Source organism: Saccopteryx bilineata, chromosome 4 (genome assembly GCF_036850765.1).
Source record: "Saccopteryx bilineata isolate mSacBil1 chromosome 4, mSacBil1_pri_phased_curated, whole genome shotgun sequence".
Lineage (NCBI taxonomy): Eukaryota > Metazoa > Chordata > Mammalia > Chiroptera > Emballonuridae > Saccopteryx > Saccopteryx bilineata.
Window position 1 is genome coordinate 264,053,636 of NC_089493.1, and position 58,359 is coordinate 264,111,994.

At 44.0% G+C, this 58,359-nt stretch overlaps 1 protein-coding gene across 2 annotated transcripts; it reads right to left on the bottom strand.

The window, feature by feature from the left end:
- Positions 1 to 34,444: 34,444 nt before the first annotated feature.
- Positions 34,445 to 48,804, bottom strand: IFT22 (intraflagellar transport 22). 2 transcript variants are annotated; one of them, XM_066278038.1, is made up of 6 exons: positions 48,681 to 48,804; positions 44,446 to 44,522; positions 44,228 to 44,317; positions 43,749 to 43,951; positions 42,992 to 43,177; positions 34,445 to 35,111 (listed from the first exon to the last, which is right to left on the bottom strand). In XM_066278038.1, exons 1-5 carry the CDS (start codon positions 48,717 to 48,719, stop codon positions 43,029 to 43,031), a joined length of 558 nt encoding a protein of 185 aa, XP_066134135.1. In that variant the 5' UTR covers positions 48,720 to 48,804; the 3' UTR covers positions 34,445 to 35,111; positions 42,992 to 43,028. The 2 variants fall into 2 exon arrangements, with proteins under 2 accessions (XP_066134135.1, XP_066134134.1); XM_066278037.1 differs by lacking the exon at positions 34,445 to 35,111 and having other exon boundaries at positions 42,279 to 43,177.
- Between the last annotated feature and the right edge of the window lie 9,555 nt (positions 48,805 to 58,359).

Here is a 58,359-nt window from a genome sequence, read left to right on the forward strand (position 1 = left end):
GTGTTTCCAACCTTGGCACTACTGACATTTTGGGTGGATAATTCTCTATTTGGGGGGCTGTCCTGTGCATCGTAGGATGTTGATCATCACCCCTGACACTGTATCCACGAGATGCCAGTAGCACCCTCAACCACAGTCATGAAAATAGAAAATGGCTCCAGACATTGACAAATGCCTCTTGAAGGCAACATCACCCTTGGTTGAGAACCACTCGCCTGGTTCTAGGTCTTGAAAATTTTCTGTGTTCTTCTAAAAGTTTTACATTTGCCTGACCAGGTGGTGGCGCAGTGGATAGAGCGTCGGACTGGGATGTGGAAGGACCCAGGTTTGAGACCCCGAGGTCGCCAGCTTGAGCGCGGGCTCATCTGGCTTGAGCAAAGAGCTCACCAGCTTGGACCCAAGGTCGCTGGCTCCAGCAAGGGGTTACTCGGTCTGCTGAAGGCCCACGGTCAAGGCACATGTGAGAAAGCAATCAATAAACAACTAAGAAGTCGCAATGCGCAATGAGAAACTGATGATTGATGCTTCTCATCTCTCTCCATTCCTGTCTGTCTGTCCCTGTCTATCTCTGCCTCTGTAAAAAAAAAAAAAAAAAAAAAGTTTTACATTTTACACAAAGTCTGTGAATTAATTTTTGTATCAGGTGTGAGATTTAAGGTTTATTATTTTTAATTTTTATTATTATTATTTTCCTATGGATTAACTAACTGTTTTAGTACCATTTGGTAAGTCTTTTCTCTTTCAAATTGCTTTGGCAACTTTGAAAAAAATCAGTTGAGTATATTTATTTATATGGGTCTATTTCTCAGTCCCCTGTTCTGTCCTATTGAGCTATACATGCTGCTTGTCAGTCTTTTGGCTAAGATCAGGAGTTACCCATGTGTCTCCCTCTGCTGATACCACATTCTTGATCACTGTAGCTCTACAGTAAGTCTTGAAACCAGGTAGAGTTGTACCTCTCGCTTTAACCTTTCTCAAAATTGTTTTGCCTATTCTAGTTCATTTGCCTTTCCAAATTGGTATGTTTTAGAATAAGCTTGTCAATATCAACAAAAATCCTGCTAAGATTTTGATAGAAATTGTATCAAATCTATAGATTAATTTGGGAAAAATTCATGTCTTTACCATTAAATCTTGCACTACAGGAGTATGATATGTCTCTCCATTCATTTAGATATTTTTTTATTCGTATTTTGTAGTTTTCAGTATATGAATCCTATTAGATTTATACTTTATACCTACATATTTAATTTTTGAGTGATTGTAAATGTTACATTTTAAATTTCATCTTCCAAATGTTTATTGCTAGTATGTTGAAATATAATTAAATTCTCTATATTGGTCTTGTATCATGAGAAATTGTTGAAATCATTTATTAGTTTTATTTTTTTAATAGTTAATTTCTTGAATTGTTTTTTTTTTTAGACAATCATGTCATCTGAAAATAAGGATGGCTTTATTTTTCCTTCCCATTTGTGTGCTTTTTGTTTCCTTTTCTTTCCTTATTGCACTGGTTAGGACTTCCACACTATTGAATAGAGTTCTGAGAGCAGAATAAGATAAGATATTCTGTGGGATAAGATCTGCCTTGTGCTCAGTAATAGATTAAATGGCTACTCAGCCACCATCTTTCTTAAGAACAATGCGGGCCTGAAGGAGAAAGAAGGACTTGCCTACTCAGTAATTTGGTTCAGGCCTCTCTTTTAGCTAGATACTGATAAGGGACGATTGGCTTAGGGTACAGACAATTTTGAGGGACTGTGGTGCCACTCTCAACCACAAACAGAAAAAGTTATCTGGCAGCTGCCTTTGCCCAAGGCCCTTTGATGAATCCATACAACCCCTGTGCTATCCCTCTCACAGGGCTGACACCCTTTGCTGGTCTCAGCCCGCCTGCACCCAAGCGTTTTTTTTGTTTGTTTGTTTGTTTTTTTAATTATTTATTTATTCATTTTACAGAGGAGAGGGAGAGACAGAGAGAGAGAGAGAGAGAGAGAAAGAGAGGAGAGACAGAGAGAGAGAAAGGTGGGAGGAGCTAGAAGCATCAACTCCCATATGTGCCTTGACCAGGCAAGCCCAGGGTTTTGAACCGGCGACCTCAGCATTTCCAGGTTGATGCTTTATCCACTGCACCACCACAGGTCAGGCACACCCAAGCGTTTTTAAAATAAACTTTCCTTTTGGAGCACACTAGCCTGGTGATTTTGGTTTGGCTCATGGTTTCTGCTTTTCACTCAGTTGTGGGGCGAAGCATGCAGCCTTCACTGTTAAGTGTTAGCTGTGGATTTTTTGTAAATGCTTTTTATTGGGTCAGAGAAGTTCCTTGCAATTCTAAGTTTGTTGAGAGTTTCTATCATGAAAGGATGTTGAATTTTATCAAATTCTTTCTGTGTCAATTGATAAGATCTTGTGGGGGTTTTTTGTTTAGCCTGTTAATAAGGTAGGTGACAATGACTTTTGAATATGGCATTGTTGGGCAGATAAGAAATATTATGCTCACTTTGTTAAAGATGGCGCTGCCCATGTGGATGGCTGTTGCCTGGGTGATAATATTAATGCCCTTCTTGCTTGGGAAGGGGCATGGCTGTGCTAATGTGTATTGGGGGAGGGCTTTCATGCTAAAAGGTTTTAAAAGGAGGAACTAGGAGGCCATCTGAAGAGAGGTCACATTTTTCCGGGGGAGAGTGATTACACCGTTCTAGGAAGAGCCCATGGAGGCAGGGCAGGGAAGCTACGTGGAGGAGTGTAAAGCCAGTAGCCATGGCCACCATCACAGCCACCTGGCCTGTGCAGGCTCGCATTTGATTCGGACTGACTGTAATGAAACAGCAGAGCCAAGAACTGGCGGGCCATTACCTTTAATCTTAGCTCGCACCCAGTGGGCGTGAAAATACACACAGTGGGAAAACACTTCTCTTTCCATTCAGGGCTCCTAAAGCCACTGACTCGTCTGAGTATTCCTAGAATCAAAAGCTCCACCAGCCTTATTCACCTTTATTCCTGTAAAGCCAGTAGCCACAGCCACCATCACAGCCACCTGGCCTGTGCAGGCTCGCATTTGATTCGGACAGACGGACAGACGGTAATGAAACAACGGAACCAAAAACTGGTGGGCCATCATCTTTATCCTAGCTTGTACCCAGCGGGCAAGAAACACCACAGTGGGAAAACACTTCCCTTTCCATTCAGGGCTCCCAAAGCCACTGACTTATCTGAGTTTCCTAGAATCAAAGTTTTCTACCTCACCAGCCTTATTCACCTCTGTTTCCTATTTCCTTCTCTCTGCACAAATTCTGCACAAACTGGCTTCTACTTCAGCATGCTGCCATCTTGGCTGCTTCTCCTCTCCTCTACATGGCCTTTCTCTGCTCTCCTTTCTCTGCTCTCTTTAATGCTAATCTCAGGAACTGAGAGAGAGCAAGCCCCAGGTCTGCCCCCATTTTATAGTGTAGAAATCAAAACCTTTAATCCAATATACAAACAAGGAAGTCTCTGATACAAAGTCACTTAGGGTGGGAAAGGTTTAGTCTTAAAACTAAACTTTAGGGTATAACAACCCTGCCTGCTTACAGCCTGTCCACCACACCCAATGCAAACTATAAGCGAGCAAACCTATATATCATATTTACAAACTTATTTGACCAACAGTTGCCAATTTACTTTTCTTTGCACAAACTGGCTTCTCCTTCAGCACTCCGCTATTTGGCTGCCTCTCCTCTGCAATGCTAATGGCAGGAACCGAGAGAGAGAGAGAGAGAGAGAGAGAGAGAGAGAGAGAGAGCGCGCGCGCCACCGGTCTGCCTTATTTTATGGTGTAGAAATTAAAGCCTTTAAGCCAATATACAAATAAGGAAATCTCTGATACAAGGCCACTTATCTGAGGCATAAATGGGATTCCTCATAAGAGTGCACCACCCCACATCATGCAACAGTCAAGGGTGTGGGAAAAAGCTTAGTTTTGAGAAGATCTTAGTATTAGAAGCATATTGAAAAGATCTTATTATTAAAAGGGTGGGAAAGGCTTAGTCTTAAAACTAAGATTTAGGCCAGGGGTCCCCAAACTACGGCCCGCGGGCTGCATGCAGCCCCCTGAGGCCATTTATCCGGCCCCCGCTGCACTTCCATAAGGGGCACCTCTTTCATTGGTGGTCAGTGAGAGGAGCATATTGACCATCTCATTAGCCAAAAGCAGGCCCATAGTTCCCTTTGAAATACTGGTCTGTTTGTTGATTTAAATTTACTTGTTCTTTATTTTAAAATTGTATTTGTTCCTGTTTTGTGTTTTTACTTTAAAATAAGATATGTGCAGTGTGCATAGGGATTTGTTCATAGTTTTTTTTATAGTCCAGCCCTCCAACAGTCTGAGGGACAGTAAACAGGCCCCCTGTGTAAAAAGTTTGGGGACCTCTGACTTAGGCTATAAGGACCTTGCCAGTTTACAGCCTGTCTCCCACACCCAATGCAAACTATAAGCGAGCAAACATATACATCATATTTACAAACTTATTTGACCAACAAGGAGGCAGCCAAAATGGCGTATTAGGGGAAGAAGAAGCCAGTTTGTGAAGAAGAAGGAGATGGAGAATAGAAGTGAATAAGGCTGGTGAGGTAGAAACCTTTGATTCTAGGAAAACTTGGATGAGTCAGTGGCTTTGGGAGCACTGAATGGAAAGGGAAGTATTTCACGCTGTGTGTATTTTTTTGCCCACCAGGTGCGAACTAGAATAAAGGAAATGGAACACCAGTTTTGGGCTCTGTTGCCTCTTTTTTTTTTTTAACTCAAGTGTTTTAGATTTTTTTTTCTTTATTCATTTTTGGAGAGAAGAGAGAGACAGAGAGAGAAAGAGAGAGAGAGAGAGAGAGAAGGGGGGGAGCAGGAAGCATCAATTCCCATATATGCCTTGACCCGGCAAGCCAGTGGTTTTGAACCAGCAACCTCAGCATTCCAGGTTGATGCTTTATCCACTGCGCCACCACAGGTTAGGCTCTGTTGCCTCTTTACCATCTATCTGAATCAAACCTGAACCTGTGTTGGCCAGGCAGCTTTGATGGCAGCTGCAGATACTGGCTATACAGGCACCACCCTTGAATTTTTGGAATTAGCCCTACTTGGTTGGAGTAAGATTGTTTTTATACAGTGCTGGGTTCAATTTGCTAGTAATTTGCTGAGGATTTTGCATCTGTGTGTATGAGGAATATTGGTCTCTAGCCTCTGCCTAGTTTTGGTGTCATGGTAATGCTGGCCTTGTAATATATGGTAGGAAGTGCTCCCTCTTCTATTTTCTGAAGATTGTGTATAATCGGTGTTAATATTTCTTTAAATATGGATAGAATTCTCCAGTGAAACTATCTGGGTCTAGAGATTTCTTTTTTTAAGAGTGAGAGGTAAGAGTGAACACAGCAGGCTTGTTTCACTCATTTCTCACTTATCTCTGTAACCATGGCAATGACCGTTGGTCACATTCTGAAAACTAAACTCCTGGAATATTCACATAGCAACGGTAAGATGTTATTTTCTAGGCCCAAAGCAGTAGGTCAAGATAAACCAGGTTGTCAGCATGTTGAAAGTAAACATAAAGATTCATGATGTGCACCTGGTGCTTGGTTTGGGGCCAGGCTTGGTCACCAGTTGGCATGTGGCCAGCTCCCTTTAAAAACTTTGGAGTTCAAGATTCAAGGAGGATTTCCTGGAAAAGAACATTTCACATATGTCCCAGCAGTTTGCATGTGGAGAAGATGTGTGTGAGCTATACCTGAAGAGAGATAAGAAATTGTCCATTTAACCCCTCCTATCTTTGCCCATGAATATCTTTTTCCTGCTCTTCCTGCGTTATATCCTTGCTGTGATAAATATTGAGTATAACTTTACGTGGAACCCTGTGAGTCCTTCCAGTGAATCACCGGACTAGTTGTGAGATCACTAAGACAAGAAGTTTTTTTTTTTTTAACTGTGAATTTATTTAAAAATTATTATAAGATTTTATAAATACCTATTTCATATTGAGTTTTGGTAGTATGTGGTTTTCAAGGAATTGGTTCATTTCATCCAAGTTGTTGAATTGATGTGGGTAGAGATGTTGATAGTATTCCTTTATTATCCTTTTAAGGTCTTCAGAGTCTAATGATAGCCAATATTTTACTTTTTTTTTTCATAGTACCTTTAAAAAATTATTGATTTGATTCTAACTATAACCTCATGTGCCAGGCAGAGCAAGTGGTATTTTTCATTCAGTTGACAAAGAAATTTACTTGCTCAGAAGTGACTTTCAAGATTACAAAAATAGTGAATTGTAGAGCTGGTATGAGAGAGCCCAGGGCTCCTGACTCCAAGTTTCTCTGTTGGTCCTAAGCTACCAGTTATTGCTCCTACATAGTTTCATTTCCTTCCAACCTCTCGGCTCTTTCTTAACTGGCTTCTTCACTCTCTAATTCCTCTGTCTTGCTTTTTTCTTTAGCAAGTCCCATACTAGACATCTTTCCTTTGGTCTACTCCAGGCCTTCTTACACCTGGCCTTTCTCTTTTGCCTAAGTTTCAACCCCTATCAAATCATACTTGTTCTTTTTGGGAATCCCAACATATTAAGGTCTAATCCAGTGGTTCTCAAAAGGGGGCAATTTGGTCTCCCAAGGTAACTTTGACAATGTCTGGCGACATTTTTGACTGTCACACTGGGGATTACTACTGGCATTTAGTGAAATGAGGCCAAGGATACTGCTAAATATCCTACCATGTACAAGACAGCCCCCTACACAAAGAATTATCCAGCCCACAATGTCAGTAATTCTAAAGTTGAAAAGGCCTGTTCTAACCCTCTGTCTGGGGAGACCTTGTCTCAGGCTTACTGGCTCTTAGTAGGTGGAGCCGCAGTGCCAGGTATCAAAACTGTACTGCTTTGAATTTGTGGTAGACAACTTGACAATCTGTGATTTTGTGGGCTACGTGGAGGAGAGTGGCTTCCTGCTAGCCAGCCATAAGGTAGGTCTCTTGTGCCCTTGGACTTACACTTAGAGTTCCGTGAAGATCAAATTATATTTGTCAATGTCTCATTGTGGGACATCAAGCCCCATGGTCTGGAGGGGTACAGCCTCACTCACACCTACAGCATGCACTGGTCTGTGACATCATAGAGAGCTGAGCAATAGGTGTCATGGTGATGATGGTAGTGTTTTCTTTCCCCAAATACTGTAAATTCCATGTGCTTATGTTTTTACTGATGAATTTTGTGGCTGTGATTCTCATGCATGTGCTTTGGAATGACCTGGTTCAGTACAACTTGGGTGAAGTGATGACCTCTGGAAGTTCTGGTGACGCTGACCAGGGGGACAGTGGCTGGAAAATTATGTATACAGATTCCTGCTTCCTTCCATGCCGTGGTCTGTTCTGTGCTGTACTTGGTGTGGGTGCCCAGGGATACTGGGTATTGATTTCTTGGCCCTTGGCACTGGTGAGGTGATAAGAATTAATGAGAGGTTTCTCACAATGGGTAGAAGTAAGAAGGTAGTTTGTTCAAAAGGGTTTGTAGATCTTTTCTTGTATCCAAGATGAGGGGAAGACTCAAGAAGTGAGGCAGCTCGAGTGAAAACAAGTATATTCTATTGTGGGATTTTTGGACAACAGAATTAGTGGAGATTGTTTTACTAGAGACTCTGGGTCTGGGAAAAATGGGGCAAATTCCTCTGAAATTGCTAGAAGAGAGACAGGTGAAACCTAAGACAGGCTTTCCACTACTACCTTGTAGGCATTATGATCATGGTGCTGCACTGTGCGCTGTCATGGGGCCATCAACTTGGTGCCACCTTGCTCCATGCCCTAACCTGCTGTTTCTCCAGCTACGTGTCCAGACACTTCTACTGACAGATCAGAGCCAAGCACTGGGTGTGGAACATTATTCTCACCACCACAAAGTGACGCTTCCTGCCTGCACCCTCACATGCCTGTTTCCTGTCCTAGATCCACAAGTTCATAGCTGTCTAATGTTTTATTCTTGATATTGGTAATTTGTGTCTTCCTCTTTTTCTTCATCAGTCTCGTAAGAGGTTTATCAGTTTTGTCGATCTTTCAAAGAACCAGCTTTTTGTTTAATTACCATTCTGTTGTTTTTGTTTTTCATTTCATTGATTTTGGCTCTTATATTATTTCCTTCCTTTTGTTTGTGTTGGCCTTATGTTGCATTTCTTTTTCTAGTTTCTTGTGGTAGTAGCTGAAATTGTTGATTTGAAATCTTTCTGGAAGCATTTAGTGTTATGAATTTCTCTCTCAGATGGTGTTAGCTGTGTCCCACAAATTTTGATATCTATTGGCAATGACTGTTTCTTCTGAGAGACACCGCAGCTGTTTTCAAGACTATTTCATCTTCAGTTTCAGAAGTTTGATTGTGTGTCTTGGTGTGAATTTCTTTGCAGTTATTGAATCTGTACGTTTCACCTTTTGCAAACTTAAGGGAAATTGCTAATATTATTTCTTTCAAAAAAATTTCAGACCCGTACTCCCTCTTCTTCTGGGACCCCAGTGACATGAATGTTAGATCTCTTATTATTTTCCCACAGGTCCCTAAAGTTTGGTATTTTTCCCCCAATTTTTTCTCTGCTGTTTAGCTGGGTACTTTCTATTGATCAAATTTCATTTACAGCCTGACCAGGCGGTGGCGCAGTGGGTAGAGCGTCAGACTGGGATACAGAGGACCCAGGTTCGAGATGCCGAGGTTGCCAGCTTGAGCATGGGCTCATCTGGGTTGAGCAAAAGCTCGCCAGCTTGAGCCCAAGGTCACTGGCTCAAGCAAGGGGTTACTCGGTCTGCTGAAGGCCCATGGTCAAGGCACATATGAGAAAGCAATCAATGAATAACTAAGGTGTTGCAACACGCAATGAAAAACTAATGATTGATGCTTCTCATCTCTCTTCGTTCCTGTCTGTCCCTGTCTATTCCTCTCTCTGACTCACTCTCTGTCTCTGTAAAAAATAAATAAATAAAATTTTAAAAAATGTTCATTTACTAATCTTTTGTCACCTCTATCCTGTTATTGAGGCCATTCAATGAGTTTTTAAATCTGGTTATTAATTTTTCAGTTCTAAATTTCCATTTGATTTCTCTTTATATTTTTTACTTCTTTCCAAGATTATTTTCACCCATTTGTTTCAAGAGTGTTAATAATTGCTCACTGAGACATTTTCATGATGGCTGCTGTTTAAAATCCTTGCCGGAAAATTCCAACATCTGTGCCATTTCACTACTTGTGTTTATTAATTGTTTTTTCTCATTCCAGTTGAGATTTTTCTGATTCTTCATATTGTGATCTACTATTGTATCCTGGACATTTGGGGGTATTAGAAAGCTCTGAATCTTATTCAAAGCTTCTATTTTATCAGGTCACTGCTGACACCACACTGCTGGAGCAAAGTGGATGCTGCCTCATTATCATGGGGCGGGGATGAAAGTCTGTGGTCCCCACTTGATCTCTGCCAACACCGTGGGGGAAGGGGAGGAGTGCCCCATTACTACCAGGTAAGAGGGGGAGTCTGGGCTCAGATTCTATCTCCACTGATTTGGGGTGGGGAGGGGAGGCGCAGAGTGTTTTTTCCCATGATGTTTGTCTGGAGTAAGGCAGGAATTATCAAAAAAGTTTTCCTAATAGGCTGCTCCTTGCCTGGTGCTTGGTTACAGAGAGCAGGTTTTGATTGGGGCATTTTTGGAAGAGGGGAACTCTGCACATATTGGCCTTTCGGAGCATCAGGCTCCCTCTGTACTAGACCAGAATGTATAGAAAACAAAAAGAAAATCCAGGGATCTTATTGCTGTGTCATTTCCTTGAGTCCCAAAGTCCCCTTCTTCTCTCCACTTTCCATAGTCTTCTTATATTTGTGTTGTGCATTATGTCCAGGGTTTTAGTTGTACTTAGTGGGAGGAACAGAGGAAATTGTCTTTGTCACCTTGTCCATTATCATCGCTGATGTCTTCTAATACTTATATTTTTTAATAGATTTTATTTCTTGATTTTCAGAGAGAGGAGAGAGACAGACGGACAGACAAGGGCGGAAGGAGCGGGAAGCATCAACTTGTAGTACGTAGTTGCTTATCATATGTGCCTTGATTGGGCAAGCCCAGGGTTTCAAACCAGCAACCTCAGCATTCCAGGTTGACACTTTATCTGCTGTGCCTCACAGGTCAGGCTTAATGTTATTTTTTTACATTAAAATTTTATTTTAAGGCCCTGGCCGGTTGGCTCAGTGGTAGAGCGTCGGCCTGGCGTGCAGGAGTCCTGGGTTTGATTCCTGGCCAGGGCACACAGGAGAAGCGCCCATCTTCTTCTCCACCCCTCCCCCTCTCCTTCCTCTCTGTCTCTTTCTCTCTTCCCCTCCCGCAGCCAAGGCTCCATTGGAGCAAAGTTGGCCTGGGCACTGAGGATGGCTCTATGGCCTCTGCCTCAGGCGCTAGAATGGCTCTGGTTGCAACAGAGCGACGCCCCAGATGGGCAGAGCATCGCCCCCTGGTGGGCATGCTGGGTGGATCCCAGTTGGGCACATGTGGGAGTCTGTCTGACTGCCTCCCGTTTCCAACTTTGGAAAAATACAAAAAAAAAAAAATTATTTTAAAATTGTTTTAGGTTACTGAAAAATTGCAAAGATAGTACAGAGAATTCCCACATACTCTATACCCAATTTTCCTTTAATAACATTTCATGGTACATTTATCATAATTAATGAACCAATATTAATATATTACTAAATAAAGTTCATACTTTAGATTACTTCCTGCTTAATATCCTTTTCTCTTCTAAGATCCTACAGAATGCATTCCATGTTGTTGTCAAATCTTCTCAGGCTCTTCTTGGATGTAACCATTTCTTAGATTTTTTTCCTTGTTTTTGATACCCTGTCAGTCTTTTTTTTTTTTTTTCTAAGTGAGAGGAGGGGAGATAGAAAGACAGATTCCTGCATGCACCCCCATCAGAATCTACCTGGAAACCCCATCTGGGTTGATGCTCTGCACATCTGGGGCCATGCTCACAACTGAGCTATTTTTAGCACCTGAGATAAAGGCTCCACAGAACCATCCTCAGTGCCTGGGGCCAATTCACTCAAACCAATTGAGCCATGGCTGTGAGAGGGGAAGAGAGAGTGAGAGAGAAAGGGGAATGGAAGGGGTAGAGAAGCAGATGGTCACCTCTCTTGTGTGCTCTGTTCAGGAATAGAACCCAAGGCATCCTCATGCTGGGCCAATGCTCTACCACTGAACCAACCGGCCAGGGCCATACCCTGACAGTTTTAAGAAGTCAAGTATTTTGTATAAATACTCTCAATAGGTATTTGTCTAATATTTTTCTCATGATTAAACCAGAGTTATGGGCTTTGGGGACAAAGAGCACAGAGGTAAAGTGCCATTGTCATCATATCATATCAAGGGTACAGACTATCAACGTGTCTAATCACGGTCGATGTTGATGTTGATAATCTGGCTGAGGCGGTGTTTCTCAGCCTTCTCCATCATAATGCTCCTCTTCTGCCCCCCACCCCCATTCTACACTATAGTCTTTGGAAGTTTCTATGTGCAGCCAATATAATATCTTTTTTTAAAAACACATCAGATCTTGTTTTCGTTTTACAAATTTTGACATATTGGAGTCATTAATTTTTACGGGGTCCATATTTTCCCAAACATTTCATTTTAAAGCTTGTTAAAGTATTCTTGCAGAAAAGAAAAGAAAAGATGAATAAAAAGGCATGATTTGAGAGACTAGTTCTCTTAATACTTCCATGCACTCAAAACAAATGTCCTAAGGAGGACTTAAATATTATAATAGCCATTTTTAGAAGGAAAAAAACCCTAGAATTATAGGTAGCTATAATATCGATAGAATTATTCTGAATGCTTCTGTTTATTTCAAGAAAATTTCTCAGAAAAAAAAATAGAATCATTTCTGGGTTTTTTTGGAAAGCTTATTTTAAAAAGAGACTTGGATCTTAGACATAATTTCCTCATGACTCTCCTAAATTGCCAAAAGGAAGCACAATTGTTAATATTACATTTGTCCTTTTGTCATAGGGCTATTTTCAGACTAACTAGACTGTCAGAATGGTTTGTACTTTGTGGAGACTTCAGGGTACATTGAGACCTGAAAAATAATCATCTTGAGTACACATATTTGTGTAACAGGACCTGAGGCATAATGTTACCTTTTTATATTACTAAAGATATCAGTTTTTGCTTTTACGACATCTTTTTAACTTGCTTGATGCTGAGTTTCTGAATATGAGTAATTATGAAGCGAAAATATGACGTCTTTACAAAATGATTCCAGAAATACTTGCAGAGAAAAAGAATGACTGCCTAAAATAAAGACACAGTGATAATGCTCTCTATATTCAGGAGCCTCTGTGCAATCCCTGATGTCATAATAAACATAATAGTGTGTGATAATGTTACATTATTCTCCTTTCCACCTTTTTCATTTTATTGAAGGTGTTGGTCATATACACAACTAGTCACAGTAACCCAACACCTCTCGAAGACATGGCTCAGTCCCCGAGCCACTCACCGGCTCTGACTTACCCACTCATCTTCACCATGAGCATTTTGAAAACGGAAGAAGAATAATGAGATGAATAACCTTATCAGATATTAAAACAACTTACAAAAAAGTTAAAAATAATTATGAATTGGAGAAGGTATAAAATAAAATAGAAATTAAAAAAAAAGACTGAAATTCAAATGGAAATTTGACACATGATAAAGGTAGCATTTCAAAATCATTGGGAAAAGATAGTTATTCACTAGACAGTGGTGAGAGGTGATGGGAGCGGAAGGCTGGATCTTTATTTCATTTCTTACATCATATTAAGTTCCACTTGGATCCAAGATTTTAACATACAAAATGAAACTATGAAATTGCTATTAATAGGGTTCACATTTTAACAATTCTGGAGTGGAAAAGGTATAAAGATTATACAAGGCCTGACCTGTGGTGGTGCAGTGGATAAAGTGTCGACCTGGAAATGCTGAGGTCGCCGGTTCGAAACCCTGGGCTTGCCTGGTCAAGGCACATATGGGAGTTGATGCTTCCTGCTCCTCCCCCCTTCTCTCTCTATCTCTCTCTCTCCCTCTCTCTCTCCTTTCTAAAATGAATAAATAAAATTTAAAAAAAGATTATACAAAATTCAGAAGCCATCAAATAAAAATGAACTAAGATCTGTTTGTTTTAAAACACACACACGAGGTTGCCGGTTCGAAACCCTGGGCTCGCCTGGTCAAGGCACATATGGGAGTTGATGCTTCCTGCTCCTCCCCCCTTCTCTCTCTCTGTCTCTCTCTCCTCTGTCTCTCTCCTCTCTAAAAATGAATAAATAAAATAAAAAAATTAAAAAAATTATTAAAAAATAAATAAAACACACACACACACACACACACTGACATAAATACATACATAAACCACAGAGAAGTTGATATTTATCAACCAAAAACCCCAAAATAAACTAAACATACATCCACACAAACTCAAAAGGCAAATGACAAATTTGGAAGGCTATCTGTAACACATGTGACATACAATGAATACAGAAATGCTACAAAGGAAGAAGGGGAAAGACAAAACACGAGGCAAGAAACATAGGAAGAAATGTCTAACTTCACAATAAAATATAAAACAGTCTTCATCCACTAAACCAAAAAACAAGTTCCAGAGGTGAGAAATTCCAGGTCATCAGGGACGGGCCACCTCCCCGAGGCTCCCTGTGCCATCTTGTGCGCGTGGCCCTCCTCCACATGCTCCCAGGATGGCAGCTGCACCTTCAGGCGTCATGCCCAGGACCCACAGGAAGAAGGGGGAACGGGCAGGGAAAGGCAAAAGGTCCTGATCCAGAGTTCATGCCCTTTAACAAGTTTTCTTGGAAAACCCAATTCTACTTATATCTCATTTGCTGGAACTGTCCCATGGCTGCATGGCAGGATGAGGAAGTTATTTACTCTTAAATTTTTATCATATAAAGTACATAAATCATAAGTATACCATGCATGGATTTTCACAAAGTGAACACACCCACCTGGCCAGCATTCATATTAAAAAACCAAGTGGGAACTGCCTCCTTGCAACACCCCATGGGCTCTCTTGGTCACTAGAGAAGGTGTTTGTAATGGGTCCATTCTCATAATGACCGAGATTGGGTTAAGTAACTATCAGTCTATTGCACCCATTATTTTATATATTCACCCAAATGCAAGTTTATTCTTAAATCTTCTCCCGAAATCTTTCATTCTCGATTTAAGAAATTTTCTTGTCCTTTAAGAGAGATTGGTTGATATTTACATTTTCTGAATTCTATTTATATTTCCATATTTGGAACAGAGACCACAAGCAGGAACTGACCCCAAGCAAAACCTTTTGGCAGCAGTGGACTTGTAGGTGGACCCAATGAGAAGGCCCCTGTGGAATGCTGACCAGGTCCCCGCGTTTGTAGAGGTCTGTGAATATGAAGACAACTAGAAAACCATTAGAGAGCTTGCCCACGAATGTGATGAATATGTAGAAACTTTGCAGTTCTACATACAATTTTTAGAAATGAGAAAAACCCAAAATAAGTGTGACCAAAATCTTAGAAAAGAATTCAAAATTTATTCAGTATTACAGTATTCATATTGGAGAGAACATCTTTGTTATGAATACAGGCAACTGTCTTTGGGGCTTCCATCCTACTGCACGTCCTAACATTCATCTTGGAGAGAATCCCTGTTTGTGGGAGGCATCTGTCAGCATCCCAGCACCACATGACATCAGCTAATTCACACAGAGTAGACACTCTGCAAATGCAATGAATGTGAATGCTTTCAAGAAAGTAAGCTCATTCAACATCAAAGAATTCACACTGGAGAAAAAAACCATATGGACGTAATGGATGTAAAAATGCTTTTAGACAGTGCTCAGAGCTAATTAGACAGCTGGGATTTCATGGCAGAGAGGAGCCCTGGATGCATAATGGATGAGGAAGAACCTTCAATCAGAGTTCTATCCTTAGACAATGTCAGCTAATTCACCTTGGACTTAAACTGCTTGGATGTGATGAATATGGAATACGATCTGTGGGAGGCCTGGAACGCGTTGAACATCATCAGATCATTCATCCTAGAGAGAAGCCTGTGAGCATAATCAATGTGGAAAATCATTTGGGGTTGGCGTAAGCCTTTCTCATCACTGGAGAATTCACAGGAATGACACACTCGTGTTGTCAAGATTGTGGGAGAGTGTTTAGTCAGTAATCAGGCTAATTCATTCTGAAGAAAAAGCTTGATTATGACGAATGAGGAAAAGCCTTCAGTTCTGTCCTTCATTGATTTTCAGAGAATCTGTAGTGATATATGGGGAAACTTGGGGTTTAATAAGATCACATGAAAGATTACTGCATTAAGTAGGGGTTTAAACTTTTACTTCCCCCACATCCCTCAAAGCTTTCATTCCTTTCTCTGATTATCTTATAAGATTTTGTCTTTAAGGTCTTATCAACTGACTGCTTTTTCTCCTTCCAACCTTACTCCTTATTCTTTTTTTTTGTAATTTTCCAAAGTTAAAAGTGGGGAGACAGGCAGACTCCCGCATGTGGCCCACGGGGATCCACTCGGCATGCCCACCAAGGGGCAATGCTCTGCCCATCTGGGGCATTGCTCCATTGTGGCAGGAGCCATTCTAGCACCTGAGGTGGAGGCCATGGAGCTGTTCTCAGTGCCAGGGCCAACTTTGTTCCAATGGAGCCTTGGCTGCAGGAGGAGAAGAGAGAGATAGAGCAAAAGGAGAGGGGGAAGGGTAGAGAAGTAGATGGGCGCTTCTCCTGTGTGCCCTGGCTGGGAATTGAACCCGGGACTTCCACATGCCAGGCCGGCGCCCTACTGCTGAGCCAACCGGCCAGGGCTTTACTCCTTATTCTCAGACCAGGATTTTAAGTCTTCCAAAAGACATCCTTGCCTCCTGCTATATTCACTCTCCCACTGAGGTGGAAGAGATTCAAGTCTTGTGCATTTCTGCCTCCTGGCTTTGCTTAGAGAAAACAGGAAGAAAAACAGAGGAGAGAGAGAGAGAGAGAGAGAGAGAGAGAGAGAGAGAGAGAGAGAGAGAGAAATGGAGAAGAAACAAAGAATGAAGAACGTGGGGAGTACCCATGCTCAGGAAGGCTCCCATTCAGGGCGCTATTTCTTAAGAGAATCTAAAATGTCATTAAGACTGGCTGGAGAGTAAAGAAAAGACCTATTTTCCACTAATTTAGTTCCAGCTGTAGTAAACTACTTGGAGCTCATAACATCCTGCTGTGGACACTAGCTTCCTTCTCCGGAACTCTTCCGGTCCACCCACCACCTGCCGCATCAGCGTACCGCTCCTTCCGCGCTTTCCATGAGCGTCTCTGAGAGGCGCAGGTTCGGCGAGTCAGCGTTAATGCCATCCCCGCACCCACCCTCCCGTTGAACTTAGTCTTCCTAAAATCCAACATTGAGCCTCATTTTAGAAGACTCAGGTTCATGCATCTAGAACTTTTCTGAATCTATATATATATTTTTCCTTGTCTGCATTCTGTAGGTCCTGGGAATTGGGACTAAAGGCTGTGAGATATCTTGACTTTATTTCCTACCATATAAGTAAAATTTCCGATGTCTAACCTTGGGTTGGTTTTTCAGTTGGAGCTCTATCAAGAACCATGGGACTCTAAGGCATTGAAGACAGAGGGGTTCAGGGGAATGCTATGCTGGTTAAAAATGCCTAAGGCTTCAAATAGCAGAAATCTGCTTAGAAAATAAGAACATTTAACTAATACACCAGTAAGACTGGAATTAGGTGGTTCCGGAGTAGGTATCAGAGCTCAACGATATTATCAAGGACCCAGGTTCCTATTCTGTCTGCTGGGCCAACCTCGGTAGGTTGGCTTTTTCCTATTGCCTCATCCTCTCAGGATGGCCGCTACAGCTCTAAGTATCATGTCCTCAAGCATCCCTGTTTGAAGCAAAAAGAAGGGACAGGCCCCTTCACTCTCTCCTGGAATCTAAAAGCAAAATTCTTCTCAGACTGTCCCCCAGCCACTTCCTTATACGTTTAGACAGAAATAAGTCACATGCCCATTTCTAAGCCAACTGGCAGCAAAGGAAAGAAGTAACCAGTGGCTACAGGGACACACACGAGCAAGTGTGGGCCTGGTGAGCAGCGGGCGCTGGGTCCCTCTCCATCCTCCAGCTCTGCTTTGGTTATTCTCCTCTTTATCTTCTTGTTAAAGCCAGGCTCACTGTTTCTTCCACTGTGAGTGCCTTTTCACCACGTCATAGTGTGTTTGTTTGTTTGTTTGTTTTCCTTCAATCTCCAAGTTTCTTCTCCAGTTTCATTCTGACTAGCACATTGATCCACCCAGGCCCTGCTTGCCCTTATAACATCTTGTGACATGCTGCCTCTGCTGTCGGAATTTTTGGTTCAACTTTCCCAAAAGAGTAATCTGACTGGTCTGACTAACTCTCTTTATATTTTTGAGCCAGGTGACTTCAAAAGTCTTTGGCCAGGTATAATGTCCTGGCCCAGTGACCTTGTATGTGTGTGGGGGGAGGGGCAAAGAGGCAGGGTCACCTGGCAGTGGGGGCTGGATGAGGCAGCTCCCCATGAAAGGGGTGGTGGGGTAGGAGAGGAACAGTGGAGTGGAACAACAATATATTAATACAAAGATAGGCTGCTACCCAGAGAAGCCACGTGGGAAAAGACGAAGGAAGGCATGAGGCACTGAGTGAGAAAGCCATTTTGAAAATTTCAGTCTTATTTCAGTAGATGCCAGATGGAGAAAAGGAGGAAACCTGTCAGCAGACAGACCAGGGCTCCCGACTCATGGCAACAGTCCAACCACCACAGTCAAATGCAGCCATTGGCCAGTCCAGCAGAGTACTCGACATGGTGGAGCAGAAAGAAACTATCCCTGCTTTGTTCTGTCTGCATACCCTACGGCACTGACCACATATCAGATTCTTCGGCATTTCTTTTTTTTTTTTTTTTTTTTTGTATTTTTCTGAAGCTGGAAACCGGGAGAGACAGTCAGACAGACTCCTGCATGCGCCCGACCAGGATCCACCTGGCACGCCCACCAGGGGCTACGCTCTGCCCACCAGGGGGCGATGCTCTGCCCCTCTGGGGGCGTCGCTCTGCCGCCACCAGAGCCACTTTAGCGCCTGGGGCAGAGGCCAAGGAGCCATCCCCAGCGCCTGGGCCATCTTTTCTCCAATGGAGCCTCGGCTGTGGGAGAGGAAGAGAGAGACAGAGAGGAAGGGGGGGGTGGAGAAGCAAATGGGCACTTCTCCTATGTGCCCTGGCCGGGAATCGAACCCGGGTCCCCCGCACACCAGGGCGATGCTCTACCGCTGAGCCAACCGGCCAGGGCCCATATCAGATTCTTGAGCCCACCCCCAATTGCCCCGAATTCCCACAGCAGAAACTCCAACAACTGCTTGGAGAAAGCTGGATGTCCCTCAGGAATGTGGCTTTAATAGGGACTGGAAATGGTCAGTACCAACTGGACTTTATCTCTTAAAAACCATTTTGTGCCTGACCAGGCGATGGTGCAGTGGATGGAGCGTCAGACTGGGATGCGGAAGACCCAGGTTCGAGACCCCAAGGTCTCCAACTTGAGCGCAGGCTCATCTGGTTTGAGCAAAAGCTCACTGGCTTGAGCAAGGGGTTACTCAGTCTGCTGAAGGCCCGTGGTCAAGGCACATATGAGAAAGCAATCAATGAACAGCTAAGGTGTTGCAACACACAACGAAAAACTAATGATTGATGCTTCTCATCTCTCCGTTCCTGTCTGTCTGTCCCTGTCTGTCCCTCTCTCTGACTCTCTGTCTCTGTAAAACAACAACAACAACAACAAAACCATTTTGTGGCTCTGACAGGCTGAAAAAGGGATTGTGGAAGCAGGACTATTTCAATACGGCCATGTACAAAGACAGAAAGTGGACTGGTTATTCCAGCCAATGAAATTAAAATCCTGCAATGGGAAAAGTAGAACTTTCAAGAGCATAGATGAGGGGCACACCTGGATTTGAATCCTTGCTCTCTTACTTATTAGTTGCATGACCTTGGGCAAGTTATTTAACCTTTCTAAGTCTTACTGCCTTCATTTGTAACATGAGGACAGAAACATCCTGTGCCGTAGGTGGATTGAATGCGACACTGCATGTGCAGCACTTGGGACAGCTGGCACCAGCTGCCCGATAGTACCTGCGATGGCGAGTGTCTCGTGCACTTGGGAGCGGGGTCAGACCCCAGCAGGGCAGTCAGCGTGCCACTGAACATCAAGAGAGGCTACCTGGCTGTTCTGGGTGGGGAACCCTCCTGGAGTCTTCCATGCTGGGGGAGAAGAGGGGGTGTCCTTACATGCCATAAAGCCCTTTACAGCCTTCCTGCTAGACCTCTTGAGCAATTTCCTAGAAGCCTTTGGAACAGCCTTGGACACCCCCCAGGAGTGCCGAGCTTAGGGTCACCCGTCCCTTCCTCCTTCAGTAGCCTTCCCTTGATTATCCATTTCAATCTCCTCTGCCTGTTTCCATGATTTCGAAATCTACTTCGTCTTGGAATGGTCATTGGAGGAGTGATCTGAGAGGGTATTCTGGAGACCCCTGTAAATGACATTCCAACAAAACAATTCTAAGACTGGAGCACAAAACCACGGTGACCAGCTGTCCTCCTGTCCAGAGACAACTGGATGAGCTTGTATGCCTTGGTAAGTAGAGGAAGAGGCAGCTGGCGAGGGCTCTCTCTTTCTTTCTTTGTTTAATGTTCAATGGTGGGCTCACATCTTCACCAGGTTCAAGGTCCAGCTGCTCAGCAGGAGCCTCGGGTCCCCAGGGAAGGCAGTTCCCACAGGCAGTGCCAGCACTGCGGATCAGCCCTGACCATCTCACCAAGAACATTCTAGCTTACTAGCCATTAAAGGTAGAAGCACACTCCAAGGCTCTACAAAACCCTGCATGTATACACAGAATGTGTCCCCGCCTGCCCCCATTTTTTTTGCAGGGGAGATAGAAATTTTGCGACTGATAAAAGCCAGAGGCCTTTTCCGTGTTTTGTGCTTGGGACCCAGAACTCTGCCATACACCAAAGGGATGACGAACTCTAGTGGGGGAGCGGGAGTGGCACCGGAGGACATTCACGACAGTCATTAGCATCTGTTCTCATCACTCCATGAACACCCCGGTCGCTGGTAACTATAGAGGCAATTCATGTACCCCATGCCAGGTGAATACCTACTAGATGCCAAGCCAGGCACTGTGAATATGGAGCTGCTTCCGATTTTGCCCTTAAAGAACTCCACGCTCATGCTGAAGGTGGTCACTGAACCAGCCATTCTTAGCCAGGACCCTCTGATGAACAGCTCTGCGACAATATTGATTTCTTGCTTGTTCCCTGCCTCCCCCTCCCCAAGGTCATTCCCAGGTTGAGCACTATGCATGGTGGATAGCAACAGCTCTTAGGCAGAGCTGAGGCAATGGGGATGAAGCACGTCACCTTATGGATATTGTGGCTATCTGGCTGGCCTGCCTGGGGTAGGCAGTGTCAGGTGGTAGAGGTGGCAACTGGGATAAGATCACCTTCCTCCTGTGTGACCTGGAAGAGAATGACTGACAGCCATCCCAGGGTGTCTTCAGTCAGAGACAAATGCACCTGCCTCCATGACTGAATACTGAGTTCGCCAGCTTCAATGGCGGTGTCCACAGCCTGATGTGGACTTAGGACAGTCCACAAGTGTCCCGAGTCTCTCAGTGTCTCTTGAATCTCTCAGGTGCCATGATGAGATATGGTCCTTTCTCAAAGAGCTTTGAGTCTGTTTGAAAAGAAAAAGGCTTTTTATAAAAAGGCAATGAAAGGCTAGAACATTATGTGAGTGTTGAAAGGGTTTAACAGGCAGTGAACTCTCACAGATATGCAGAGTGGAAATCCAACTGCAGGCCCACAGAGTCCCAGGGAGGCTTCAGGGAAGAATGGACTTTGGGCCAGGCTTGGAGGATGGGCAGAATTTGGTGGGGGGCCACATTCCAGGGGGAGTGCGACAGGAGCAATGACCATGAATGCTCAGAACATAGGTCACTCTTCATTCCCGTGTGAAGTAAAGGGTTCAGCCCATGCTTTCTCTGCTCCTGCTGTAATCACAAGAGGAAAGAGCTCTTTCCTGCAGACAGGGGCTTGTGACACTCTCCTTTCCTATGGTGTCATCACAGTGTGAAGCCAGGGTCAAGGATGTGCTGTCAACACAAACACTCAACCTCTGGGCCTGACCTATGGTGGCGCAGTGGGATAAAGCGTCAACCTGGAACACTGAGGTTGCCGGTTCAAAACCCTGGGCTTGCCTGGTCAAGGCACATATGGGAGTTGATGCTTCCTGCTCCTCCCCCTTCTCTCTCTCTCTCTTTCTCTCTATCCCCTCTCTCTAAAAATCAATAAACACTCAACCTCTGCCAAAGAAGAACTATGGGGTCATCCTGGGAGGACTGCTTCTCTTCGGAGGTCAGGATCTGGGGTCTAAATGCTGATAAAGATGTCACTTTGGGAAACCAGACTCTATGCCCAAACCTCACTCCTCAGGCATGATTCACGTGGCCAAACATTTGAACAGCATTCTGGCAGAGTATCAAAAACTTCATAGAGCAGAGAAAAATCTTTGAATATTCTGAATAGGAAAAATTTCCATTCATCTTCTAATGTACACTAGAGAGACACCCTATGAATAGTACCGATGTAGGGAAGTCCTCAGAGGGAGGTGACAGCTGTCGGAGATGAGAAAATCGCAGGGCAGGACCACAGTACAGATGAGGCAGAACCCACGTCAGAGCTCCGCTTTTAGCATCGCACACGGGAGAACACTTACATCCTCAACGAGCGGAATGATGCGCGGAGAAAGCACAACCTCGCCCACCAGCCGATTAGCCATTCTGGAGCTCAACCCTCCCAAGTAATGACTTGGGGGTAGTGATCACGTGAGGAGAAAGCCCTTATTCATCACCCGAAGATTACGACTGGGGAGGAGACCCCTGCTCGTCATGAATGGAGCCCTTGGGGGTGTTCTGACCTCATGAAACACAAGAGGCAGTGCAGGACCCAAGGCAGAGTGTCAGAGGGGCCTCATAAGAGGAAAACGATGAAAAGGCAAGTGTAGAAAACGATTGTATCGGAACTTGTTCTTTCAGCACTGGTCACAGACAGGCAGACTCTGGCTACAGGGAAGGCAGGCACCCTGTGGGAGAGAGCTCGCTCAGGTGACACAGTTGAGCACATGATTCTTGGGGTCCACACGCAGTGCTACCTAATCTGTGCATAAGAGAAGAATCCTGCTCTGGCTCTGCAGCTCTTGGCAATTTCCTTTCGACAGGTTACAATGTTTCTTCACTGTCTCTCTTCCTTCCTCTTCTTTCTTCAGTCAAGTCTTGGTCTTGTGTCTTTAAAAATATATATATTTTATTTATTTCTTCATTCATTTTAGAGAAGAGAGAGAGAGATAGAGAGAGAGAGAGAGAGAGAAGGGGGAAGGAGCAGGAAGCGTCAACTCCCATATGTGCCTTGACCAGACAAGCCCAGGGTTTTGAACCAGTGACCTCAGCTTTCCAGGTCGACGCTTGATCCACTGCGCTTGATCCACAGGTCAGGCTTGACCTTGTGTCTTTCCATGTGCCCAACCTGACTGGTGCCGCACAGTGGGCAGGAGGCCACCTGCCCATCAACAGGCTGGTGACTGCCGTCACATGTTTGACAACTGGCAAGCGTGCCCCAGAAGATACTTCTGGGGCTGGTTCATTCATTATTTATTCATTTGTTCAACAAGTATCTTTTTAGTACCCATGTAATCTCTGCCTGGCACTATAATCTCTGCTAAAGATGGAGGAAAGGCAAGAAGGAGGCATCAACAGCAAGTAGCATGGGGGAACTTTGGAGAAAAGAGAGGGGAATCAGAAAGACAGTAGCACCTTTGAGACTGCAAGGAGTCTGTGTCCCAAGGTTTCAGGGTGGAGGAATGTTAGGAGAGAGTCCTGGGAAGGGAGGGAGGAAGAACTATGATCTAATGACTTGCCAGGTGTCAGGCCAGAATATGATTTCTCAGAGCAATCCTGCAGGCCTGGCACTCATCACCTCCACTTTGTAAGAAAAAAAAAAAAAAGGCACGTGTAGAGATAGCAAGTGTCTGAGCCTTGCTTGAAGCTAAGTCTCTCTCACTCCAAATCTCACCGTCTCCCAACCATCACAAGGGAGAGAACTGGTGCTTTAGCACCACTGTTCCTTGGGTATGTTCCCAGAGACTCGGGGGACAATGAGAGGCACCTGGTGAAACAGGAGGACGAGAGGGTGGAAAGAGAAGTGGACTGGCTTTTGAACAAGGGGACAGGGAACAGAGAACAGAGAAAGGCATACTCATTCATTGCTTCATCGATTTAATAAACCTGTATTGAGCCCTGTGGAGTGCCAGGCGCTGCGCTCTGGCGCTAGAATGCGAGGGAATGAGATTGACATGGTCCCTGCCCCCCCCCCCCACTTCCATCCTAGGAGGAGGCAGCGGGCTAGGCTATGGCGGTCTCTCCCGCCCATGGCCGTGGCAGTCCCTGCCCTCCTGCCTTTCTCTCATGTGGTCATGTGGTCGTCTTTCTCTTGTCAAGGTAACACGTTCCTGGTCTGGTCACACAGGTGGGTGCGACAGCCAGGTACTGGGAGAGCTGCTGTCTATTCCACACGCTCCACATGCTAAGGACAGAAGGGAATTACATAACCCGGACTCATGGGGTTGCGAGTGACTTCTGGCTGGAAGAAACATGTCAGCTAAGGCCTGAAAGAATAAGGAGCAGCCTGTTGTGTGCTGAGAAGCACCTTCCAGAGAGAAATACGCTAGCAGGCGTGGCAGTGACGGAGCGGAGAAGGGAGCCAGCGTAATGTGTGTGAGGAACACAGACCACCGGGCGGAAGGAGGGGAGGAGGGGCCAGGTCAGCTAGCGCCCTGAGACTGGGCCCCAGAGTGTTGGGTTTGGGGGTGACCTGACCAGTTTATCCCTTCACTCAGAAGCCCAAGGCTGCAACAGTGAGGAGACACCTGTTCAAGGATTTACTAAACTGCCGAAGGCGTGGTAAAAGAGAATGTGAGTTCTGCCTTTTTTCCTCGTGAATCAAGGTTTCCAAGAGACGCAGTGAGCAAAATGAGCAATAAAGCAAGGACTAACTACCGGTGGCCTCGACGGAGGGGGGCGCGGCTGCCAGATCCTGGACCAGATTTCATGGTTTCCCAGAAGAGGCTCTGGGACAGATGTACGTGAGCAAACACCCCCCTCATGTGGCCGAAAGAGGTATTGCTACCGTGTTCCCAGTACGGGAACCTTGCCTGGTTCTCATTCCGAAAGCCTGGTGAAAGGAAGTCTGGGCTGCCTGTGGCTAAGGATCCCAGCGGGTTCCCCAACTCCTTTTTTTTTTTTTTGAAGAGAAACCTGAATAATGAAGAAAATGTATATAAATATATGTATTTTTAAAAATTGCTGGGAAGACATTTAATGTTACCAGTGATTCTGGAATGGGTAATTACATTTTTTTCATTATGTTTATATGTATTTTAAGTTTCTGTTTGGACAGGTCTTACTTTTGTTAAGAGAGAGAGAAAAATGTATCACATCACAAACCCGGTTGGTTACAAAGCCACGCAAAGAGGGTCTCTTTGGGGGACAAGGGTCTCCTGAAGGCGTTTTCCTGCTCTCGCTTTAGCCCTCATCCCCCTTCAGCTCCCACGCACGCCGCTCCTGCCATGGCCTGGCGGTCCCTGCCCTTTTGCCTTTCTATCACATTCCCACTTTTCCCTCATAAAAGTAACACCCTCCTGACCTGGTCGCACAGGCGGGCCTGACAGCCAGGTTCCGGGAGATCTGGAAGATGATCCCACTCGTTCACAGTTGAGGGCTCTGCCCCGTGTGGCTCCCATGCTGAGTGGGGGCTCGGTCTGCCACACGTGCTGCATCTGTGGGCTCTCTGCTGCACCGCTTTCTGATCTGCTACGGGGGCTCCTGATCCAGAGGCAGGAGCCTACAGGTTTGGTCACTGTCGTCACTGTCACAGTTTCTGTCTCTCCTGGTTGAGACTCTTCTCATGATGGGGAAGCTGCTCGCACTCCCCTCTGGGAGGTTCTCTGAGGCTGGGGTCAGGTACTGGAACATTCTGAGGTGTCTCCCAGTACTGACGCCTGCGGAGCTGTCCTGGGGGCTGCATGCAGCGCTCGTGGCGTCTTCTTCCACAAGTTCCTGATCTGAGCTGAACTACTTGTCCTCAGTCCTGAGGTCACCAACTGAAATCATACCTAGAAAGTCCAAATTTACCTCTTTTCCGTGCAAAAAAAGCTACTGAAATAAAATCCATGCCTGTCATAGGAGATTGGTTAACTAAATCATGGCATATGATATAGCAATAAAAATGAGGTTGTAGAATAATGATCATACATTTTTTAAATGTTATTAATACTATATATGTAGTGAGAATATGAGTTACTTTCATTTCCTTTTTGGACATATTTGTATTTTCAAAATGTTCTATAAGAAACACGTATTACTTTTTATAGAAAAGTCTCTCAAATTATTATTTTACAAACCTCGGGAGTGGATGAGGAAGAATCAGGGGACCGAAGCGGCAGTGGGGTGACAGGAGGGGAGGTCTGAGAAGCTTGGGAAGAATTACACGAGCTCTTCCGGCCGCACAGAAAGAGTGTTTCTACACAGGTAGCTAAGGAAGTTGCTCCAAGGGGCCAAGGTTAGGGATCTCCAAGGAGTGAGGTCCTGGGAGGTGGCAGGGATGGAGGCTACGATAGTCAGCTGCCATGGGCAGTGCAAGTGTATAAAGGCTTGAGGCCAAGGGGGATATTAAATCACTGACCTACTGGTGGGGACCAAACCCTGACTGACTAGAACAGATGCTGGTCTCATCTAGAGAGCCAAGGGCAGGAGCCTGGAGGCCTCTTACGGGACTTGGTAATAACCATTAGATGCCGGAACCCAGACAAGTCCTGAGGATCGGGAAGAGTCACCGGAGTGGCCAAAGTGGCTGTGAGGGCACCTGGGGCCACAGCAGAAGCTGCTTACCAACAAGTCCAGAAGTGTTTCAACACTTTAACAACCACATGCATCCATTCTGGTGGACATCAGTGTCATTCCTGCCTCTGGCCTCCCTTAGTTCTGTGTCCCAGAAATCTCAGCAGAGACAGGAGACTCTAGAACAGGGGTCTCAAACTCAACTCAGCATGTGGGCCGCAGAGCAAGATCACAGCCATTCGGCGGGGCGCACTAGGTCTACAAAAGGCAACTGTTACGCAACACTTTTCTCACTGCAGTTGAAAACAAAAAAAAAATCAGTACAACAAGCACAATCGTACATGCAGTTTACTCAGTGTCACAAAACGACCAGAAACTGTAGTTCGCATCACAACTGCTGTTAACTAAGCTAATATCTAGCTAGGATGCTAGAGAAATGAAAAATACAAGTAGGCCCCTAGGCTTACTTAATTTTATCCAAAATATTTTGAACTTCGTGGATTAGTCTGCGGGCTGCACAAAATTGTTTGGCGGGCCGCGAGTTTGAGACCCCTGCTCTAGAAGCTGCCCAATGTGTCACTTGGGGAGGTAAAAAAGCACACTCGAGCAAGAGACTTGCAGTTCCCCCTGATGTAGGTGTCGGTGGGCGCGTCTAAATCTGTGAAGTCAACTCTTGGTTCCTTGTGCTCGAGGAAAGATCAGTGGACACTGTGATCTAAAGCAGCAGCCCCCTAGTGGTGTTACTTGGCTTTGCAATGAGTATGTATACAAAGGGGTGGCGAGTTCTGAGAATTGACAGCAAACGATGATGTGCTGACTCTTCTCTGAAGGACACAAGAGCGTGCCAGCCCCTCCACCCTGCCTGTTCCCCACTCGGGTTGGGGTGGATGCCTCACTGGGTCTGTTCTCATGATTCCCAACCACCTTGCCTTTCTCTAAAGCTTCTCCCTCCTCTACACATCCCGCAAGGTGACTTGATCTCCCAGGTCCCCTTCAAATGCTCAACACAGGCTACATGTAGGGAAAAAGAAAAGATAACACTGTTGTCAATAATGTTCTCCATGAGCTATACCACTGAGTGCAGTTTGGCTAAAAAGCTATCACACCAAAATTCAAAACAGTCCAATACTGTACCCTGTGTAACTCCTCAGGGAATGAAGGACCCCAGCTGTGGCTGGGGTACCTGTGGATGACTGAGACTAGGTTTTCATTCCCTTTGCTGTCCTCCAATGACCTCAGGACCTCTGAGTTCTGGATTTAAGGCCTCATGCTAGTTTGATGATCATACTCGGCTCTCAGCACGACCTTAAGCTGTGCTGTTCTGTCCTGTTTTTCAACACAGGAAGGCCCAGGAGAAAGGAACAAAGACCCTGATCTCTTTCCTGGGCGCTGCCTCTTACCGCTGCCTTGGGAGGGAGAGGAGCTCCCTAGACTCATGTTTGAGCCGAAGCTCAGTTGGCTGAAGCTGGTGACGTGTGGGGATTCTTGTGCAGGTGGTGGAGGTGCCTCTCCCCCCAGAAAATGTCCTGTCCTGGGGACGATTAAGAAGATTGAGAGGTCTGAGAAAAGTGAAAGTAATTACTTCATCTTGTTAGACATTTCCCCCCAGTGTATTTCTTCAAAATTTGTTTTCTGATTATGAAGCAACATGTGCTCACTGCAAAAAATAATTAAATGTTACATATTTAATTAAAATGTTCAGAAAAAGTCCTTCATAATCTTATTTCCAAGAGATAATGTAAATTTTAATTTATTTTTAGTGAGCAAGAGACAGACAGGCAGGAAGGGAGAGAGATGAGAAGCATCAACTCGGAATTGTGGCTCCTTTAGTTGTTCATTGATTGCTTCTCATACATGCCTTGGCCGGGGGGCTACAGCTGATCTAGTGACCTCTTGCTCAAGGCAGCGACCTTGGGCTCAAGCCAGTAACCATGGGGTCATGTTGATGATCCCACACTCAAGCTGGCGACCCTACACTCAAGCTGGTGACCTTGGGGTTTTGAGTCTGGGTCCTTGGCATCCCAGGTCAGTGCTCTATCCACTGTGCCACCACTGTGCCATATCAGCAAGATATGGAAACTTAAAAAAAATAATTTTATGAACAAAGTTTTGCAACTTTATTGAGGTATGGAATATTTAAAGTGTACAACTTGACTTCAAATTAAATTTTAATTCAAGTTGGTTTTTTTTGACAGAGAGAGAGAGAGAGTCAGAGAGAGGGATAGATAGGGACAGACAGACAGGAAGGGTGAGAGATGAGAAGCATAATTTTTTGTTTGTTTGTTTGCTGCAGCACCTTAGTTGTTCATTGTTTTCTCATATGTGCCTTGACCATGGGGCTACAGCAGACCGAGTAACCCCTTGCCCAAGCCAGTGACCTTGGGCTCAAGCTGGTGAGCTTTGCTCAAATCAGATGAACCCGCGCTCAAGCTGGCGACCTCGGGGTCTCGAACCTGGGTCCTCCACATCCCAGTCCGAAGCTCTATCCACTGCGCCACCGCCTGGTCAGGCTAATTCAAGTTTTGATAAAATAATTATCTTGAAAATGAAGTAATTTTGATTTATATTAAAGTAAATCATAATTTGTATCTATCGATATGACCATATATCCTGAATTTTTCCCTAAATGTCCTAGTTTCAAATACTCTGTCCAGTTGTTCTTAAAAGACATCAAAAGAACAGCTCAGAAAGCCCAGTTTTGTTTTGTTTTTAATCCAACCTATCTCTCCCAGTTGGCTTCTGAAACCTGGGAACAGCCCCCGGATCTTGTTAGGACACTTGTGTTAGTTTTCTACCTCTGAGTAACAAATTACTCTAAAACCTAGCAATGTAAGATCACAAACCTGAATTTCCTCAGCCTCTGAGGGCGGGAAATCAGGGGGTAGCTGTGCTGGATGATTCTAGCTCCATCCTCATCCTTATGAGGATGAGGCCAAGATGTCTGCTGAGACTGGGAATTTTTCAAACTTTGGATTTGTGTCCCCAGAGATAACAAGTTTGCTAAGAAGAGAATGTAGAAAGATGACATATCTCAGGGCCCCATGGTTAGTCTTTCAGCAAGAGGCATACAGAAAGGGTACAGAGTCAAAGCCCTTCCTTCTCAGTTTGTTTCTTTTTTTCTTTTCCTTTTCCAAGTGAGAGGAGGGGAGATAGAGAGACAGACTCCAGGATCCACTGGCAACCCCTGTCTTTGGCTGATGCTCTGCTCATCTGGGGCCATGCTCAAAACCCAGCTATTTTTAGAGCCTGAGGTGGAGGCTCCACAGACTCATCCTTAGCACCCAGGGCTGATGTACTCAAACCAATTGAGCCATGGCTGTGGGAGGAGAAGGGGGAGGGAAGTGAGTGGAGGAGGGGTAGAGAAGCAGATGGTTGCTTCTCCTGTGTGCCCTAACCAAGAATCAAACCCAGGACATCCACATGCTGAGCTGCTGATGCTCTTACAATGAGCCAACCAGCCAGAGCCTCGTCTCAGTTTCAAGAAGAGGGTGGATAAGTGCAGCCAGAAAGGTGAAACCTGCATTTGATTATGTATGGTGGAAGACTATGTACTTTAGTTTCTTTAGAGGATGATTTAAAAATTGAGTAGTTTGGTGCTTTAAATGAAGCATACCCAGGTAAGAATGGAATCAGGATGTCACAGGAAAAAGAACCCCAAACTCTAGGCAGTCATCCAAGGTCCAATTTATGTCCCAAAGCTGAGAGGAATAAAGAGACACAGTGTTGGTTCAACACAGGTTTAGCTTTTCTTTGGAGGAGAACAAATACCTCCCCCCCCTTTTTTTGTGGCAGAGACAGAGAGAGGGACAAATAGGGACAGACAGACAGGAAGGGAGAGAGATGAGAAACATCAATTCTTCATTGTGGTTCCTTAGTTGTTCATTGATTGATTTCTCATATGTGCCTTGACCGGGGGGCTACAGCAGACCGAGTGACCCCTTGCTCGAGCCAATAACCTTGGGCTCAAGCTGGTGAGCCTTGCTCAAATCAGATGAGCCTGTGCTCAAGCTGGTGACCTTAGGGTCTCAAACCTGTGTCCTCCACATCCCAGTCCAACGCTCTATCCACTGCGCCACCACCTGGTCAGGCGATGTCTCCCTATTCTTGCACATTTGTTCTCCCTTCTAACTGCTGGAGTGAGTCACTCATTTCTCACTCTCACCCTTTAACCTGGGTTCTACCTCCACTGCCCAGGAACTGCTCCAGCACCAGCAGCTCCAGGATCTGCTCCTTCAAGCGCATCTAGGCCTCAGCCACTGGCGTCAGAGCTCCTGGGGACATGGCAGAACCTCATGGGGTCCCAAACCTCCTGGTCATAGAATTGCCTAAAGTGTGGGCAGGCCAGCTTCTGGCTGGAAGGTTCCTTCCTTTCAGAATTCTGTTCTGTTTTTGAGGAACCTGGGTGACCAAGGACACAACCCCCTTATTGCTGTGATTGTTCTTGAATGTAGATGCCCTTAAGGAGGCTCACTTGTGCCATGGGAAGGTTAAGTTTCAGGTAAACTGCTCCTGAGCTTCTTTATATTTCAGACACTTGCTGAAAAAACATAAAATGCATTTTAAAAAATTAAATAAAACCCGCCTTACCAGGCAGTGGCTCAGTGCATAGAGTGTTGGACTGGGATGCGGGGGACCCAGGTTCAAAACCCCGAGGTCACTGGCTTGAGTGTGAGCTCATCTGGTTTGAGTAAGGCTCACCAGCTTGAGCTCAAGGTCGCTGGCTTTAGCAAGGGGTCACTAGGTCTGCTGTCGCCCTCCAGTGGGCACATATGAGAAAGCAATCAATGAACAACTAAGGTGCCACAACGAGGAATTGATACTTCTCATCTCTCTCCCTTCCTGTCTGTCTGTCCCTCTCTCTGTCTCTGTCACACAAAAAATTTTAAATAAAACCCGATTATGGAAATTTTAAGTCCTACTAAAGAGAATACAGTAATACCTTGGTTTTCATTGACTTCAGTTATCATTGGATTCAGTTTCCATCGATTTTTTTCCACGAAAAATTTGTCTCAGATTTCATTGGCATGCCCACATGACCTCACTGCTAATTTTGCAAAAACAAAGGGCGACCCACGCATTCTCCTGCTCAGTGTGGCGTTGTTTCTTGTTGTGTGAGCATCACTCCACGCATCTAGCCAAACAATTCCATTGATTTCCAGTGTTTTTGTGCTTTTTTTTTATTGATTGTGAGTGCTAATACTACAATTACATGTAAGTATTATTGTGTACAGTAATTGGATTTACATTGACTCATATGGAAATAATTACCTCGGTTTTTGTTGGTTTCAGATTTCGCTGATTGTTTTTGGATGGATTATCGACGAAAACCGAGGCATCACTGTACAATAATACAATGTACTCTCACATGCTCACTACCCAGATTCCATAGCTCAGGGTCCCTTATTTTCTGCCATTCTTGTATTCTCCATGCCCCATCACACTTCCTCTGTGTGTCTTTAGTACTTTAAAGCAAATCTCACACAGTACACCGTTTTTCTGATAGATAACTCAGTATGTATCACTGGAAAACGAGAACATTACACTTGAAAACTCTTTTGCATATATATGATAGTAAAGAGAATAGTGAGAGAACAGTTTAGTCCTTGACCACACAGAGGTACAGTGGATAGAGCATTGACCTGGGATGCTGAGGACCCAGGTTTGAAACTGAGGTCGCCGGCTTGAGCGTGGGATCATAGACATGACCCAATAGTCACTGCCTCGAGCCTAAAGGTCGCTGGCTTGAAGCCCAAGGTCGCTGGCTTGAGCAATGTATCATTGGCTCAGCCGAAGTCCACCTCCACCCCTGGTCTAAGCACATATGAGAAGCAATCAATGAACAACTAAAGTGCTGCAACTGTGAGTTGATGCTTCTCATCTTTCTCCCTTCCTGTCTGTCGTCCCTGTCTGTTCCTTTCTCTCTCTCTCTCTTGCTTAATAAATAAATAAAATAAAGTTTAGTGATCTCCCTGTACCCATCTCCACTTCCAATAATTATTGACATCTGATCGATTTCCTTTTATCTGCTCCCCGTGCCCCCCCCCCCCCCCCACACACACACTGGGTATTTTTCAAGGAAATCGCAGACATCATTTCAACCATGAAGTCCACAGTATGTGTTTCTAAAACTATTTTTCCTTTGTAAAGCACAACCCCAATATCATTATCCCAACTAAAAATTTAAAACAATTCCTTAATATCATCAGTGGTCACATTTTTCTGATTTAAAAAAAAATTCACAATTTTGTGGTCGTCAGAATCATGATCCAAATAAGATCTACACATTGCATTTGGCTAATGTCTCAAATTTTTATCTTGCAACTTGTTAAAGTATTTCAGTTGGTTCTTAGAATGAAGTGGCACTTAAAGGTTTGAGCGCTTGTTCTGTGTCAGGCATCGTCCTTTATGCTGGAAATCAGTGGTGAGAGGACAGCCTTGGGCTTGACTCACGATTTGGGGCACTTCACTGACTTTCTCCGGGTACCCCCTTATGTAATAGAAATGTATTGGATTAGATGTTTTCCAAATGCTCCACTGTGAATCACACGGACCCCTCTCATCACAATGGGTCTACTCAAAACGCCAGTCAAGTATATTCCCTGGAAACTCTCGCCATGAACCAGCGGAGCGGGGCCGGCGCCCCCCAGGATCAACACTCCGCCTTTCTAGACAGTTGTCCACCTGCCTAGGTATTCGGAAGGCCGGAGAACACGGGAAAAGCTGCCCCATACGCCGGAAAACCCTCACTACCAGAAGGGCGAGTAGGCTGCGGTTCCCTTTGACCGCGGTCGTGGTCCTGACCCAGCCAACTACAATTCCCAGAGTCCTCTGCGGCGAGCCGTTTGCCACCGGCTTGTGGCTCTACGACCGCTCGTGAACTAGGTCTGCAGATGGCTGTGTGCAGAACAACCCTACCCAAGGCTTACTTGCGGGCAGGTTATGCGCCCTCATCACCCAGCTCTTGGTTATGCGGACTGAGTAGTAGAAATACTCGACCTGGCGCGGTTCCAGGAAGGCTGGACTACATTTCCCAGGGGGCTCCGTACACAGTCCACTTCTGGTCATGGCACCAAATCGGTAATGTGAGGTTGTTGCCAAGGAGACAAGTCCCCGGGTATTGAGCTCCTGAAGCCCGTTCACAGAGAAGCGGATACAGAGAAGGGGGATGAAGTGAGGAAAGAGAATGGGAAATATGGTTATAAAGCAACGTCAGAGAGCACAATGCCTTCAGTTTACCGTTTTTGTTCCTACGGACGCTGAGGGCCCACGCGAGCATCGCACGGCCCTCTGGGAAATGTAGGCGACGTTGCCATAAGGGCTATGGGAAATGTAGTCATTAACCGTCACTACTTTGAGCACCTGCAACAAGCCAGGCTTCCTGAGCAAAGGGAATCCCCAACTCTTTTTTTTGTCCGCTCAAGCACAAATCTTATCTCCCTAATATTTATGGAACCTGTACCTTTCCCTTCATGCCAACCCTCAGTACTTTATTTCAGATACTCAGCATTTCCTGGTCAACTTGCTCTTAGTCACGTCCTTAAGTCAGTTCTTTACATTGCCACCAAAGTAATTGTACCTGCTCTGCTGAAGGCTCTTCAGTGGCTAATAGAATCAAACCCATGCTCCTTGCCTGGCATGTATATTGGGCCTCACCTGCTGTCTCCTTCTAGTCATCCTCTAGATAGTGATAAGAATCGTCCTCAACCAGCATCTTCCACACATTTTTGTGCTGCAAGAATTTTTAAAACATGCAATACATGACTATTTAGTCAGGGGCATTGACCCTTTTCCCTTAGATTGTCAAATTTAAAAACGACAGCCGACACAACAGTAGCTACCTAGTGTGAATGAATCAACAATTAAAAAAATATATAATGTACTTTTTGGTGTGCCACAGAGTTTTAGTAATTAGTTTGTGTACCATGAGATGAAAAAGGTAAAAAATCGCAGCTCTTGATGGTTCTTCATCTCCTGTGGTTTATGTTTTAAAGCTATTGTATCTTTTTTTTTTTCAAGTTTTTTTAAAAATTTATTTTAGAAAGGAGAGAGAGAGACATACACAGAGAGAGAGAGAGAGGACAGAAAGACCAAGAGAGAAAGAAGGGGGGAGGAGCAGGAAGCATCAACTCCCATATGTTTCTTGACCAGGCTAGCCCAGGGTTTCGAACCGGCGACCTCAGCATTTCCAGGTCGACGCTTTATCCACTGCGCCACCACAGGTCAGGCCACTATTGTATCTTTTTTAATGCAAAGCACAACTACCTGCTTTTAACAGCTGCACCCAAAAAAGGATAACTTCCACGTGTAGTTAGATTTTCAAAGTATTATTGGAAAGTACTTGAAATAGGGTTCTATAGAAACCAAGTTCCTCATACTCTGATAAAATTAGGATTTTATTCCTCTGGACAAAATATTTTATTACATGATATGGTTAACTCATACCTAGGTGTTTTCTAGGCCTTATAAAGTCACACAAAATACTTAAAAAGAATGGTTCTTGTATAAAGCACTTATTACAAAACTCCAATAAGACTACAAATATAAAATAGGTGAGGGATTTTTATTTTACACATTTTGAATGTCTAAGATCTATAATTATGCCTGATCCAAAGAGCTAGTAAGTGTGGAGTGAATCTGTATTGAGGCTTTAAAGAATGGAAGCATACTTTTCTTTTTCTTTTTTTCTTTTTTTTGTGGCTGCTTGTTTATAATCCACTTGGTGCAAGGCACACGATTACTGGGTGTCAGGAAGGCTCATGTGTGGCTTGGGTAGGAAAGAGTGGGGTTCTCTCAACTTCCTTTTTGGTGTTTTGCTGATCTGATATAAAAGAACCCAACTGTTCTGCTTGCGGGGCAAGGTGGGGAGGAGGAAAGAGGTTTGAGGAGGGAGAGTGGAGGGTGGAGCTCAAAAGAGCCTAGCGCCTCTGGAAGTCTGGTGGCTGGTGGACACCACTCAGGACGGGGGCCAGCGGTGGCTCTGCGAGGCTGGCAGCCAGTCTGCTTCCTGTGGCTTCCCAATCACGGGTGATCGTGCTGCTGGAGGCCTGGGGAGACTCCGAGTGCTCTGGGGACTCCAACACTGTGGACGGGAGAGGGGAGGCATACGTTTAAAAGCTATCAAAAAGTCTAGATAGGGATGAACTGTAGGGAGCAGAAAGATAGATGAGGTGTTGTTCCCATCAAAGCACTAAAAACTTTCCTTTTGAAGTGGGAATACTTGGAAGACATGCAATTTCCATTGGCTTTTAACTTCAGTAGGAAGAATGGCCGGTATCATAAATGTAGAGAATTATTTAACTGATAAAGCAGCTAAGAAGTTACATGAAAAAAATATGTTATCTATTCTTAACATTCAAAAGCAGACTGTCCTCCCTCCTCATTTGTTTAAATTTTTTTTTTTTTTTTTGGTTTTGAAAACGTGACACCATTGATTTCTTGCTTAAGGAGAGAGTACATTTGTGGAGAAAGCATAAGCCAAGGCCAGGATATTCATGTAATTCTCAACAATCAGGTAGGGGAGGCTGAAGTCAAGACCAAGAAGAGCCATAGTTCAGAGTAATTTTTAAGTGGTACAAATGCAGGTACCTTTTGCCTGACCGGTCATAGCACAGTGGACAGAGCATCAACCTGGGACGCTGAGGTTTCAGGTTCGAAACCCTGAGCTTGCTGGCTTGAACACTAGCTCATCTGGCTTGAGTGAGGGGTCCTTGGCTTGAGCCCAAACGTCTCTGGCTTGAAGCCCAAGGTTGCTGGCTTGAGCCCAAGATCGCTGGCTTGAACAAGGGGTCACTGGCTGAGCTGGAGCCTCCCCCTTCCCCCCCCCCCAATCAAGGCACGTATGTAAAGCAATCAATGAACAACTAAAGTGATGTAACTAGGAGCTTCTCATCTTTCTCCCTTCTTGTTTCTGTCTCTCTCAAAACAAACAAAAACACAAATGCAGGCACTTTTCAATGGGTATCAGGGGTGCTGCATTTGTATTAACTTGTATATATGTCCTCGGTTACTACAAAGCTCCACTCTTTGTTATAGCAACTTAGCCTACCCTATTGACATAACAGTCTGCTGGTGTTCCACAAAAATGTATAATGGTCTCCAGGAGCTTTCCTGAAAAAATTTGAGAGATGGGCTTTCAAGTTACAATGTGAGTAAGTCACGGTTGTCTTTACAACAGATAGAGTTCCAGAATACTACTTGGTCATTTGACTGGTTGCAAGAAATACATGCTAGTTCTAGCAGCAACATATTTGCAAACCATTTTCAATTTCAAAAATGGTTATCTGCCCTGCTGTTGTAGCTCTGGCTGAGTTGCCTCACTAGGTTTAGTCTCAGAGGATGACACTCTTAGCCACATCCACTTGGGGACTCTGCCTAGTTACTGCAGACAGTGGGAAGACCAGAGGTGCAATTCTGTCCCTGACTTGATGGATCATCTTGGACTAGTTATTTTTCATCTTCTTCCCACAAACTTGCTACTCCTTTTCCATTAATGCCTCAGTGAGTGGAATCTGCGGTAGGCTGAATAATGGTCCCCAAAGTTATCTGGTCCTAATCTCTGGAACCTTTAAATGTTTTCTTGGGAAAAGCACCTTTACAGATATAAGGATTCTTAGATGGAGAGATTATCCTGGGTTATCTGAGTGGGCCCTAACTGCAATTTTGTATGTGTCCTTAAAAGGGAGTAAAAGGGGGAGATTTGAGTCAGATACACAGGAGAGAAGGCAATGTCAAGAGGGAGCAGAGATTAGATCATTCTGGCTTTGAAGATTGTAGTGATGCTGCCAAAACCAAAGTGTAACAGCAGCCACCTCTATACTTGACCTTTTTTCTTTTTTTTTTTTTTTTTTTTTTTTATAATTTTATTTTTTTAATGGGGTGACATCAATAAATCAGGATACATATATTCAAAGATAACAAGTCCAGGTTATCTTGTCGTTCAATTATGTTGCATACCCACCACCCAAAGTCAGATTGTCCTCTGTCACCTTCTATCTTGTTTTCTTTGTGCCCCTCCCACCCCCTATCCCTCTCCCATTCCCCCCTCCCCCCCCCGTAACCACCACACTCTTATCAATGTCTCTTAGTTTCACTATTATGTCCCACCTACGTATGGAATAATACAGTTCCTGTTTTTTTCTGATTTACTTATTTCGCTTCGTATCATGTTATCAAGATCCCACCATTTTGCTGTAAATGTTCCGATGTCATCATTTCTTATGGCTGAGTAGTATTCCATAGTGTATATGTGCCACATCTTCTTTATCCAGTCATCTATTGATGGGCTTTTTGGTTGTTTCCATGTCCTGGCCACTGTGAACAATGCTGCAATAAACATGGGGCTGCATGTGTCTTTACGTATCAATGTTTCTGAGTTTTGGGGATATATACCCAGTAGAGGGATTGCTGGGTCATAAGGTAGTTCTATTTTCAGTTTTTTGAGGAACCACCATACTTTCTTCCATAATGGTTGTACTACTTTACATTCCCACCAACAGTGTATGAGGGTTCCTTTTTCTCCACAGCCTCTCCAACATTTGCTATTACCTGACTTGCTAATAACAGCTAATCGAACAGGTGTGAGGTGGTATCTCATTGCCGTTTTGATTTGCATTTCTCTAATAGCTAAAGAAGATGAGCATCTTTTCATATATCTGTTGGCCATTTGTATTTCTTCCTGGGAGAAGTGTCTATTCATATCCTCTTCCCATTTTTTTATTGGATTGTTTGTTTGTTTGTTGTTGAGTTTTATGAGTTCTTTGTATATTTTGGATATTAGGCCCTTATCTGAGCTGTTGTTTGAAAATATCATTTCCCATTTAGTTGGCTTTCTGTTTATTTTGTTATCAGTTTCCCTTGCTGAGCAAAAACTTCTTAGTCTGATGTAGTCCCATTCATTAATTTTTGCCTTCACTTCTCTTGCCATTGGAGACTTGACCTTTTTTCAATCCAGCTCTCATGCTGCCATCAGAGGGGTTTTTCTTCCCCCCTTTTTTTTCCCTTAAGTGAGAAGTGGAGAGGCAAATGACAGACTTCTGTATATGCCCCTACTGGGATCCACCTTGCAATCCCTGTACTCTGCCCATCTGGGGCTTTTGCTCATTGCTCAGCCTCTGAGCTATTTTAGCACCTGAGGCAAGGCCACTGAGCCATCCCCAGCACCTGGGGCCAACTTGTTCTATCTGAGCCATGGCTGCGGGAGAAGAAGAGAGAGAGAGAAGGGAGGGGGAGGGGGTGGACAAACAGATGATTGCCTCTCCTGTGTGCCCTGACTGGGAATCAAACCTGGGACATCCATACGCTGGGCTAACGCTCTACCACTGAGCCAACCAGCCAGGGCCAGGGGTTTTTCTAAAATAGAGATCTGGCCTGACCTGTGGTGGCGCAGTGGATAAAGCATCGACCTGGAAATGCTGAGGTCACCGGTTCAAAACCCTGGGCTTGCCTGGTCAAGGCACATATGGGAGTTGATGCTTCCAGCTCCTCCCCCCTGTCTCTCTCTCCTCTCTCTCTGTCTCTCTCTCTCTCTCTCCCCCTCTCTCTCCTCTCTAAAAATGAATAAATAAATAAATAAATAAAATAGAGATCTGACCACATGAATCTGCAGTGGAAATCCTTCAATGGCATCTTAATGCCTGTAAGATGAAACCCCAACTCCTGAGAGGCTCTTCACCACCTGAACCCACCTTCTCCTGCCACTCCCCTCCCCTGCACACTCACACTCACTCACCTCCACTCCCTCACCCACACACACGCATCCACACCGGCAGTCTCACTCACTGCTCCATGCATTCACTTGAGTCCTGCTGAATTCCCTGTATCAGCAGGCCACTTTATGCATCTGTGGCTTTCATGTGCATTGTCACATCTGTGAAACAAAGAAAGAAATCTTATCTCAACCATATGCTAATAGAGGCATAGCAAAAATAATTTTCAGTTAGAAAATAGTTCTGTGTAGGCCTGACCTGTGGTGGCGCAGTGGATAAAGCGTCGACCTAGAAATGCTGAGGTCGCCGGTTCGAAACCCTGGGCTTGCCTGGTCAAGGCACATATGGGAGTTGATGCTTCCAGCTCCTCCCCCCTTCTCTCTCTCTGTCTCTCCTCTCTCTCTCTCTCTGTCTCTCCCTCTCCTCTCTAAAATGAATAAATTAAAAAAAAAACAAATGCCCTGGCCAGTTGGCTCAGCGGTAGAGCGTCGGCCTGGCGTGCGGGGGACCCGGGTTCGATTCTCGGCCAGGGCACATAGGAGAGGCGCCCATTTGCTTCTCCACCCCCCCCCCTCCTTCCTCTCTGTCTCTCTCTTCCCCTCCTGCAGCCAAGGCTCCATTGGAGCAAAGATGGCCCGGGCGCTGGGGATGGCTCCTTGGCCTCTGCCCCAGGTGCTAGAGTGGCTCTGGTCATGGCAGAGCGATGCCCTGGAGGGGCAGAGCATCGCCCCCTGGTGGGCAGAGTGTCGCCCCTGGTGGGCGTGCCGGGTGGATCCCGGTGGGGCGCATGCGGGAGTCTGTCTGACTGTCTCTCCCCATTTCCAGCTTCAGAAAAATGCAAAAAAAAAAAAAAGGAAAAAAAAAAAACTAAGCTGAAATGCTAAGGTCATTGGTTCAAAACCCTGCACTTCTCTAGTCAAGGCACATATGGGAGTTGATGCTTCCTGTTCCTCCCCCCTTTCTCTCTTTCTCTCTCTCTCTCTCTCACTCACTCTCTCTCCTCTCTAAAAAAAAAAAAAAGAATAAATAAAGAAAATAGTTCTGTGAAATCATAAATCAAAACTAGGATACCGAGGCCAGCAATCGTATTCTAACCTTCTCTTGATAGGACTGATGGTTGAAGCCACCTCTCTAAAATTCCACATTTAAACAGATATTACCCCAAATCATGTTTTTCAATACCATTGAAAATGTCCATCCATAAAAATGTATTTCAACAAAAATGATTATTTAAAGTATCTAGCCTGGCCTGTGGTGGTACAGTGGATAGAGCATCAACCTGGAGTGCTGAGGTCACTGGTTCGAAACCCTGGGCTTGCCTGGTCAAGGCACATAACGACAAGCAATAAATGAACAACTAAAGTGAAGCAACTATGAACTGAAACTTCTCATTCCTCCTCCGCCTCCTCTCTCTGTGAAATCAATAAATAAAATCTTTAAAAAAATGAGGGAATTCAGCAGCAGGAGGACTTTGGACTTGAACTGCAACACTTCTCCCTCCTTCACAAAAATAAAATAAAATATCTAATATAAAATGCCAAATAAATGGTTCTATGAAATATTATGCAGCTATAAAAAATATGGCAGCTATATATATAGTTATACAAATTCCTGAGATTAAAAAGTGAAAAAAGTAAGTGAGAATAGTTTGCCATTGTATCCATTAATAAAACACAGTTGTAACTGCACAGCCTCCGGGGACAGAATATGGAAGGTAAGGGTGGTAACTTCTGAGAGGAGGGACACAGAAAACAGGAAGATATCACTGAATGTCCTCTTGTACCTTGTGCATGTGTGGCCTATTAAAATCAAAAACACTTTTCTCAATTCAAAGACTTACAAGGCTTGTACTCTGGCCGTTAGTATCAATGAAAGCTGCTGGGTTAATTTTTCTATTGAGTTCTGGGATGATCAATAAAAATCAGATAAATTATCTTTTTTTCTGAGCTTGTATTCTGCAAAATCAATTACTATTACTGCAGCTATTATGTAATCATGATTTGCTTCGGTTTGCATTAACGACATTATTTTGTGTTCTTTGCATGTGTCCTAACTGAGAGCTGGTTGGACAGCAGGAGGAAATTAACCTGGCCTTCAAATGTGCTCACGGATAACCCAGGCGGTTCACTAACACTTGACTGCAGTTCAGTCTAAACCAGAGGTTCTCCACCTGTGGGTCACGACCCCGGCGGGGTCGCCTAAAGCCATCGGGAAATACATAATGGACATCAGGTATTTACATTCCGAATCATAACTGTAGCAAAATTACAGTTATGAAGTAGCCACCAAAATTATTTTTTGGTTTGAGGTCACTGCAACATGAGGAACTGTATTGCGGGGTCACGGCATTAGAAAGGTTGAGAACCACTGGTCTAAACTTACAGCGGGTTGTCATTACCTGCAAATACCACTCACTCCGATTGCCCACTTTGCTACCTTTCGGCCCTCCTCACCGTAAACACGAGATGTACCCAGCCACACTGATTCACCTCAACTGCCTCTTCTTTTCTCCCTCTCTCACCTTAGAATACCTATATCTAACTTTTTATCTACTTAATGTATTTTCAGGTTGGCTATGTTACAAAATTACAATTATAAAAACTATGAATGAACAAGAATCCCTAAGATTATCATTAAACAAACTTGCTTGTACAAAGAGCTGTATACTTACCACCTTTGGTTATAAAGCATTAAATCTTTTGAGCATTTTCACAAATTAGTTATTATTAGAGTATTATAGTGCTTTTTAAATATTACATAAAATATATTTGAGAATTAAATTCCCTTGAGGTCATAAAAGACTTTTTTAGGAGATACACATATAGCCTACCTTCCACTTTGTATGGTATCCATATACCAGGGACATATAAATAATAGTGAAATATTGGAGAAGTTAAATGAAAAATTCTTCAGAAATATCCTAGATAAAATGTACACTAATGTTCTTAGCAAATTACTCACAATAGCCAAAATGTGGAAACACCCAAATGTACATCAGCAGATGAAGAGATAAACAAAATGTGGTGTATTCATACAATGGAATATGGTTCAACCTCAAAAAGGAAATTCTGACACGTGCTACAACATGGATGGACCTTGAGAGCATTATGCTAAGTGAAGTAAGCCAGTAACAAAAGGACAAATACTATATGATTCTACTCATATGAGGTAGCCAGAGTGGTCAAATCCATAGAGACAGAGAGTAGAACGGTGGTTACCGGGGTGGGGGAAGGGGGATGGGGGGTGAAGAGTTAGTGCAGAGTTTCAGTTTGAGATGATGAAAAAGTTCTAGACATGGATGGTGGTGATGGTTTCACAATAATAATGTGTATGTACTTAATGCCACAGAATGCACACTTTAAATGGCTAAAGTGGTAAATTTTAGTATATTTTACAATTTAAAAAAGGACAATAGTATTGTTAAACTTTTATAAATATCCTAAGTGATTAGGTAAACCTTCTTGTAGGTTTATAATGAAAATATCATTGCATTTCTTACTATAGTAACGGGGATAATATATTTTGAAAACATTAACCTGCCATATTCTCACTACCTGCTGCCCACTCCCCAATCGTGTTTTTCTCCCAGTAAGCTGAGCATGGAGAATGAACTGGACAGTCAGCTATGGCAAGGGGTAAAGTAGATCCTGCCCACAGACACAAAGAAACCTGGGATGGGCAGAGGACACAGATGGCTGTCGGAGATGTGCAGGGCCAGCCCTGCCAGGAGGAGGCCAGCTCAGCCTGGGGACCACCAGTTCCACAGGGAAAGCCCATGCCACAAACCTGGCCAGTAGGGTGGCCATTGACATACTGACAGAGGTCAGAGAGGGAACCAGGGGACCTGCCCTTGGAACAGCTGCTCTACCCCAACAAGGGCACACTGTCCAGACACTCTTATACCATGTTAGGAGAATGGAGAGGAAGTGGATTGTAATCTTAAATTAATTGAATATTTATTAGAGACTGAACTAACCTGAAAACCTTTAAATTGCAAGCGACAAAGATACAGTGGGTTCTCATTATTCATGGTCATTATGTTCTGTAAAGTCACCACGAACACTGGATAAGTAAATACCAAAGCATTGCTCCTGGGGAAATACAGGGTTAGGTTAAGACAGAGATAGATGGAATGACTTAACTCCTTGGGTGACCGGTACCTTTGAGCAGATAAGGAAAATTTGTCGAGCCACAGGGAGAAGAAAATATCAGTAGCTGGGTAAGATTTCAGATCTGCATTTAGAAAGAAGCTGACCTCACTTGGAAGGTGGAAGAGTCCAAATGCAGGCCAGTTAGGTAATAATTGACATCTCCTCCCGGTCTCTGCTCTCAGACACAGAGTCGATTATGTTCTTTAAATACTTAATGAATTCCATCCGGATCTCTTCAGGGTCGTCCTCAAGATTCGAGTGCACCAGCTTCAGCTTGTTCAGGGGTGGTGCTTAAAAAGGAAAATAAGGTAATTAGGCATGGACTTTTATTCAGGGCCATTTCTAGTTCTAAATTTAACTTTGTAAATTCCAAAAATAAAGTTGTGTCTTGCTTGACATAATTGAACACAGGAAGGTTTCACCAGACTGCCACCTGTCATCAGGGTGACAGCTCTACAAGCCACCACCAGGTCCTCCTCGTTCTTCTGCCAGAAAGGAGGAGATTGCTGAATAATGTAGTCATTTTCTATGATCACATTGTCATCTCTGTAATGTTATGTGTCACATACAAACTGGAGTTTTTCTTGAGAAAGTCCAGTCAGGAAAGAGTAGCACTAATAGTACCAACGAGTGGCTAAAACCAGGTGTTTTCCCCTCTCGGTATCTACCTGCTTTTACAGTATCCATGTCCTGGCCTGGATGGTATAACAGTTCTTCCAATCTGGCAATTCTGATTTGCATGGTTGGAAAAATGCTTAGGACACACTAGGTGCTCACTAACTGCAAAAGCTGCTGCTTGCAAAGACACAGAGTAATATACAATGAAGACAAAAGCAGAGAGGAGAATTGCAGTCTCCTTACACAAACACAGGTTTCCTTTATTGCTTCCAGAGCCTGGTTTGTGATGTGCAATTAACAGACATTGAGCATCCTGTAAGAACTGCTGCTGAACAAAGCAGGAATACCACATCTCGATTTCCTTCAGGTGGCTTGGGATGTCAGCATTGAAGATGATCACTACGCCGTGAGAGTCCTTCATCAGAGCTGGCCAGCAAGACTCAAACCTTCAAGACAGCAAAGGATTCAGTGAATGTTAGGTGTATCTGGTTGCTAATGTGGACTTTAAAAATATTATCTTACGATTGATAACTGCTGTGTGACTTCTCATTGTTTTGAAACCCAAACCCAATCACTAAAATTTCAAGAGCAAAGCATGTCACCAAACACCTGACCAAGCCCCTAATATATATGCTAAGAAGCGTGCTAGGCCAAGGTGCTTGGTGGGCAGCTGATTTTTGAATCATGTGATGAAGCAACCCTCTTAAAGGAGATGGACGTACTTTGGATCGCCGCCACAATCCCATAGCTCAAATTCACACCCTGTGCCTCTGTTGTTGCTGGTAACGTGCGGGTTCTCAAATTCCAGGATCCTATAAACAGAAACAGCAGCAGCATCTCTACTTTGGAAACATTATAAATTTGGGTTGCCACCAGCACCCAAAGTGAATGCTGGGTGATGGACAGGTACTCTCTGGGACACGGCTTTGTCAGGGCTCACCTCACTCCTTGGGTTGGGTTGTATTCAGTGATTTCAGAAGATTCTGTCAGGAAGTTGGCCAAAACAGTTTTACCACTCTGTGAAAAATGAAGATAACAAAAAAAATTTTTTTTTCTTAAGAGCAGAAAAGTGAACCATAAATGAGCCCTCCAATAGCCAGCTTGGAATCGGTGGATGGAGTGCAGGCCATAGCCACCGTGGGATCACCAGGGCAGAAGGCTCTCTGGCTGGGTGGCCCTTGCTGGCATGCTCTGTGTGGTGGGCACAGTCTGCTCTGGGACCCAGCGAGCAGGGGATTCCAGCACTGGCTCTGCCACTGGGAGACTTTATCTACGTGGACTTCCCCGGCTGGCTCTCAGTGAACTCATCTAAGAACAGAAAAAAAATTATTAACGTGAGCTTTTCCTTACTTGCTCCTCTCCATATCTTCAGGAAAAACCACAGTCTGTCACAGCTCATTAGGAAGCCACTGAGGCCAAGAAAGGAGAAGGGAGTTCCTCAAGGTCACAGAGAAGGTCAAAGCTGGAGCTGGGTTTCAGGTCTGGGGACTCCTGGCTGGCTATGCCACACTTGCACGTAGGGCTGCTTCTCCTTCTGAATAATACACATTCTTCTTTTTTAGAAAAATGAACAGCCCTCTGGTCCTCCACCCAAAGCATCCATCTGTCTATCCATCCAATACACTCCCCAAAGGTAAGAACGTTTTTCAGATCTTTCCTATAAATTTGCATCATTCTTTTACAAACCATATATGTGCCTGAATATAAAACCATTTTTTTCTCCATTTAAGTTATTTCTCAGACAGGGAATCTCTTATACTTGAGTCCTTATAAGAAAAACCTCTCGCCTGACCTGTGGTGGCGCAGTGGATAAAGTGTCGACCTGGAAACGCTGAGGTCGCTGGTTCGAAACCCTGGGCTTGCCTGGTCAAGGCACATATGGGAGTTGATGCTTCCAGCTCCTCCCCCCTTCTCTCTGTCTCTCCTCTCTCTCTCTCTCTGTCTGTCTCTCCCTCTCCTCTCTAAAATGAATAAATAAAAAAATAATAATAATAAAAATTAAAAAAAAAAAACCTCTCAAATTTTGCTCTGCAGTTGTTATTTTATTTTGAACAACTACTGCTTGACTAGAATGACCTCAATCAATGCCAGTTTGGGAGGCTTGTAGAGGTCACAGAAGAGAATCAGGAAAAAAAAAAAAGGGAGAGGAGGGGCTTAACATTATCACATTAGGAATTTTCCCTGAGGATATGGCCTGACAAATTATCACAAATTATAACTTACTGTGATTATGTTGTAGACATCATGAATATTTATCTACAGGATGAATAAATAAAGCAAATGGGCTGATGTTATAGGAACAGTTCTTTGAGCTGGAATACATTTCCAGGAACAGGTTAATACACAGATTCAAAAAGTGTTGTATCTTAGATGGTTGCTTTGTTAGGTAATTCAAAAAGTGGCTCTAATTATAAAGACAACTTGGGTGTCAAAGGTGCAGGTTTTGAATAAAACTGTCATGGAATGCATATAGCTTAACATATCTTTAAATGTGCATATAGCTACACTGATATATAAAACATTATTAAAGTATATTTGATCTATGCCTTTAAAGTTTATATATACTAGTTAGCTAAAACCAATCTTTTTTTTTTTTTTTTTCCTGAAGTGAGAAGCGGGAGGCAGAGAGACACAATCCTGAATGCGCCCAACCGGGATCCACCAGGCATGCCCACCAGGGGGCAATGCTCTGCCCATCTGGGGCATTGCTCTGAGCAATTCTAGTGCCAGAGGCAAAGGCCATGGAGCCATCCTCAGTGCCTGGGCCAACTTTTGCTCCAATGGAACTTTGGCTGCGGGAGGGGAAGATAGAGAAAGGAAAGGGGGAAGGGTGGAGAAGCAAATGAGTGCTTCTCCTGTGTGCGCTGGCCAGAATTGAACCTGGGACTTCCACACATTGAGCGGATGCTCTACCACTGAGCTAGCCGGCCAGGATATTAAAACCAATTTTTAAAATTTTTATTTTTTGAGTTTTAGAGAGGAAGGAAGGGAAAGAAACATCGACCTGTTGTTCCACTATTTATGCATCCATTGGCTGACTCTCTTATACACGCCCTGACCAGAGATGGAACCTGCAACCTTGGCATATTGGGACAATGCTTCAACCAACTGAGCTACACAGCCAAGGATTAAACCCAATTTTTAAAGCAGGTAGGTTCTTATGGGTGGATGAAGAAATTGCCTGTTTGGCCCTAAAAATATTTTTTAAGTGTCTACCTTGTGCCAGGCGCTATTGAATAGATTAGAAAAAGATGAGGTACTGATAAGTACTAGTATAAAAATTAAGCAGGGTGATATGATCGACTGGATGAGTGATCAGGGAAAGCCTACATGAAGTTTAAATTGCGGGCTGAATGACAATATGTCAACTGAGGCTTCTAGGAATAGGTAGTTCAAAGGCACCAGGGCCAGAATGGGCACAGCATGTTAAAGGAATAGAAAGTAAGTTTGAAGAGTAGTGAGGGAGAGAAAAATGTATTTTCAGAAATATATTTTGGCCTGACCAGGTGGTGGTGCAGTGGATAGAGCGTTGGACTGGGACGCAGAGGACCCAGGTTCAAAACTCCAAGTGCACCAGCTTGAGCGTGGGCTCATCTGATTTGAGCAAGGCTCACCAGCTTGAACCCAAGGTTTCTGGCTTGAGCAAGGGGTCACTTGGTTTGCTGTAACTCCCGCTCAGTCAAGGCACATATGAGAAAGCAATCAATGAACAACGAAGATGCCGCAACAAAGAATTGATGCTTCTCATCTCTGTTCCTTCCTGTCTGTCCCTATCTGTGTCTCTCTCTCTTACAAAAAAAAAAAAAAAATTGTTGTTGAAGTTGGTTTGATGGGTACTAGGAGTCATAGTTCTTTTTTCCTTGTATAAGTTTGAGAATTTCCATTAAAAAAGATATCTATGCTTATTTTGCTTTTCATAATTCTCTGCATATTGTTATTACTTGTCTATTTCACTTAATAATTTATATCTTGGAGAATTCTTTATGTCAGTACACACAGACTTGCCCTGTTTTAGTTTAACTTCTGCACAGTCTTTCAAAGTAAGAAAGTACCTTAGTGTATTTACACATTCTTATTGAAGGCACCTAGAATGTTTCCAATTGTTCGATATTGTACATGAGTCATGGGGTACATGGACAGGTACTCAGCTACTATAGATTCTGAGAGATGTAAGTGCAGCACTAAAAGCTAGGCACATTTTACATTTTAACAATTTGATCACCAAAAAAGCTGTTATCAATTTATAGCCCCATCAACAGAATCCTACAGTACTCACTTCTCCACAAGTATCCAAACAACATTGGATGTTAATCTTCTAAACTTTTCTCATCCAATCTGATGGGTAAATAAATGTCATCTTTTTGTTGTAAATTGTGGTCCTGTGATTGTGAAGCTGGGCTCTTCTCACACTTACCGGTCAGTTGTATTTCTTTTGCGCAGAGCCTTAGCTCAATTTTCTATTGGATTATTTCTCTTTTCTTTACTGATTTTTAAACTTTCTTTGTGATCTACCTGTTAATCCTTTCTTTGTAGCATATTTTGCAAATGTTTTCCCCAAGCTTTAACTTCGGTGTCATTTCTTTGAAGCCTTCTTCATGAATTTGTTTTGTGCTTAGGAAGATCTTCCCTATCTGAAGATTAAAAGCATATTTTATCATATATTCACCTACTACAGTGGTTCTCCAAATGCTGTCCCTGAGCAAACAGCATCAGCAAAACGCAAATTCCCATTCATTTACGACTTCCACAGTGTTTTTAAAAACATGTTTAGCTTTAGCCCATCTGAATTTTATTTTTGTGAATGGTGTGAAGTACATATGTAGATATAATCCCCACTACCACTACCTCACATTCATTAATAGCTAATGGTTCCAAGACCAGGTGATAATCAGACTTTACTTTTGGTTTTCTTGTTCCACAGACATATTCATTAGGAACAACCTCGAACGCAAAGTGAGATCTTGGTTCTGGTTTCAAACGCCACTCACTACCTTGGGCGTTCAGACCTCAATGAAACAAGGTCAATGTCTGGAGGCGCAGAGTTCCCGGTGAGGCCAGCGGCGCACACCCGGATGGGCGCGGTGGGACTGGATTCCCAATTCCTGGGGGGCTCCCGGCGCAGGGCACAGCACCGGGTATCCCGCCTCCGCTCGCCGCCCCCGGCCCCGGCCTCACCTCGCTGGGCCCCACGAAGAGGATCTTGGCCTTCAGCATCTCGGCCGACAGCAGACCCACAGCAGCACACAGTGTTGTCTGAGATAGAGCTGTTGTCAAGGCGGAATGGAAGTCGCCGCACTGATTGGCTGCCTTCGTTTCTATGGAGACAGGGAGCGGCCCGCGGGGGCTGACGGGAGTGGGCGGGTCCCGGGCATTTGAAGGCTCTCGGGTGGGCGCCTTGTCTCGGGAAGGTGGCACCGGCTTCAGGCTGAAAGTGCAAGGCAGAGGGAGAGGGTAGGACGGAAAGGAAAACCTGGATTCAGACTCTTTTCTGAGCGGAGAACACTGTAGAGCTCGCGAGTCTGGTCTCTCTCTCTGTAGGGAGGGTAGACATTGCGGGTCCTTGATCTATTTTATTTCTCGCTTTAACTCCCGACAGCTCAAACTAGCTGGTGAGCTGGGGTGGGAACCAGTCCTCTGACGCCTTTATCACTTTGGCATGATGCTGGCTACATCGAGAACGGATTTATCACATCCCTGGCTCAGTCTGGAAGAGGTCAAGGGAAAAAACGAGTCTCTGGTCTCTGTAAAGGGATTCATCACTAATCCTCATATGAGTGATCTGTAAGAAACCAAAAGGATACTGCCCTGATGTGTTCAGTGTCAGTGGGGGTATTTGGACGCATTGCTGCTAAATTCAGTCATTAGGTCCTTTGTAAATTACAGACCCAGTCCAGAATTTCAGGTGAAGCCATGAAATTAAGCGTCTATGTGCCAAGAATGGCAATATACGAATACTAGCCCCAAAAGGTACTTACGTGACAAAAGAAATAATAAAATAAACCCAATCTTTACCTTTTGGTAGGCTAGTAATAGTAGTCTCTGTATTACAAAGAACTGCTGAGTGAACTGTAAGGAAGAGTCTATTTCAATATCAAAATACATGAATTGATCGATTGGTAAAATATCTTTTGAATGCCTATCTTGTATCAGGCACGCTTCTTAGTACTAGGGATGTTCCTGTACCTCTTGAGTCTTACCGGTACTACATTTTTTTCAAAATCTGGGCCCCCAAATTAAGGTGCGTCTTAAATATGGGTAAATACGGTAAGTAAACAACATTCTCAGGAAGAGGCGATTTTAGATAGTGGTAAGTACTATGAATAAAATAAATCACTAGAGTGTGAAGGAACCAATTTTGGATGGCTTAAGGTAAGTAAGACTTTGGTGCAGAAGAGACATTAATTAAAGAAGAAAGCTGAGTGAAGAGAGGGCTCAGACAAATATTGTGAAACACCTGGAAGAACACCTGTTCTTCTGTTTTCAGCAGAACAACAAGGGTTGAAATGTTGAGGTGAAAGTAAACTTGGCATGTTCCAAGGTCAGCCCAGAGGGCCCAAGAGGTGGTGCAGGAAGAATAAGGGAGAGTGTAATAGGGGATGCTGTTAGAGAGATCATGTATGACTGAGAATTTATTCTACTAAGGCAGGAGTAGGGAACCTTGGCTGAGAGAGCCATGAATGCCACATATTTTAAAATGTAATTCCATGAGAGCCATACAATGACCCGTGTACGTTATGCATTATCCAATAAAAATTTGGTGTTGTCCCGGAGGACAGCTATGATTGGCTCCAGCCACCCGCAACCATGAACATGAGTGGTAGGAAATGAATGGATTGTAATACATGAGAATGTTTTATATTTTTAACGTTTTTTTTTTTGTTTGTGTGTTTTTTTGTGGGTTTTTTTTTACAGAGACAGAGAGAGAGTCAGAGTGAGGAATAGACATGGACAAACAGGAACGGAGAGATGAGAAGCATCAATCATTAGTTTTTCGTTGTGCATTGCGACACCTTAGTTGTTCATTGATTGCTTTCTCATATGTGCCTTGACCATGGGCCTTCAGCAGGCCGAGCAACCCCTTGCTTGAGCCAGCGACCTTGGGTCCAAGCTGGTAAATTTTTGCTCAAACCAGATGAGCCCACGCTCAAGCTGGCGACCTCAGGGTCTCGAACCTGGGTCTTCTGCATCCCAGTCCGACGCTCTATCCACTGCACCACCACCTGGTCAGGCTAACGTTATTTTTTTTTTAATTAAAGATTTACCTGCGAGCCAGATGCAGCCATCAAAAGAACCACATCTGGCTCGCGAGCCATAGATTCCCGACCCCTGTACTAAGGTGATAGGAAGCCCGTGGCAGGATTGTATTTGACTTTGTATAATAGAAACTTCGAACACAGTAATTTAACCAAGTAAGGGATTTACTTTTTTTCTCACCTAACAAGGAATCAAAGGATGGATATACAGGAACTGAAGCAGTTGCTCAAGGAACAAGATTCCTTCTCCCTTCCTGTCCTGACACCTTTGCATGGCTGCTCTACCTTTGGGTTTTTGCTTTTTAGGCAGAAACAAAGAAGAATAAATGTCAATGGATATACAGTACTAGAGTTTCCCCTTTTCACAGGAAAACAGTAGCTTTCTTAGAATCCCTATCCAGTGATTTCTCCTTATGTCTCATTGGTTAGAACTGGATCATGTGGCCTCCTTAACTGTAAGGGAATCTGGGAAATGTAGATTGTACTTTTGCGTGTTGCTTTTCCCAGGAGTGAAAGCAAGGGTAATGAGGAAAGTTGACATTGATGAGGGACTGTCTAGCCAAAAAGTCACTGTGTGTGTGTGTGTGGGGGGGGGGGGGTTGAGCAGGAGATTAACAAGATCTGATTTATATTTTAAGTATTTTCTATCATTAAAACATTTGCTCTGCCTGACCTGTGGTGGCGCAGTGGATAAAGCGTCAACCTGGAAACACTGAGGTTGCCGGTTCAAAACCCTGGCTTGCCTGGTCAAGGCACATACGGGAGTTGATGCTTCCTGCTCCTCCCCCTTCTCTCTCCCCCCTCCTCTCTAAAAAAAAAAAAAAAAAAAAAAAAAAAAAATTTGCTCTTTTTTCACTTTGGGCAGTTCACACAGGCAAAAATATTAAACAGTTGGTTTTAGCGTGGGGTATATAATTTTGCTGTATTGCAAACTAATTTTTGTCAGCTTTCATCCAAAACCTCAAATCATGTAATTAATAATTTACCTGTTTTATTTATGACCTAATGACCTCATTGTGATTCTTTTATTAATAAAAGCTAATGGGAAAAGATTCTTTTTTAAGCTGATGACTAGATCTACTTTGTGTGTGTGTGTGTGTGTGTGCATGAGAGAGAGAGCGAGAGAGAGAGAGAGAGAGAGAGAGAGGGAGGGAGGGAGGGAGGGAGGGAGGGAGACAGTCAGGAAGGGAGAGAAATGAGAAGCATCAACTCATAGTTGCATTACTTTAGTTGTTCATTGATTGCTTCTTATATGTGCCTTGTAGAGGGGAGGGGTGGCTCTAGCCTAACCAGTGACCCCATTGCTCAAACAAGGGACTTTGGACTCAAGCCAGTGACTGCTGGGCTCAAGCCAGTGGCAGTGCCTGTGATCTCTGCTCAAGCTGGTGAGCCTGCACTCAAGCTGGAGACCTGGGATTTTGAACCTGGGACTTCAGTGTCTGAGGTTGATGCTCTATTTACTGCCCCACCACCAATCAGGCTAGGTCTACATTTAATTTTTCTGCAGCATATGAAGCCCTGTACCATTGTATTAAAAGACATATAATATTTTATTGATAAATTTACCCTTTAAAAGGAATAAATTTTAGAATGCCATCATTTTGATGTGAATCATGTAAATGTTGATAATATGCACTGTTTATTATACATTTAGTGTTTCAAGAAATTCATCTAATTGCTTTTTTTGCCTTCATTTATGTAGTCTATTTGTAATTGTTTTTAAGAAGTGACATTAAAAGAATAGTTTAAGCAGCTCTAGCTGGTGGCACAGTGAATAAAGCACTGACCTGGAGTGCTAAGGTCACGGGTTTGAACCCAGGATGGCAGTTCTGAGCCCCGGTCAGGGCACATATGAGAAGTAATCAGTGGCGCAACTAAGTGGAACAATGAGTTGCTGCCTCTCTCTCTCTCTCTCTCTCTTTCTCAAAAAACAAAACAAACAAACAAACCACAAAACACTATATGTAGAGAAACGTTAGTAGATATTGTTTCCTCACTTGTATTTATGGGTGTTAGTTCAACTGCTCTGCTAGTTGCAAAGCTGTATAATCAGAATAAAAATGTATTTGTAAGCTGTATGGGAACTAAAAATTAGGAATAAAACTATTTTCTTATAAGAAAAAAGTGATCACAGGCTGCTATGTGGAGCAAAGGAAGCAAGATTGGACATATAAGTGCAAATTAGGAGAGTATTCATGTAGCTTAAGAGAGGGATGATGATGATAACAGTGGAGGGTGAACCAGGGACATATTTTGAAGGTAAAGCCAGCAGGAGTTGCTGATGGATTAAACATCAGGTTTGAGCGACAGAGGAGTTAAGGATGATTTCCAGAATATTAACTTATGTGGTTGTGTGAATGAGTTTTTCCATTACCAGACGGGAAGGGTGTGGGAGATTAATAAGAGTTCTGTTTTTATTATGTCAGTTTTGAAATGCTTATTAGTTGTGAAGGACAAATGAGATGTAGGTTTCTGTGCCTTATGGGAGAGATCAGGATAGAGATATAAATCTGAAAGAGATATCAATCAGCCATTAGAGCTGCAGAATAGAGAGAGCAAGTAGGGCTAAGTGTAGGAGAGCAGGTAAGTGTAAGCAGAGAGTGCCCTGGGACACTGCTGTTAGAGGAGAATCCAGCTCAGAAGGCTGAAAAAGAACCCCCTGAGATGTGCGAGAAAATGGCATCAAGCAAGTCAAGTGAAGACAGCGTCCGCAAGAGAGGGAGTGGTCCTTTTTGTCAAGTGACCTTGATCCGGTGAGGTCAAGGAAGGTGATGCCCTGAGAATTGATCATTGAATATGGTAAGATGGAAGTTATTGATCCCTTTTATTTTTAATTTTTATTTTTTTTGTATGTTTTGTATTTTTCTGAAGTTGGAAACGGGGAGGCAGTCAGACAGACTCCCGCATGCGCCTGACCGGATCCACCCGGCATGCCCACCAGGGGGCGATGCTCTGCCCCATCTGCGGCGTCGCTCTGTTGCAACCAGAGCCATTCTAGCGCCTGAGGCAGAGGCCACAGAGCCATCCTCAGTGTCCGGGCCACTTTGCTCCAATGGAGCCTTGGCTGTGGGAGGGGAAGAGAGAGACAGAGAGAAAGGAGAGGAGGAGGGGTGGAGAAGCAGAGGGGCGCTTCTCCTGTGTGCCCTGGTCAGGAATTGAACCCGGGACTCCTGCACACCAGGCCGATGCTCTACCACTGAGCCAACTGGCCAGGGCCTATTGATCCCTTTTAAAAAATAATTTTCACTTACTATCTTTAAACATATGTCCACACATAGATGTAGTTTTATAATAATGGTTACATATGACCATGCATTTGCTTTCTTTTGGTGCAATCTCTTTCTTTTACTTTTGCTGCCTTACCTTACCCTTGACCTCTCCCCTTCCTTTCTTATTATTGATACTTGAAGTCTTTGTTCCAGTGAGGAGACAGACAATGAGCAAGCTCCCAATAGGGAGTCCATCACTAACAACCTTGGATGTGTCCCTCAATATTTTTCTTCATGCCTCTTATATATCCCCATTCTACATAGCTCTATACACATACAGACACATAACAGTTGCCAAAATGTGATTTCCTGATTTTGGCTGGGGCTTTAAAAACTCACAAAACAGCCTGACCAGGTGGTGGCGCAGTGGATGGAGCGTCGAACTGGGATGCGGAAGGACCCAGGTTTGAGACCCCGAGGTCGCCAGCTTGAGCGCGGGCTCATCTGGCTTGAGCAAAGAGCTCACCAGCTTGGACCCAAGGTTGCTGGCTCCAGCAGGGGGTTACTCGGTCTGCTGGAGGCCCACGGTCAAGGCACATGTGAGAAAGCAATCAATGAACAACTAAGAAGTCGCAACGCGCAACAAGAAACTGATGATTGATGCTTCTCATCGCTCTCTGTTCCTGTCTGTCTGTCCCTGTCTATCTCTGCCTCTGTAAGAAAAAAAAATTAAAAAAAAAACAACCACTGGATATTTAAAAAAAAAACAAAAAAACCCTCACAAAACATGTTAAGTATATTCCAGATTCTAGTCCACTTCTGCAGAATTTAGCATATCACCTGGAAGTTATCATAGAGTAATGAGGTTGAGGAGCGAGTCGGAAAATTTCTTTGGAGAGTATGCTGTTTGCTCACCTTTGGTCTAATGGGAGATGGAGCTTCAAAAAATCTTTGGCCCCTGGAGTTTGGGCAGCAAGAGTATAGGCTTAAGAAGCTGTAGGGAGATCTAGTCCAAGGCCAGAGGATAGGGAAGGGAAGAGAGTAGGGAAAGGAAGAGGGTAGGGAAAGGAAGAGGGTAGGGAAAGGAAGAGGGAAGGGAAAGGAAGAGGGTAGGGAAAGGAAGAGGGAAGGGAAAGGAAGAGGGAAGGGAAAGGAAGAGGGTAGGGAAAGGAAGAGGGAAGGGAAAGGAAGAGGGAAGGGAAAGGAAGAGGATAGGGAAAGGAAGAGAGAAGGGAAAGGAAGAGGGAAGGGAAAGGAAGAGGGTAGGGAAAGGAAGAGGGAAGGGAAAGGAAGAGGGAAGGGAAAGGAAGAGGGAAGGGAAAAGAAGAGGGAAGGTAAAGGAAGAGGGTAGGGAAAGGAAGAGGGAAGGGAAAAGAAGAGGGAAGGGAAAGGAAGAGGGTAGGGAAAGGAAGAGGGAAGGGAAAGGAAGAGGGAAGGGAAAGGAAGAGGGAAGGGAAAGGAAGAGGGTAGGGAAAGGAAGAGGGTAGGGAAAGGAAGAGGATAGGGAAAGGAAGAGGATAGGGAAAGGAAGAGGGTGCACTGGGAGCCACCAACGATACAAGAGATTTCTCTAGGGACCTGAAGTGGGAGGGAGCGTGCTTTGATTCGTTTTAGATTTTGCCTGTGAGAACCCCCAGGAAGAGATGAGTTTCCCAGAAAAGGTGGACTACTGAATGCTTGGGCTTAGGAAGGACGTTCCAAGCCTTCACTTGGAGGGTGGGGCACTATAAAGAAGCAGTAGCCAGAGCCTGTGTTGGGAAGGTTCCAGGAACCCTTAAAAGTTCTCCGAAGATACACGACTCAGCAGGGGGCATCTGCTACTGCCAGAGGGCACCAGTGCTAGATTATGTCTGCACCTGTTAAATAAGACCTTTTCTCTCCTGTCTATCTGCTCCAACCGCACCCCAACTCCACTGTGGACTAGCATGAAGTAGCCCAGAATGAGACTCGGGGGGAGCAGGAGTAGACAAACAAGACTAGCAAAGAGAAAAGAAGATGGTCATGTCTTTCTTTTTTTCTTTTTCTTTTTTTTGCTTTAGTCCTACCAGTCTGAAGCTGGCCTGGGGCTGAGGGCTGGGTGGGGTAAAGGATAGTGGCAGATCTGACTTTGAGTAATACTCAGCGTTTTGACTACTACTGTGGACAGGATATTTTCAATAAAAAATATTATTCTTGGAGCTGAAGGTGCTAGGGGAACTTGTTATCTGGGAGGGACTGAAAAGTTATGGAAGTGCCTGAGATTTCATCTAAGGGGTGGAGAAGAATTAGTCTATAGAGAAAGTTTGCAGGAAATGGGAGAAAGAATAAAGTTGTTTGAATAAATGAGTCTATCAAGTCAGCTTGATGTACTGGTTCAACACACATACGCACATGCACTAATTTTTGGTCATTGTTTTACAAAAATGGGATTATGTCCTAAATATTGTTCTATATTTTACTTTCTTTATTTGACAATACCTTGCTCCAAGTCATTTGTTGTAGTTCTATTACATTTTTTTAAATGTTATATACTATTTAGAGTCTGACTATATCACAGTTATTTAGACATTTTCTTCATTATGGATATTTAGTATAGGGCCACTAAAAACAGTAAGCAATAATGATTTTGAATGTTTGGCTTTACATACTTACGCCTTTACCTTTGGAATCTATGGAGCAGGAGGAGGATTGCAGGGTCAAACGTGTGCTTTAAATATTAATAGCTATTGGCAGATTACTTTGCCATTGGCTGTTTTAACAATGTTTTGCCAGGATTAGTAGTATCTGTCAATAATATATATTTTCATGATAGTTGGTGATCCTGATAAATGGTCTCAGTGGAGTTATGAGGAAGAAAATGTGACTATAGGTTAAAAAGAGAATGGGAGGTGTAATAGTTACCTATCGTTATGAAACTAACTGCCTTAAAACAATAAGCATTTATAGCTCACAATTTCTCTAGGTCAGAAATCTGGGCATGCCCTAGTGGTGTCACTGTCTTAAAGTTTCTCAGCAGGCTTCAAATTGTTGGCTAAGGCTGCAGCCTCCTCAAGGCTTGAGTGAGGGAAGATCCATTTCTAAGACCACTTATCTGGCTGTTGGCAGGATCCGGTTTCTGAGAATCTCAGTTCCTTGCTGGCTATTGGCCAGAGACCTCCCTCACTTCCTTGCTATGTGGGTCTCTCCATAGGGTGACTTGTAATATGGCAGCTGGCTTCTATCAGAGTGAGCACGCGAGAGAACAAGGGAGGGTGAGCAAGATGGAAGTCACAGGCTCTTTGTAACCTAAATGTAGAGGTGACACCCCATCACATTTGCTGTATTATATTCCTTAGAAGTGAGCCAGTAGTCAGCACACATTGAATGGAGGGGATTACGTAAGGGTATAAATACCAGGATATGTGTATCATTTGGGACCATCTTTGAAGCTGATTCTAAAATCCTGTCAGTTTAGTAATAACTTTACAAAAAAACCACTGCCATTTCAAATGTATTTATTGATACAAGGAGAAGTGTGTACTTTCTGTAAAGGCAGTCTTGATAATTTGGACCAACCTTTCTACTGTGTAAAAAATAAAACAGCTAAAAAATATAAAATTTTTTTGCCCAGAGGAACCAGAAAAAGAACAGAGTAGTGAAAAATTACCTGATCAGGATCGGAGAAGGATGAAGGCCCAAGGAGAGGAGCGTCATGGTTGGGACTGGATTTTCCCTGGAATTGTTGGCCTGTTTCAGAAGGGCCAGTCAAGAGGCCGGAAGACTGCACAATAGAACTGTGTGGACCATGGAACGGAGGCTAAGGTCTGCCAAGTGAGGAAGGGCACTGATGAGCCTCCCCTGATTTGGGGTTAAGGTCCTGAAGGACTTCACCTCAGTATAAAAGTAAAGTGGAAATGAACAAGTCCTGACAAGGACTGTGGATCAGTTTCAGGTCGGTTGAGGCCCCAGGCGCAGAAGAAAATATCGGGCCCCTTAAAAAAAGAGAGACAGGGAAAATAAAAATACAAGTTAACCGTATTTTTAAATAAATAAAAAATATTATGTACTATTAATGTTAAAAGTGCACATATGAAAGCAAACTTGGTGTCATTAGAAAAAAGTGTAAAGTTGGGGTTTTGCGGGGCCCTTCAGAAGTCGAGACCCAGGGTGTGCGCCCGCCATTAAATCTGCCCCTGTATGTGTGTAAAGGGGATCCAAGATTGCTAGTTCTCTAGGTACCTGGGTGAAGGAAACACAGATCCTTTCTGGAGGAAGATACATTATCCTGGGTCATAAGTTACTTATACAATTTTGTACTTTCCATGTCCAGCCTGTCATGTAAAGAATTAAACACATGAAAGACAAAGTGACACAGAAAGAAAAAAACATAAACCACAAAGAAGGACTCTGGTTATTTATTCATCTATTTATTTA

What these genes read in the sequence shown, in the direction of transcription:
- IFT22 (XM_066278038.1), bottom strand. Translation starts at nt 48,719, where the DNA reads ATGCTGAAGGCCAAGATCCTCTTCGTGGGGCCCAGCGAG. An exon ending in TCTTCGTGGGGCCCAGCGAG is followed by an intron (nt 44,523 to 48,680) that starts GTGAGGCCGGGG and finishes CATTTTTCACAG; the next exon opens with AGTGGTAAAACTGTTTTGGC. An exon ending in GATTGTGGCGGCGATCCAAA is followed by an intron (nt 43,952 to 44,227) that starts GTACGTCCATCT and finishes GCTGTCTTGAAG; the next exon opens with GTTTGAGTCTTGCTGGCCAG.